The sequence below is a fragment of the Manis pentadactyla genome, chromosome 5 (genome assembly GCF_030020395.1).
Source record: "Manis pentadactyla isolate mManPen7 chromosome 5, mManPen7.hap1, whole genome shotgun sequence".
Lineage (NCBI taxonomy): Eukaryota > Metazoa > Chordata > Mammalia > Pholidota > Manidae > Manis > Manis pentadactyla.
The window spans coordinates 158,787,987-158,859,277 of record NC_080023.1 but is presented as its reverse complement, the minus strand read 5'-3'; the positions used below and the strand labels follow the sequence as shown (position 1 = coordinate 158,859,277).

The window sequence follows — 71,291 nt, the reverse complement described above, 5'->3', positions numbered from 1 at the left end:
TTCCTCTGGAAAATGGGAGTGCTAGTAAGAGTCCCTACCCTCGGGGTTAATGTGGGACTGGGCGAGGAGATACATGTAATGCTCAACATTGGAGCATGAATGGAAGGAGGCATTATTATTAATAATTTGACTCAGTTCCAAGAGATTCTGAACCCTAGGAGGCCTCTGCTGGACCCCTCAGTGGAAGGAGGCAGGGCCCTGGGTTCAATCCCCAGACAAGTCCCCCTTCTCTGAGCCCTGGGTTCTCCTCCATTGCTGGGGAAAGTATCTGATGGTGGAGGAGGTGGAAGTCTGGAATCGCTGGGCCTGGGAGCTCTATTTATCTAACTGTGCACTGGCCTGGCTCTTAACATCTCCCTCCAGGATCTCAGCATCCCCAATCTCAACGATTCTTTCCACTCTGAAATCTGCTCATGACCATGTGACCTTGATGTGCCCTGGCCTCTTTCAGAAGCCCTATTTTGACCATCTGCTCTCTGAAGATCTCTGCTCTGTGGGCCCAGGCCACGACCCTAGCTCCACTCTCCCGCCCTCAACACATAGTCACTTCCTGTGACTTATGGAGGCATTTCCCAGTTGCTTTGTCTCAACATTTCCCCATCTGCTTGGTAAAGCTTCCTGTAACCCCCAGGGTCAGCAGGGCTGATACATAGGTGGTGGGTATTGGCTTTTATTTCCTTCACTGTTCGTAAGAAAAAGAGTTAGCCAACCTGACTGCTAATGTTCCTCTTGCAGGAAGGATGCCAAGATTAGCTCTGGAGAGAGATCCAAATTGAGCATGGGCTGGTTAGACCAGAAAGGACTTGGCTGGGTCTTAGGAAGGGGTGTGAGCAACATGGCCCCCTGTGACTGTGCTCATGCTGCCTTGAACCAGTGAGAGAGGTCCTGGGCCCGGACCCCACTCAGGGGCCCTCACACCATGTGTATGTGGCAGATTGTACTTCCATGTCATATGCTTTTCTTACGATGTGACACTGGCCCTCCTTCCACTGAGCAGTAGAGGTCTATGTTCCCTCCCCTTTGTAACCACTCTGACCAGCAGAGCAGGACCAAAGTGATGCTATGGGGCTTCCACAGTGAGGTTATAAAAACACACTTCCACTTTGCTCTCTTGGGACCCAGCCACCATGCTGTAAGGAGAACCAAACTAGTCCACCCGGAGAGAGATCACCGGGAAGGGCTGCTGGTAGATGTTCTGGCCAAAGCCCCACTGAGCAACCTGCTGACAGCCGGCATCGAGTGCCAGACCTGCAAGGAAGGATGCTTCCAGGTGATTCCTGACTCCAGCCGCTGAGTCACTTTCCAGTGTTACCAGCTGACATCATGGATCAGGACAAACAGTCCCTAATTGTGCAGATCCAGATTCCTGATCCACAGACCCCAAGAGCACTATAATATGGTCATTTTACACCAAAGGGTTTGGGCTATTTGCAACATAGATGGTGTGGGAACAGGGTGTCATGCTGGGGGCCACCCCCCCTGAAGTTCTGAGCCTACCTCCCCCATTCTGGTCTCATCCCCTCTTGTCACTGATCATCACCCAGAAAGTCTCCCAGAATATCCCCCCTCTGTATTCGGGTGAAGAAACAAGCTCAGAGGGACCAAGGGCTTGTCCAGGTTCCACAGCCCCCAGGGGCTAATGGCTCTGCTGCAGGGGAAGCTCTGATGAAACCAGGTATCTCAGAGCAAAGGCAAGTGGCAGCCTTGGAGTTGGCCCACTGCCTGTTTTCATAAATAAAGTTTTATTGTAACACAGCCTCATCCATTCATTTACATATATCTTGTGGCTGCTTACACTGCAGGGGCACAGTCCAGTCCAGCCCACAAAGTTTAAACATTCACCACCTGGCCCTTTACAGAAAGGCTACCCTCCTTAAAGGCCTGAGGAAGCTGCAGCCCCACTGGGAAATTTAAACCTCCCCAGGAACAAATTGGAAAAATTTTGGCATAAAGCTCTAAATTTAACCCCAAGACCTGGGTTCTAATCTCTCTTTTTCTCACTTTTCTGTTTGGCAAATAGGCCAATAATGATTGCTACTTCTGACAGGTGCTGGGTGGATGGTGGAAGTAATGAGGGTAAAGCCGCTCTGTGCACAGCCCTGGCACATATCAGGCCCTCACTCCTGTGAGCACCTGCCCATCCCCTTTCCTTCCACCCAGAGAAGTTTCTGGCATGCAGGGAGGGGCAAGAATGGAGCTGGGGCCCTCAGAGAAATTAGTTCCTTGGCTCTGGTGGCTTCACCTCATTTGTGATGTTAATTGCATGGTTTTGCATAATGTGCTCACTAAGGTGTTATTTTACTTGCACATTTAAATCATTTAATCATCTGGGTTTCCCCCCCCTCTTAATCTTGATAATGCCAAGATGGGGAGGGGGAGTTGAAAGAAAGAAAGGAGATATGAGTCTCTGCCTCTCTCTTTCTCTGTCTCCCTTTCTCTCCCATGCACACACAAACACACACACATCCAAATACTGACAAAATGCACACCCGAATGCAAATCTGGTGCTCAACACACTATCTCCATCACAGGTTCCAGCTGTATTGGCCTTCGTCATTCTTCACACATTAAGCATATTCCTGCCTCAGGACCTTGGCACTTACTTTTCCTCTTGGTATACCCTTGCTCCAGATAGCCACATAGTTCCTCTCTTTCTTTTGGGGCTTTGCTCAAACACCACCTCTTCAGGGAATATTTCCTTAATCTCCCTGTCTTATTTAGTAGCTTCTATCCTGCATTTTTCTGCAAAGCACTTGTCACCACCTGACATCGTGGTATGTTTATTTGTCCTTTGTCACCTCCCTTAGCAGAGTGTAAACTCCACAACAGCAGGATTTTGGTTTGGTTTTTGGTTTTTTGTTCAGTTTTTTTTTTCTGTTTACTTCTATATCTCCTAGTGCCTAGAACTGTGTCTGGCACATTGTAGGTACATAGTGAATATTGTCAAATTAATGACCTTGCTTTGAAGGCTCAAAGGCCCAGAAGATTAAGATGGGATGACTGCACAGTCCTAGGCTGTCCAAGAATATACACTGGGGCATGGTCAGCTCAGAGTCCGGGACCCAAGTCTGCTATCACAAAGCCAGTGTTTCTCCAGAAATGGATCTGTTTCTGAAAGGGCCTTTGCAAGACTGACCCCAGGTCAGCTTCCCCTGGGGGCTGATATTTCCCGGGTAGGCAAGAACAGACGTCTGGGCTGAGGGAGCTTGAAATGGCAGCCTTCTGAGGAACTGAAGTTGTTTTCCAAACCTTATGTGATGTCATATGTGAACACTCGAGGGTCAGACTGATAAGCCCAGAGGTCATGGTCCGACCACAGAGAGCACAAGGAAGCTGGCTCAGGGTCACAGGGACAAAGGTCACTGAGAGTCTGAGATTGCTGTTGTTCCCACTTCTCCATGGATATTTTGAGCCAAGGGTCAGAGCTGGAAGTCCAAGCCTGATGAGGAAACTGAGGCTCAACCCAGGAATCAGCTTGTCCAAGTGTATTGAGCAGGATCCACCTCCCCTAGGAGCTTCTGGCTGGAGAGACCTTGGTCAGGGAAGCATTGGGCAGCTGTTGCCATGCCTGTGTTGTGCCTCATCCTCCTGGAGATCTCAGCTCAGACATCACTGCTTCAGGGAAGCCCTCCCTGATAACCTTGGTTTACATTAAATTCCTTTGTTCTCAGAGAATCACACTCTTTCCCTTAAGAGCCCACATCTCTTTGCAGTGATAATCTGGAGTCTGTGTCCCCAGCCAGGCGCTGAGCTCCACATGGGCAGGGACCAGGCAAAGTTGTTTCTGGTCTCCACCTTTCCTGAGCTCCACTGTTCCCAGAGCCAAGCACACAGTGAGGATGTTGCCGGTTGCCGGGTTTGATGAGTATTGGTTGAGTGCCATAGAATGTGCAAACATGTGGAGTTGGGATGGTGCAGAAGCATTTTGCAGACAACGAGGGGCTGGTCCAGGGACTGGGACAGTTGCTCAGCCCCCTACTATTAGCAGGAGCTCTTGAGCTCTGCCCTGCCCAGATCCTCAGATTCTTCCCTGTTTTCTGCACACTGGGTTCTGATACGTGCTCATTTTCAGCAGCCTGCAGTTGTGTCTCTGTCGTGGCTGCCTCAGAGTGCCAGGAGCCCCTTTGCATCTGCTCGGGGGGAGTTGGGAGTGCTGGGAAAGTGACCCCTGATTACTCCTGGGGGTGTAGCCCCCCCACCAAGCCCTGCTAGGGGTAATAGTGACCCCTGCTCTTTACACCGTCTGCCTGGCAGGGGCCTCCTGGGGCTTGTGCCCCTCTGCTTGACCTCTTGTCCTGCCCTGTCCATTGCCGGACTTGATTCTGGTGTTTCCTGGAGCTACTCTCTAACACACCACTTCCACAGAAACCCTGTCTCAAGGTCTGCTCCAGAGGCCCCACCTACAATGCGTCTCACTCAGGACCCCTTTCATACCTGGCTGAAGCTCAAACCAGCCACGGCCAGGTCCAAGCCCACTCTGCTCCTGACCAACTGTGTGGCCCTGGGCAACTCCAGCAACCTCCATGGCCACCTGTGATACACGGTGGCAAGAATTAGAAACAGTGTCTGTGAGGTGACTGATCAAGGCCAGGCCCTTGGTGGGCCTCAGTGAGGAATAAGTGTTCACTGCTGTCACCAGCATATTCTAACTCTAAACATCCTGAATCCCACTACCTGATGAAGCTTCAAATTGGTGAATACAGGTTCAGAAAAGCAGCCACCTTGGCCCTAAGTTGTGCATAGGCTAGGAGGTCAAGGGTGTGTTCTAGAAAGTTCCAAAGACATTGCCTGGCTTTAAGCTTTCCCATCTCTGCTGAGTGTCCTTGGCCCAGTCCCCAGCACCCCTAAGGCATTGTCCCAGCTCTTGCCTGGATCAGAGTAGGCCCCGGGGACTTGGAAACTTGAGCATCAGGGCTTAGATGGCCAGCAGATCTGTGCGGATTGACGTGTGCTTCATCTTTCTCTAAACCCTGCTCTGGGATGGCTGGCCTCCTAGCAGTTCCTTAAAGAAGCTGCACTCTTCTGCTCCTCCAGGCCTCATTTTCCTGCCTGAGCTGCTACACATACTTCAAAGCGACAGTACCTCCTCCTGGAAGCCTTCCTTGACCACTTTTTTTCCCAGGTTGGGTTTTGTGCCTTCTCTGAGTATCCACATCTCCTGTTCTTGACCCAACGCAGAGCTGGCCACATATGTTTTTGTAATTGCCTCTTGACTTGTATTTGCCTCTTGACTTGTAATTGACCTCTAGGAGAGGTATAATGGTTTGCTCATAACTGAACCCCAAATACATAGCACAGGGCCTAGAACACATTAGGTGGTCAAACAAATGCTTGGTGAGTAAATGAATGAATGGATGAATGAAGACACTAAGCCACCCCCAGATTATCATCTAAGTCTGTAGCTCAAATGTCAGAGGTGGGGGTGGGCACAAACTACTCATTGTGGGTTTGTCTGGTTTGGGGGTTTCAGTTCATCTTTGTTTTTTTCCTTTTCTTTTCTAGGGAAATGTCTTTAATCCTGGAGAGCCCTGTCCTAACTCTCTCATTACCGGGAAAGCGTATCTGGCATCTTGGGAGTATCTGGCAGGGGCTGGAGGAACTGCTGAACCCCTTCTCTGGACGGGTTCCCAAGAACACATTGTACCCTCCCAGACTCTTCCCACCTTCTCTGTGGGGCCCTGCAGGGTGGTGGAGAGCTGGCCTCAGAGCCAGATGGACCTGAGTTTGAGTGCCAGGCTTCTTGCTTTACTAGCTAACTGACTGTGGATAAATACTTCCCTGCTCGCGGCCTCAGTTTCCCCAGTTGTTAAATGGACATTAAAGTCCCTGTAGGCATTCTGGGGCTCCTTTCCCTGTTTCTTGCCCCTAGGGAAAATAAAGGGCCAAAACATATATTCAGGGAGAAAACGAGGTCCTTTTTAGGAAAGAAAGTAGGAGCTCAGAGCAGGCCTGGGGGCCTCATGGTCTTGGGGTTGAACATCTTAACAAGCCCAGCTTTGGCCTGGGGAGGGCAGGCTTGCCACTGAGGCCCCCAGTCGGGCTGGGCAGGCTGAGCTGGCAGAGGGAGGAGGCTTGTTTTTCAGGGCCTGGCCTTCCCTGGGGGTTGCCCCTCCTTGGCCTGGAGGCCTAGTCCCAGCCCCTGGCATAGCCAGGCCTTGGCTGGTGGTGGCAGATACTAGAGGGTGACCCTGGCCTGGCCCCAGACTCCCGCCCTGATTCTGATCTGGCTCCGCTTTGGCCTTCCCCACTTTTTAGCCTGGACTTATCTTCCCTGGAGGCCACCCACAGAGGCCCGGCTCTCCTGGGCCAGGGATGAGCAGCCGGGGCCAAGGGAGATGCGTGTAGCCGTGACCACAGGATTGACCAGGGTGAGATTTTGGGACAGCAGTGCAGTGGTCAAGGGCCTGATGACTGCTTTTTTGAATCTCAGCTCTATCTTTTAACTTTTCTGGGTCTCAGTTTTCTCATCTGTAAAATGGGACTGATAATAGTATATTTGTCCCTGTTGGGACTGCTAAGAGGGTTGGATAAGTAATTATTCATTTGTAACAGCATTTGGTACACAGTCAGTGCTCTAAAATAAATAGTTAATAAGATAACCTCATGGATCTGTGGGGGATTAGAAGTCCAGACTCTTCTCTGAAAGTCTAGTTCATAGGGGCCTGAGGAATACCAAATAGATGGGCAGCAGGACAGATAGGGACAGTGTCCATGGAGGGATGAAGACAAGGAGGTTCCCAGGCAAGGCAGAGCCCTGGGGAGGTGGAGGGGAGTTTCCTTTGCCTGGAAGAATGGACTGCTTCATGGGAAGAGGTCCTGAGAGTACATGTGGTAGGGTTAGGGCTGGGCTGGAGTCAGGAGAGCCTGGACCCCTGCCCCAGCTTAGGCCTGCTTTGCTGTGTGACGTAGGAAAACCACCGCCCATTTCTAAGCCCTTGATTTCTTGGAAGCCAGAAGCCAGAACCATCTAGTCTTGAGGAGTTGCTCCATCATGATCAATGGTTGGGCCTGGACCTCAGAAGACAGGTTCAGGACCCTGTCAAACTCTGAACCAGTGGCAGGAAGGTATGGCTTGAATGTCACTCTGATCTCTTCTCTTTGTCCCACACAAGGACCTTAGGCCCATTCTACTAATGAGGATAAAATGTCAGAGACTAAACTTACTAATTCCTCATCCATCAGGGACAGGATGGATTCCAGAGCCCTTGTGTGTGGGTAATAGTCCACTTAAATGAAATAAACTCTCTCTCCGTCTTTTACCATATCACACAAAAACAACTGAGTGGGTTTTTACACTCTATCAAGAGAGTATGTTTGGGATGATCCGATCTTAAATGTGGGCCACCTGGAGAATTCAGAACTCACCTTGGGGTTTCCAGGCCTACCCAGAGCATCTCAGGGAGAAAGCAGCTATCACCCAGCAGAGCTGAAACCGAGACACAGGGAGAGGCCAGCGGGAGATTAGGTGAGTGTATGAAGCAGCCAAGCAGTGGTGGAGGGGTGGGTGCTCCAGTTGCAGACACTGATTTTTGACCAAGTGGCCAGCCAAGAGTCAAGTACATGCTGTCGAAGTAAAATGCTCTTTCGCAAGAGGCAGCAATGTTTATTTATTTAATATTTGTCAACTTGACATTCCCACTTAGATGTTTGAGACGATTCAAACTTCACTTGTCCCAAACTGAACTTCTGCCTTCGCCCACCAAACCAGCGCCTCCCACATCTGTCCCAGACAATGCCAACTCCCTCCTTCCCTAGGTCAAACCCTTGGAATCATGTCTGATGCCTTTCACACTCACAATCTGTTAACATTTTCTCCTGGCTCTACCTTCAAACCTGTCAGCTCACTTCTCTCCTCTGCTCAAACTCCTTCAATGACTCCCACCTAATCCAGAGTAAAAGATAATGTCTTTGGAATGTTCTAGAAAGCCTAAACAGCCTCGTCCTCCTTATTGGCTCCTAAGAATACCTCTGGGATGTATGCAAGGGAAGAGGCATTGCTCCTACTTTATAGATAAGGAAAAGGAGGCCTAGAGGGTGGAGATAATGTGCCTGAGTCTGGAACACAGGTCACCCATTCTGGGGCTCTGTCCACCCTTCTGTCCCAGATGCCTGAGCAGGCAGCTCCTCATGTCTCTAATCTGATTACCCCAGAGCGCTGCCTCCCTGCCCATTCTCCAGAGACAAGCCAGATGCCGAAATAAGCTTGTGGACAGTGCATGCCTGGACAGGCCCCAGGATTCCACCCCTTTTTAGGCCAGACCAGAGCAGCCGTGAATGGTCCACTCTGGGCTGCTGAGTAGCCATCAGAGGAATTTAAATCCCCTGGGAGCTGGAGTGGATCAGCCTGTTGCACCCCGCCTTGTAGTCTCATTTGCCAAGTGGCTTCTCTGTTCTGAATTGCACTTTTTCTATATCTATAGGGGTCTAACATTTAAACATTCTAAGAAGAGCTTGATGAAACGTGGGCTATATCCTATGAGGTTGACAAATAACCAGAAGCCAGAACATGACAAATACTGGCTCACTACTCGCTGGAGAGAAAAGGTCTGGGTGGAATGTCACAGGGTTCAGTCCTCATCCCCATTCAGTTCAACCAGTCTACCAATCACTTTAAGGTGGAGAGATGGCCTGTTACAGTGTGGTTGGGATGGGCAAGACCTTGGATATCAGATGTCCAAGACTTTGGCCAGCAGGACCAATAAGCTGAATTTAAGATGAAATACAGGAAGAATGAAAGTCAGCTCTGTAATTGGATGCAAACACCAGAAACGAAGTTTGGGATGAGGAGGACAGGGTAGAGGCGAAGCAGGTTTAAGTCCGTAGTTCTCTAGGGAGCATTTTACAAATTCGTTTTTGGCTGCCACTACAATTGGGAGGCGCTAGTGACATTTAGAGGGCAAAGACCAGGGGTACTGGACACCCAAGAGGGCACAGAGCAGTTTCTGCGAAACACAGAACTGTTGAAAATTGCCCTAAACCCTTCACAGCTTTCAAACATCCATCAGATGAAAGTTCATGACAAATATAAATAGGTCAGGCTTTAGTCCATCACGACGCTGAAAGGGTACAAGATGTTACGTGCAAAACTTGGTAACTAAAGAGAAGGTTGTTAATGGCAGGGAATAAAGACAGTAACTCAGTTACTGAAACTTTTCTCTTTCCATCGTCTGTCTAGTCAGTGTATTAGACCATCACCATCTACACAGTCAGAGGAAAAGGGTTCTAGGGCATGAATGCAGTTCCTGCAAAAAAAGTGAAATATTTAATAGAGATGTCAAACCCCTTTTTTTACAGGTTCAAGTCAAACATTCATAAATTAGAGATGCAAGACGCCTCATTGAATTTCTTTAAGGGTGGTCATTTTGAATTTATGTTGCAAAAATTACGGGTTGAGATGATTTACTTGGAGTTACCAGTTGTTTTTCAATCTCAGAAATTGTGCCCTTAGATGCACCCCATGGTTTCTCTATAGCATTGGACGGAAAGCTTCTTTTGTGCTCCATTTGCTCGTCACCTCTGCCTATTGAGGGGTATGGTTGAAAAGAGCTTTATTTTTTAAAGTTCTGAAAGTGGACTGCCTCCCTCTGTTACGGCATAGAATTCTAAGAAAGATGTGTTTTCTATGCGACCACACCAGTACCTTGTCCTGTGTCATACAATGGGAGTTAGGCTGCTGTGTGTCTCGGCATGTTCTCTTTGTTTCAGTAAGGTTATTTCTCTCTTTCTCTTATCATACACAGATAAGCCAGGCATGTTGTGTCTTGTCCTAACAATAGCTTTAATTTTAATTTCCATCTGCACCTCCTGTCCCCTCATTTTCCTGCACTTCTTGTGTGCATTGGTGTCTGATCTGCTTATGTCTCTGGAATCCAAACTTATTTGTTGTGGGCAAATATAGGCTATTATGTTTTCTTGGGTAACTGTGCCCAAGAACATATGGAAATACACAGAATTTTATTATAAATTATCTCCCTTTAGACTTCTTTATATTACAGACTGGGCATTGTATTGACATATATATGTGTTGGTAGATTATCAGCCATGGATTTCATTTCAGAAAATCAAAAGGAAAGGAAGCATAAAATATGTGTTATTAAAAAGGTACTTTGGCAATTACACTTTTGGGTTTATATCCAACTAGAATGTTACACATGGTCAGCAAATGTGCAAGAATGTTGGCGGCAGCACCATTTGCAGTGGTCCGGAACTGGAATAGAGCGTCCATCAGAGTTGAATGGATATGCAAACTGAGGCGAGTCACACAATGGAATATTCCACAGTAAGTAGAACGAGCCATTCCTGACTATGCACAGCAGTGCTGGTGAATCTTACCTGCACACGCAGCTGAGTGAAAGAAGCCAGGCACTAAAGAGCATGTGCTGAATGATCCATCTCTATAAAGCTCTCAGACCAGCACCACTAATTTATGCCATTAGAAAGGATAGTAGTTACACTGGGGTGGGGAGGGGAGGTTAGTGATTGGATGGAAGCACTGGGGGACTTCTGAGGTGATGATCATGTCCTCTTTCTTGATCTGTCATATTCAGTTTGTGAAAATTCATCAAGCTGTACACTTAGGTGCACTTTCTGTATATAATCTTGTATTAGGGTTCTCCAGAGAAACGGAACCAATAGGATAGATAGATAGATATAGACATGTTCACAGAAAGAGATATGTCTATACATCTATGATTCTACCTACATATATGTATAGTGGGGGTTATTTTAAGGAATTGGCTCAGATAACTGAAGGCTGACAAGTCCAAAGACTGCAGGGTAGGACATTTCCTAGGGAACCGTGTGAATCTGAAGGCAGTTTGCTGGTAGAATTCTCCCTTCCTCAGGGGAAGGTCAGTTTAAGAGGAGTCTATTAAGGCTTTCAACTGATTAAATGAGGCCCACCCACATTGTGGAGAGTAATCTGCTTTACCCAAAGTCTACTGATTTAAATGTTAACCTCATCTTAAAAGTATCCCCACAGAAACATCTAGAATTATGTTTCACCAAATATCTGGGTGCTGTGGCCCAGCCAAATTGACACATAACAATGTTTTACCTCAGTGAAAAGTTATTAAAAGGGAGATGGCTCTGGACTGACAGAGTTGAAATCCACTGATTCAGTTGAAGCATATAAAGGAATGCGCTTTATGACTGTAGTCACCAGAGTCAGTTCTCCATTAGGCTGCATGAGTAAGAGTATTATAACCACATCAAAGGAGATGATTCTGTCTCTCTCTGGTGATCAGTTTTGTTCATTTCTAGTGGCTATACCTTCATAGTGACCTGGGTTGTTACTGGAATGATGATGTGGCCAAGGGAGTGGCCAAAGGAGAATGATTGACATGTCAAAGGGGCATGATTCACATAACAAAGCAAAAGGGGGAGTTCACAAGCCGATAAAGGACATCTATGACAAACCCACAGATAATGTCATACTTACTGGCAAAAGACTAGATGTTTTCTCCCGCAGATCAGGAGCAAGACATGATGTTCACACTTGCCACTTCTGTTCACCATTGTACTGGAGGTTAAGTTCTAGTCAGAGCAATCAGTTAAAAATAAAATAAAAGACATCTGGATTGTATAGAAGTAAAACTATCTCTATTTGTAGATGACATTATCTTATATATAGACAGTCATAAGGAACCAATCAGAAAATTAATAGCACTAAGAAATGAGTTCAGCAAGGTTGAAGGATACAAAATCAACATACAAAAATCGGTTGCACTCTGGCAACGAATAATCTGAGGTGAAATTAAGAAAACAGTTCAGTTTGCAACAGTATCAAAAAGAATGAAACATTTAGGAATAAATTTTACAAAAGATGCATAAGACATATACTGGAACCTACAAAATATTATTGAAAGAAATTAAAGAAAATCTAAATAAATGGAGACATTCCATGTATATGGATCAAAAGACTTCATGTTGTTAAGAGGGCAGTATTCTCCAATTGATCTGTCAAAATTCCATCTGGCTTTTTTTTTGCAGAAATTGACAAGATGATCCTAAAACTCATACGGAATTGCAAGGGATCCCAAGTGATGAAAATAATCTTGAAAAAGAACTAAGTTGGAGAACTCACACTTCCCAACTTCAAAGCTAATTATAAAACTACAGTAATCAAGACAATGTGTGCTGGCATTAAGGATAGACATATAGATCAAAAGAACAAAATTGAGAATAAAAAAATCAAGCCTTACCTTTATGGTCAACTGGTTTCAACAAGGATGCAAAGGCCATTCAATAGGGGAAAAAAGTCTTTCATCAAGTGATGCTAGAACAACAGGATATCCACATGCACACCACACACAAAAATCAACTTAAAATGGGTCTTGGACCTAAATGTAAGAGTTGCAACTATAAAACTCTCAGAAGAAAACAGGAGTAAGCCTTTGGGACCTTGGGTAAAAGCCTTCTTAGATATAACACCAAAAGCACAAATGGCAAAATTAAAAATAGATAAAATGGACTTCATCACAATTAAAGTCTTCTGTGTTTTAAACAATATCATCAAGAAAGTGAAAAGACAACCCAAAAGTGGGAGAAAATATTTGCAAGTCACATATTTTATAAGGGGTTTGTATCCAGAATACATAAAGACCTCTTACAACTTATGTACCCAATAAAAAGACAACTCGATTTAAAAATGGGCTAACAATCTGAACAGACATTTTCCCAAAGATACACAAGTGGCCAATAAGCACATGAAAAGATGTTTAGCATCATTAGTCATTAAGGAAGTTATAATTAAAATTATATTAAGATAACACTTCATGCCCACTAGAATGGCTATAATAAAAAAGAGAGACAATATTAAGTGTTGGAGAGGATGTAGAGAAAATGGAAATCCTACTTTGCTAGTGGGAATGTAACATGGTGCAATGACTTTGGAAAACAGTTTGGCAGTCTCTCAAAAAGTTAAACATAGAGTTACCTTATAATTTGGCAATTCCACTTCTAGGTATATACCCAAGAGAAATTAAAACTTTCATCTAAGCCAAAACATGTATGTAAATGTTCACAGCTGCATTATTCACAATAGCTTAAAAGTGGAAACAACCCAAATGTCCATCAATTGTTGAATGGATCAATAAAATGTATTATATCCATATAATGGAATATTATCTGGCAATAAAAAGGAATGAAATTCTGATGTATTCAGTTCTGGTGCATTCTGATGCTACAACATGGAGGAACCTTGAAATGCCAAATGAAAGAAGCCAGTCACAAAGACCACATTATCGTATGATTCTATTTATACGAAATTTCCAGAATAGAATATCCATAGAGAAAGAAATTAGATTAGTGGTTGCATAGGGTGGAGAGTGAATGCTACTGGGTATAGAACTTTCTTTGAGGGTGAAGAAAATGTTCTAAAATGTTCTAAAATTGTGGTGATAGATTCATACTCTGAATATATTAAAAGTCATCAAATTATGCTCTTTAAATGAATTAATTTTGTGGAAATTAATTACATCTCAATGAAACTATTTCAACAAAGAGTGAATCATTGATCCCATGGTTAGCAATTTATACTGAGGCAACAACTCAAAGATCTAACTTATAGCACTCAGAGTTCAGTTGCAAGACCACATTTACTATAAACAGAAAGAGATTTAATACAGGAAATTGGGTTATTGCAAAATTACTGGAAGATTTGGAAAGTGGGCTGGGCCTCCAGGAATGACTGTCAGAACATCCCCCACTACACTGTCCGCCCATGGGAACTGCTGCCTCTGCCACAACCCAGAAGCTTGGGAGCTGTTGTCTTAGGGAATTTGTCATTTTAGCTCTAATCTAAGGATCACATATTGTTGATGTCCCCATCACCATCTCTAGACACCCATGAGCTGGTGACTAGACACTGAGACCATGGTGCAGAAAATCTTAATGCCGTCATAACCAGTAGGAAATAACCATAGCAGAAATGAGAGACCTCCACCTTGTTTTTGCCTTCAAAATCTCACACAGGTGCATTTAATGGGCATGACCTAATTGGTCTCCAAACTTTAGCTGCAAGGGAGTTTGGGAAATGCAAGCTTTGCCCTTCCAGCCCCTGCTGTATAGGAAAGCACATAGAAAGAGGTCAGGATGGGTGTTGAACGAGCCAAGCCACTGTAACCAATGGCTGCAGGGATGACCACTGTTTGTAAGAGTGAAAAATGACAAACAACTTACATGTGCAATGAAAGGGGTTTGACAGATCAGGCCTTATCTACAGGATGAAATTCTTGACAACCAATAAATATGTTGTAGAAATACATGATGTGACTTGAAAATGTTAGACACACACTGAAAAATGGCAGGTGACAAGATAGTACTTACAGGCTACTCCCATGGGAGCAGGAACTGCATCGGTCTGTCCATCTATGAGTCCTGTTGCCTGGCACATGCTTGGCCCAGAGTAGGTGCCCAACAAATATTTGTTGGATGAGTGAAAGTAATTCTACTTTTAGTAATTAAATGTGTAGAAATACATGTGTGTTTACATAAGTTTATAAATATGCATACATTTAAATATGACATAGCAACACTGAAATAAATACAACAAAATGTTAACAGAGTTGATAGTTGGAGTCACTTTTACTTTCCTCTTTTGTCTCGTCTGTATTTTATAAACTTTGAACAGTAAACACACTTAATGTCAATTAGGAAAAAAACAGATGTTCTGTTAAAGCCACAAAGAAAACATGCCTGTCTAATGTTTCTGTCTCCCTCAGCTTCTAGCACAGGGCCGGGCTCAGAGTGAACCCTAGTCCATGCTTGGTGACCAAGTGGGTGTATCTCCATTTTTTGCCAAAGGAATTTCTGGATCTTTCTCAAGGAACCTGTGAGAATAGAGTTGAGTTTCTAAGATAATCCTGACTCTAACACAGTAGTACATCTCCCAGGTAAAATGGCAAGTGCCAAAGCCCTATGACCCTTCCCAAGTGCCAGTCTCAAGTGCTTTCAAAGACCATGCCAGCATGAGATTTGGCTCAAGGGTCTTGCAGAACTGGATCACTGATTCGGTCCTGTCCTTCCTATGCACCTGTTGGGCCCTGGTGCCATTGCTGCTTTGGCCTGCCATGCCAACAACAAAGCCTGACATCCCTGCTACCAGCTGGGCATGGCCAGGCAAAAGCTCTGTGGGAACTGGAAGAGGGTGTCTGTCCTTCAGGGATGCCCCAAGATATTGTGGAGAGTCCCTCAGTGGATGGTTTTTAATACTTTCAATGACACAGCTGTTGAGGTCTTAGCTCACTTCAGAGGAACATAGAGACAAGAAAGAGAAAAGTGAGAGTCTCAGTTGGCTCTGTGCCACCCAGAGCCACACCTGGGCTAGTGAGATACATTATTGGCCTCTGTTTCCTCATCTCACCAAGAGTCAGCTTCTGTCTCACACTTTCTGCCAGTGGGCAAGACATCTGGTAACAACTGGCCTTCTTCTTCCTTGGGAATTTAGTGAGGGTTGGGGGAGACTCCAGAATGCTTGATGGTCAGCACCAGCCACCGCTTCACTTATTACACACATTAGCCAGGTGGCAAAACTGAAGCCCCAGAGGGGATGGAACCTGGTCAGGGTTACACAGCTAGAAAAGGGATGTGTAAGTAGAGGGCTTCCATGTCAGTCATGGTCTCCGGAGACTCCAGGGCGGAACCAAAGGGGAGAAGCAGGGACAGTAATGTCACAGAAGGATGGGAACTTGTCCTACTGGGGACAGCTTACCTCAGAGGACCTATAATCACATCCCATTCCACCCAGTCTTAGGCTTAGCCCCCCTAGAGAGACCATGTGTGAGAAAATACTTCCACTCCTGACCAGCTGTGAACATCATTTCCCATTTGGGCCCCATCTTTAAAATAGGGCCCAGGGACCATGCTTATCACTAAATTCAAGCTCTAAAATTCCATGGTTAATGATTACACCATTATCTTCTCAAAACTCAGCCCTAACCATGCCACTTCCCTGCTCAAAATCTTTTGATTGGCTCCCTATGGCCTAACCTGAGCCTGGCGTACAGGGCCTTTTGTGATCTGAGCCCCACTAAACTCTGCAGCCTTGACATTCTTTCCAAAAAAACCCCAAGCCCTTGCCATGACTCCTCTTTCCCATTAATTCCCCACACTCTTCCTCACTCCATGACTTTGCCCCTACATGCAAATATACACCCCTTTGCATGAAATGCTCCTCTTTGCCTTATCTGCCTGTCAAACTCCTACTCGTACTGCAAAACCCAGATTAAGTGTCACCTCCTCTGCGAAGCTTGTCCCAGTCTACCACACAGCAAGAATCCCTCCCCCATTTGGGTTCTCTCAGGCCCCAAGTCTTTCTCTAACACAACACTAAATCCTCAACCCTATACACTGTTCACATAGTGAGTGCATTGTAACCTATTTCCTGCACTGACATGAATATTCCTTGACAGCAAGAACTGTGTCTTATTTATGACTCATCCCACAGTAGGTGCTCAACAAATATTCAATAAATAATGATCCGATAAGTAAAAAAATCTCTCTCTAAAAAAAAGAGCCTCCCCCATCCCCTTACAGCTCCATCTCCAATTCCATATGGCTCTCTAGACAATGTGAGTCCCCTCTGAACCTCAGTGTTGCCAGCTATAAAATGGCAAAGATGAACTGGTTGGCTTCTGAGGGCACAAATTCTCTCTCCCCATAAGTTGTGAGGTGTCAGAGACCCTAGTGATGCTACCAGCTAAAAACTAGTTCAACTAAAAAGGAAACTGAGGTACAGAAAAGTTAAGCAATCTCCAAGGTCACACAGGAGCTAATGAGTGTGGACCAAATCTTCACTGAGTTTGCTCTAAGCTCACTGCTTCCTGGCGTTCAGATACAGCTCACACCTTGCGCACGCATTGCCACATCAGGGAAGAGAATCTCGGGCAGAGGGAGCAGCCACTGCAAAAGCTGTAAATTGGGAGATTGCCAGTAAGCTGAAGGAATGGAAGGGAGGCCAGCAAGGCAGGAACTGAGTAACAGGGAGAGAATGATAGGAGAGGAGGCCAAAGAACAATAGGGTCAGATCATGGTGGTCTTGATGAGAACTTTGGCTTTAAACAGAGTGAAATGGGGGGCCACTGCAGGTTCTTGAGCAGAGGCGTGGCATGATAAGCCTTATATTTTACTGAGATCTCTCTGGCTGCTGTAGGGAAAGAGGGAAGGAGACAGCATCAAGGGAGGAAGCACAGAGACTTAGTCCAGGTGAAAGATTCCAGTGACTTGGACTGGAGTGATGGCAGCCGAAGTCATGAGAGAGGGTTGGATTCTGGAAATACTTGAAAGGCAGAGCTATCCAGATTTGCTGATATACTGGGTTTGGGATCTGAGTGGGTGGTGGAAGGGAGAGTCAAGACTGACTCCAAGGTTTGAAGTCTGAGCAAATGGAATGGAGGCATCTCCATCTGCTGGGATGGGGAGACTGGGAGGAGCAGGTCAGGGGTGGGGAAGATCAGGGAAGTTGAGGAGGTGACCAGAAACCTGGATCTGGAATTTAGGAGAGAGGAAAGGGCTAAAAATGCAAATGTGAGAGTCACCAGCACACAGAGAGCATCTGAAGTCACGAGGCAGGCAGAGCTCCTTGCAGACCAGTGTAGATTGGAGGAGATGATGGATGTAAAGCACACATCCCCAAACACATTAAGTGCTTATCAAATAATGGCCATGCAGCTGCTGATATGGTAGCTGTCACTGGAACATATGACCATGGGGTAAAGGACAGACAAGCACAAAGAACAGAATGGGCAAAGGCACAGCAGTGTGAACAGGGCCCTGCCACCACCCTAGCCCAGGACTCCATGCTTTCCTGCCTGGACACTAACGCCAGCCTCTGTCTTGCTCTCCCCATGTCCTTACTCCCACCCCAGTGAACAAATGGTCCCTTGCAAGAGAAATGCATTTTTCAAAAAGCATGGGGTTTGGAACCAGGCAGTGTACCAGTTTCTCTACCTGTAAGAGGGTGGGTCATTGAAGGGCTTTTACAAAAGCCACTGGAGGTGGCTGAGCTGCTGTTTGCTGCTCCCTGTGAACCTGGGAGGGAGAATTAATGAAGCCAAAGTCCTGCTGGCTTCTGCCTCCTGGAGGTACCCCAGTGGATGATCTATCTGAGCTCTAACAAGATAATCTACAGGTTTCTTGGATCCACTGGTTTAGAAAGATACCGTTTTTCTGAAGCTACTTGATGGTTGCCAAGAAGGGTAAGAGTGGGGGGCTGGGGAATGGAGCTGGCCCATGTGTTCAGTGGGCAGGATGTGTCAGAGCATGGAACCGGCCCACAAAAAGGTATAGACCAAATGTAAGCCTGGCCCCACAGCCCCAGGGCCCACCCCAGCTCCAGAAGTTCCACCCCATGACCGAGGGCAAGCTCCTGGTTCTCTCTGAATCTGGCCTTTCTCCTCTGGAAATTGGGAGATGGAGCCATTCATCATGCAGAGAACTGCTTGAGAGATTGACAGCTTAGGGCTTTGTGGGGCTGAAAACAAATGAACAAAAAGCAATAACATGCATAAATCTTTTCTGCACAGAGCTGGCAAATGGTCCACGATGATGCTAGCATCCCCTTTCACCCATGTCCCAGAACTATCAAGGTCTTCCAAGCCCTTGGGAATAAGAGTTATAAAAACAGGCAACATTTGTGCACCTGTTACCAGTGCCCAGTGCTACCCCATGCAGTAACTCATGTATTTTTGAGTCTGGGAGGTTGGCATTCTCATTATCTCCATTATTTGGGTGAGAAAACTGAGGTGTAGAGTCAGGAAGGTATTTGCAGACAGTCATGCAGCTGGGAGCCGTCAGACCTGAAGCCCGCCATCACCTCTGCCTCCAGGCTTCCAGATAAGCCTGGGTACCACCCTGAGCACCCAAGATGTGTGGTGACCTAGGATGAAAGTAGGTCCTGAGGTTGAACTTGTCCCCATCTGAGACGAGGTACCAGCCACTTCCCTCTTCCCAGCTCCCCATTCCCCCAACAAGCCCACAGCTGCACACCACTTAGGAAAGGACAGGGTTAATCTCATTTGAGCCTCTGGAATGTGCATAGGGTGCTTCATTTTATTTTAAAAAGCTTAAAAAAAAAAGACCCCAACCTGTCAGGTCTTGTTTAGAAGCCTGGACATTCTATTGATGAAGAGAGGGGGCTGCATCCATAGGAACATTCTCAGCAAAGGCATGATGTTAATTCAATGTGACAGGGGTATTTTTTTCATAGACCGGAAAGGCAGAGAGTGCAAATTGCTCTTCTGGGGGGTCAACGAGCCCAGGGTGCAAGCCCAGGAAGCCATCTGTGGGGGCTGCTGTGTGGTGCATACTGGGCTTCCCTCCCCCACCAGCTCAATTTCCATAGAACTGTTTATCAGAAGATAAGGCTGCAATGATTCCACTCCTACAGTCACAGTCTGTAGGAGTTGCAGACTCCAGGGGCATCCGAAATTCGTTATTTGGTTCAACCTTGTCATTTCTCAAATGGGAAAACTGAGGGTGCAGAAAGGGAGTGAAGTGTTGATTCTATCAGCCATCAATCAATGAACACTTGTTAGAACCTGCATTATGAAGCTGCCCCCCTCCCCTTCAAGGTGACCAGAGATTTAGAAGAGCAGCTATGATTCCCTTCATTATTTTGATTTGGATTCGAGTCCCTGCTGTGTGGTTGGGAGCAGGTTATTTAAAATGAGGACAGTAATCTCTAAACCCCATAGAGTCCTTGGGAAGATGAAGTGAGGGAAATGTAGATATATATGCTCAGCTCTCTGATTGCATGAACAGGCATAGACTCAGGGCAGCTTTACAGTACCCAAAAAATTAATTGGAAGGACATAGAGATGGCCCACAGGTATTTACCCAAAAGTAATGAAAACATTTGTCCACACTAAACTACCTGTATGTTTATAGCAGCTCTATTCATAATCGCCCAGAACAATCCAAATGTCCTTCAAATGGTTAATTGTAAAAATAAACTGTGGTGTATTCATTGAATGAAATACTACTCAGCAATAAAAAGAAACGAACTGCTGATACCCTGCAACAACATGGATGAAGCTCAAATGCATCATGCCAAGTGAGGGAAGGCAAGCTCAGCAAGCTATACACTGTATAATTCCATTTATATGATTCTGGATAAGGCAAACAATAGGAATAGTACCCAGATCAATGGTTGCCACAGACAGAAGTGTTGTGAGAATTGCTTGCAAAAGGGCAGGTGGGAAAATTTGGAGTGGTGAAAATATTCTATATCATGATTATAGTGACACATTTGTATAATATGTCTGTCAACTCATTGAGCTGTACACCTAAAAATGGTGAATTGTATGTGAATTGTTGACCCAATTAACCTAACTAAAAAAAATCAAACAAAAAGCTAAAAAGCCTAGCTAGCTTCAGAAAAGACAAGGAGTCAAATAGTTCTAGGAATGAACCAGTGAACTTCAACCGTGATTTGGAACTTGTGTCAGAGCTGTAAGATTCAAAGTCTCAGGAGAGGATCCGATTGGCTAAGTTTGGGCCCCAGGCCCACCCTTAACTAGAATTGGGCAGAGCAGCTTGATTGACAGCCCCATCAAGCCTACAGAAAAGGACAGTTACCCAGAAGCAAAATGGACAAGCTTTCTCTACAGAGGGCTCCATCAATTGCAGAGGCCTGCACACAGTGTCTTTCCTTCCAGGAATAAGGCCAAGGTTCCCACCTCCTGTGACTGTGGGACATGGTGATGGCTGGGCCTCCTTGCATGTGAAGGTCAAGTTTCAGACTAACTGGGTCAAGTTTCAGACTGAGTGTTTCTTCAGACCTACAAGCTGTCAGTTCAGTCACTTGAGTGGCTCATCAAACAGGCAGGAGAAACAAGTGGTCAGTTCAGCCAAACAAATGTTCAACTTAGTTGGGCAAGCTCAGCCGCTGCCCTAAAGGGTCATTTATTTCCATGAAAGAAAGTGTGTTTGACTCTTATTGACTGAACTGGGTGTGCCAGGCAGACACAAGCAATGACTCAGCCTCAGGGGGTGGAGATGCAGGGGAATGCTGCAGAATCGGGCAGTTTAGCCCTCACGTCTCCAGCAGCCCCAGATGACCATGACAGCTTAGCCCGGCATCCACCTAAAGGCTTAATTCCCATTGCATGAAGTTCCAGCAGTATGGGTTATAAGCATGGACTTCAGAGAGTGCATAACGCCCCTTCCAAGCACGTGGCCTTGGGCAAAACATTGCCTTTCCTCTTGGACCCCCCTTTTAACTAAGTAAAAGATTTTCACGCACCCTTTTGGACTCCGTGTGTGTGTGTGTGTGTGTGTGTGTGTGTGTGTGTGTGTGTGTGTGTGTAGGGGTGCTAAAAGAAGCATTTTAAGATATAAATTGGTTTATGAAGCAAACTGAAACTCAGTATATGGTCCTTGAAATTCCGAATTTCAGATGTGGGACCTCTCAGCAGGAATTTCCTCTTAATTTATGTGCTGTGCTTGTGGTTTTGCAAGTTTATGCCAGTATTGACAAAGGTTTTATGGGTTGATTACGTGATTTCTTTTCTTTGGCATCTTTATTTTCTCTTTTATCTCTGTCTGTATTTTATCTGCCTGCATTGCCAAAATTTCTTTATCTTTGAGTGTTTTCATTTTTATAAAAACTCAATATTAAATATAATATAGGCTATTCTTTTATTTTGGAAAATTAACCTTTAATTACCTAAGTGATACATAAAACATTTCCCCCACTGAAAGATGTTCTCACCTTTCAGGGAACACTGAAACCACTTTTAATCACCACTACCCACACCAGTCATGATCCAATATTCCTCCCATCATCAGCAATTTGGAGAGGATTCTTCCAAACCTTCTTCTGTATACTCACATTTACATATTTTACATGTATCTACTTATCATTATAGAAAATGAACAGTCTTGTGGCATCTCATCCCCCATAATGTCCTGCCATTTGCTTTCTTTGTTCAACATTATGACTTGGAATTGATCCCATGGCCATAAACACAGGACTACCTCTTCCTTTTTTCAACTTCTGCATAATATTCTCAGGCATGGTTTATTTATCCATCCCCCTTTTCTGAGTACTTAGGTTGTGCCCAGTTTGTATCATGAGAAATAATGCTCTTAAGAGCCTCCCCGTATACACTCCTTGGGCACATATGCAAGTGTTTCTCTTAGGTTTTTGATTTAAGAATGAGACAATATTTGCAAAGGTTTTCAGAGTTTTATTCTTGGCTTTTTGTTTGCTTTTTAATCAACGACCATTGAAAAAAACATGTTATTGAGATATAATTCATTCATACCCCTAAGATTCATCCATGGAAAGTACACAGTTTAATGGTGCTTAGTGTATTCACAGATTTGTGCAGCCATCACCACAATCTACTTTTAGAACATTTTCTTCACCCCCAGAAGAAACCCCATGCCCATTCCCCTCTCCCTTCAGCTCCTGACAACCACTAGTCTACTTTTTGTCTCTATGAATTTGTCTATTCTGTGCATTTCATATAAATGGAATCATACAGCATGTGGTCATCTGTGACTGACTTCTTTCAGTGAACATGAGAGTTTCAAAATTCATCCATGTAGTAGCATGTATCACTACTTCATGCCTTTTTATTGTCAAATAATCAACCACCTTTTGGAGTGCTTACTCTCTACCAGTTACAGTGTTAATTCTCATAAAAAGCCTGTGAAGTTATTATCATCCCCATTTTACAGATACGGAAACTGGCTTGGAGATGGGCTTTACAAGACCACACAGGAAAGGAAGTGGCACAGCCTGATTTGAAGCCAGGACTCTTGAGCTCCCAAGCTCATGTCCTGACAACAGAACCATGCTGCCACTGGAAGAAGCAGGAAGGGAGTGAAAGGTGTCCAGTGGGCTCAAGGTGCAAGTTACAAAATCCCTTTTACTCAGCTGTGTCACTGTCACGAGTGCTGGATTGTCCTGTGAGTCTGGACAGAGTGATCAGGACTATTTACCCAGCTCCACATGGCCCTAGACATTCCCAACATCGGAGTTCCTGGGCCAGCTTGTGCAGTTTTTCTAACATCTCCCTCTCCTGGCACCTCTCCCTCTAGTGTTTCTCCTTCCCGGTCCTAACGTCTTAACGTCTAATCTTTTGGGACTGTTGCATCAGGTTAGGCCCTTTTATCTTTGTTAGGATTGTGTGCGGAGTAAGTGAGAATTGGTTGTGTGTAAGGGTCTGAAGTGGGTTTCCCTATGAGTAAAGCAAATCTTTCTGTCTGAAATGATCAGGACTCCAGTGTCCAAAAATCCTAAAACTCTCCATTCCCTGGGTCGTCTAGAGAGTTAAGAGCTGTAACTACTTACTTGGTGACAGCAATCAGAGAATACACTTATCCTCTTTGCCAGGGGCTTTCATTTCTTAAGATCTTCTCCTCTGAGCCCAGTAGGCTGGGGTGTTTCAGTCCCTTTTTATAGGAGACAAAGGGCACAGAGACAGAAAGAGGGGGGCCCACTTGCAGCCTGGAGCTTTGTCAGCCCCTGCCACACCAACTCACCACTGCTTCCATCATGCAAGCTCCATGTCTCACCCTACTCCCCGTTACAGTGCTCCACCCAATTGCTAGTTAAATAAAAGCAGCTTTTTTTTTACATTTTCAAAACAGGGCCAGTACTTACTTTTTGATAGTGTTTGGAGTCTCCACCCTGACTCTGCCCTGACTTGCTGTGTGACCTGGGGAAAGTTGTTTGCCCATGCTGAGGCTCAGCAGGGGGGCTTCCTACTCCTGGGATTGCAGGAGATGCTACTGGAAACTAAGTTTGGCCCAGACAACTCATCTCTGATGGAGGCAACAAGAGTTGAGAGAGGCCCCAGCACCACGCCTTTGCTCCTGGCCCTTACATGGACAACCAGTGCCACAATCCTGCCAGCCAAGGCTCTAGCTGATTCCCAGAGCCTGTCCCAGACTAGACCAAGTCTCTCTCTCTCTCTCTGTGTCCCAGGTCACTCACTCATCCAACAAAACTTATTGAGCAGCTACTAAGAGCCAGGGAGGTGGAGGGAGACAGAGACATGTACATATTGGTCCTTATACAAGGCCGGCTGTGACTGTCCTGTGGGCGCTGCACATAAGGGAAGGGAAGTCTGGCTCTGGGTGGGCTCCAGCCAGAGGAGGTCGCCTTTGGGTGGGGTGAAAAGCCTGGGGGAAACTTTGATAAGTGAGCAGGAGCGGGCGTCCCAGTTAGAGGGCACAGCTTGAGCAAAGGCCTGAGGCAGGTGATTTCAGGGTGCCTCCGTGGGCTAGCAGAGTATCTGGTGAGGCTGGAGGGTGCAAATGTGAGAGACACAATCGGAGGGTAGGTTGGGCCAGACATGCAGGGCTTTGAATGCCAGGCTGGAGAGCTGGGATGTAGCCCTGGCGGGGCTTTAGCAGGGAAGGGGAGAGCACAGACCATTCCTCAGGAGGCTCCCTTCAGCCCCATGGCGCCTCTCACCTCCACACCAGCCCTGGGACATCTGGGATGTGATTCCTCCTTTTCTAGAAACAGATACTGAAGCCTCAACAAGGTGAAGTAAAGTGCCCACTGCCCACAGAGCTTAAGTGGCAGAGTTGGGGCTAAGACCTTAGGCCAGGGGCAGGAAGGATGCACTGTGGGGGCAGAGCTGAAGACGAGATGACCAGGTCAGTGTTTCCATCTGTAAAATGGAAATATTAGAAGTGCCTTGCTCTCTGCTCCCCACCCTCTGGCCACCCAGATCCTCCCTCAGGCAGGCTGCCCTGCACCCTCCCTCTCAAAGGACCTGAAAGGACATGCCTGCCCCTTGACGTTTGCCCCCAGTCCCCTGTGCTAACACCCCTACCTCACTGCACCCCACCTCGGGGAAGTCTGGCCCCACCCTCGCTGTGCTCCCTCATGCCAGACGCTGCTCATCTGCCATTAGTCACCAGTTGGTAGGAAAGCTGAGGCCTTCAAAGGCCCTTCATATTCCCACCCACCACCTTCACTGCCTTCCCTCTCCTCCCAGCTCAGCCATCCAGGGCCATCTGTCAACTGGAGGTCCCTTATCCTTGGGGAACCACAGAGCCCAGCCAGGGCTTGGGAGCAAGTCACACTATGTTACCTGGGGCAGTTCTCCAACCTCCCTAAAACTTCATCTCTTTCCTTTCTTTCCTTCTTTACATTTTTCCTCCCACTGTCTCTGATTCATCCTCCCCCTCTCATGCCATAGACATTTACTGAACGTCTACCGTACACCAGATACCATGTGTCGGAAGCATGGAGCCCTGCCCTTGAAGCCTCGCTCGCCAAGGGCTGTGGGGTCAGACAGGATTCGGATTCTGAGTTGGGGGTGGGGAGTGGGAATAAGGCTGACCTCTGAACCACAGGAGGGCAGCACAGGCTTTTGAATCAACCCCAGGTTCCCTGCCCCCACTTCCTAACTGTGCACCTGAGCAAGTCACTTTACCTCTCGGAGCCCGTTTCCTCATTTACCAAATAACAAAAATCATGTTGTAAGATTTAAATGGGACATCTGACTGGCAGTGGGTTACTGAAAGGCTCTAAAAATTCACCTTTGTCTCTACCTCGAAGGCTGGAAATCCTTCTGGAAGTGAAGGACTGACCTCTCTGGTGGTGGGATTTAGGCATCAGTGACCCCGGGTACAAGACTTATTTGGGAGGCAGGGAGTTTTTGTGAGTGCACACCACTCCCAATATTCTACACTGTCTGAAACCTGTTTTACCTACATGTAAGAATCTCCCTTTTGTGGGAGAAGTGGAGTCCTCACTCTTGATGATATCATCAGAAAAAAAGTTTTAGGTGACATTTATTGAGCACTTAGTATGTGTCTGGTACTGAAGAGACATTACTTCTAATCCCCAGAGGTGTGATTCTTATTACACTTTATAGAGAGGGGAAACTAATGGCTCAGAGAGGCCTAGCAGCTTGCCTAGAATTACACAGCCAAGAGTGACCTCAGATGCTCCCTGCCCTAACCATTGTGCAGCAGTTGCTTGCCCTGCCCAGGGTGATAAAGACTTGCACTCTTTGGGGACTTGATTCCATGACCTTCCTCTCTGGCCTCAGTATCCCGGTCAGGAAAATGGACTTTAAATCCTTACTTGCCCAATAAGGTTAAGGCAAGGCAGGGTTTCCCAACCCCTCTGAACAGATGGGAAAACTGAAGCCCAGAGTGGGCCAAGGGCCCCCTCATCGCCTGGCCTGGAATCCAGGCCTTTGGACTCAGCCTCTGCTCTGGCCGACCACTGACCCTGTCCTGGGATTGCTTAAGGCACTGTACTCCTCGAGTGGCCACAGTTCTATGAGAAGGGGAAAGAGGAAGAGGAGCTAGCTCTCTGGGTCATGCCAAGACCCCATGTCAAGCACTGGGAACAACCTGGGTCTCCCAAAAAGATCTGAATGGATTCCTGTCCTCCAGGGAGCTCCCAGTCAGGGATTACAAAGGAAAACGAGTACCGAGTAGAGAAGAACATGCCATTTTCAAATGGGAAAGAATGGACAAAGACAAAATCCATTCTTTCACTTGAGGCAGGGCTGACACTTGTGGAAACATACAGGCCTGCCTTTGCAAAGCCTGACTGTCCCTATGCTTCCTGTTTCTCTTTGAGGCTCCTGTCTCCTAGGGCCAGGTCCTGGGAGAGCTGGCATTTTTGCAGAAACCCAGTTATCAAGCACTCATTATGTATTAGGTGCCTGGCCTCAGGCTTTTGGTTGAGTCTTACTCTAGCCTTGTTCAGGAGAGATTCTTGTCCCCATTTTCCAGAGGAGGAAACTGAGGCCTGGAGATCCAAAATACCTGCCCACGGCCACACAGCCGGTCAGGGTCAGAGCGGGAACTTAAACCCTAGCTTCTTGACTGATGTTCACTCACCCTGTTTCTTCCTTTGAGCTCTTGCCAGCTTCAGGAAGCAGTTTCTGCAACAATATCTGTAAAATGGGCAGCTACAAGGTTCACCTATGTTACAGGCCAGCAGGACCCAATACTATGTCATGAGTTTTTCACTAAGACCCCAGGCAAGGCTCATTTAACTCAGGGACAAACATTCACAAAAGCAGCATGGGTGGATTCCCTGCACTGTGTCACACATGAATGGAAATTGGGGCTAGTTTGTAGCCTAAATCCATCAACCGATATGGAACTTGTTCCAGGAAAAGGACAGGGAGGCCAAAGGCCCCTGTTTCTCTTAAGACCCTCCCTGCTCAGGCCTCATGGTGGGTTAGAAGCATAGGAGGCTGGGGTTAGGGGGAGGCTCAGAGGGACCAGAATGGGCAGTGGGTCCCCCAGGGTGCTGGGTATGAGGGGCAGAGTCTGAGTCCCTGGAATGTTGGCTTTGTTTCCTTTTGGCACACAGTGGGCCTGCAAGGAAGACCAGTGGAGGGAAGGGTGAGTGAGAGGTGGGTGGGTGGGTTAGTAAGTAGATGGATGGATGGTTGGATGGATGGACGGATGGATAAAATAGGCAGATTATTAGGATTTTGCTACAGGAAGGGGCCTGGGGGTGTCTGAGTCCCTGGGTATGTCTGCATGTCTGCTCATGAGTCCCTGTCTGCACGTGTGTTCATCTCAGAGTATCGGCATTTTTGTGTGCTTGTGGGCACCCCAGTCTGATCTTGTCTCCATGTCTGAGGATGTGCTGATGCCTGTGAGGTCTGTCTGTGTATGTCTGTGAGCTGGGTGCATCTGGACACCTGCTAATCTGTGTGTGCCTCTCTGGGTGGGTACCTGTCTGTATGTGCCTGGCTGTATCTATGTCTTGGCATGTCTCTGTGACTCTTTTTTTTTTGGTATCATTAATGTACAATTACATGAGCAACATTACGGTTACTAAACTCTCCCCATTATCAAGTCCCCACCACATACCCCATTACAGTCACTGTCCATCATCTCTGTGATTTTAATCTGATTTTGTGACCATGTAAGTCAGTGTGTCTGTGTGACCAGCTTGTCCACTGCATCTGTCAGAGTGTCTGTGTCTCTCTGTGTCTTCATCCCTATGCCTCTGATTGTGTGTGTGTGTCTACTCCATGTGTATTTAAATCTGAGTGTGTGTGTCCAGGTATGCAGTGTGTCCTGTGAAACTATGTGTCTGCATCTGCATGTGTGTTTCCATGTCCAGGTGTCTCTGTTACTCAAGGTCTGATTCTGTGTACCCAGGTGTGTCTGTGTGTCCTGGTCTGTGTCCCTGTCCGTGCTGTCCCAGCCTGCGCTCCATCCGCTCCCCCAGGGGGCGCCCTTGCCTGGCTGTGCTCCCCCCTCGGGTTTCTGCACCTTAGCCTGCGGAGGAGAGAGTGGGCCCCTCACTGGGCCGTGAGAGCTTCGCCAGGCCCCTGCCTTCCCGCACGCCCCGCCCCCGGCCCGCCCAAAGCAGGCTATAAGTTCCCAGAGCTCCCAGTCTCCACCGTGCCTGCCGCCAGTGGTCCGCTCCTGGAGGGTCCTGCCACCAGTCGGAGGAGCCACCGCCACCACCTGCCCATGGCTGAGGGTGAGTATCGGGGTCGGCACCGCAGGCAACTCAGGGACCCGGGGCTGGCTGGGTCTCTCTGGTCTCCCTGGTGCCTCCTGGGCAGTGGGGAGTCAGGAGCAGGCTGGGGCTAAATCCCTGCATCCCCTGGGATTTGGAGAGCAACCAGAAGGTTGGACTGGGTGAAAGGTGCCTAGCTCCCGGTCCTGGAGCTGCTTGGGGCCTCAGTTTCCCCATCCCCAGGGCATAATCATTAACCCCTGCCTCCCTGGACCAGATGAAGCAATGGAACTTGAAGGCGAGTTGTAAACTTTAAAGTACTATGCTAGTGACCCGTTGTCAGTGGGGGCTGGGTCCCTGCTACGGGTGGCACAAAGCTGTGTAGAACGTGCTGGCCTGGCCTCAGAACGCTTAGCTTTGGTTAGCCGCTGCCAGCTGGGCGGAGGTGTGCATGCTATCCCTAGTGGTGTGTGAGCCACGTCTGGCTGACTCCTTGGACCCAGGAGATCAGAGACAAGGATCCAGCATCCGATGAGGGTGTGGACTGAGTGCAGGCATATTCTCTGAGGTTCCTCTCAGCCCTCAAGTTCTGCAACTCTAATCCTTGGCCATTTGTTGAGTCTCAGTTTCCCCTCCTGGAAACATGGACAGTGATGCCAGCCCTTGGTACATCTGGGTGGGCTGAGAGGACTGGAGAAAGGCTCAATCAATTTCCTATATTGTCCCTCCAGCCCTCCCACACATGGTGGCATTGCTACCTTCCCAGGGGAGGGTGTTCCACAGTGGAGGATGTCTCTGCAGTAATGCTGCTAGACCCGTGTCCTGGCTGACTCTTTGGTGAACTCCATTTGGAGATGGCCTCTGCACTGCTGCACCCCCCAGGATGGAGGTGTGGGGAGAGAGAATGTGGAGAGGGACACGGGGAAGGCTGAGCAGGTATGACAGGGAGGAACCATGGACCTGCCTGACTGGCTGTGTGATCTTGAGCCATCTTTGTCCCTCTCTGAGACCCAGCTCCCCGATACATAGGATCAAAACCAGCTTAGGGCTGGCTGTGATGTGTCATCTAGGTGGCCACTTGTCCCCAGTGCAGTTTCCCACACCATCCCCAAGAGTGGGGTTCACTGGAACTGGGGAACCCTAGAGATGCCACTTATGATGAGCCCCCTGCCCCACTGCCACGGTGGCCACTTCCTACTTGGATCCCATTGGCCTGAAACACTTTGGGTCCTTTATAAATGCAGAAAAATGATGATTCTAGACCCCAGTGTTTCTATACCTTTGGAACTGGGCATGATTTCTGGAAATCCTTCTTCAGACAATAGCCCGAGAAAGCACCCCACCTACCCCAGGCTGGGAACAGACCATCTCTCTAAGGTTCCCAGGGAACAGTGGTGGTCTCTTTCCGGCTTAAACTTTTTGGAGTGCAAGTTTCCAAAAACAGTATTTTTTCCTCACCCTAGCAAGTCAGCAGGAAGTTCTTCCTTATGGCAGTGGGGATCTCTTCTGCCGTGATTGTAGGGGGTCACTTCCCCATGTCCCCTCCAAGATTCAAGAAAAACAAGGACATGGGAGAAGGGGGTGGTGGGGAACAAACCTCGAGCTGTGAGTGGGGTGGCGACGAGTGCAGGCTCTAGAATCTACAGGCCTGGGTTTGAATTCTGAAGCTACAGCTTGCCTTGGGACCCGGGCCACGTAATGCCTCCCTCTGCAACGTGCAGATGGTGATGGTCCCTGTGTGAGTGGAGTTGTGAGGTGTAAGCTGAGCTAATCCATGTAGAAGCCCTTGGCGTCGCTGGCCACTTTGCACCTCACTTTTAGGATATTCCATGGCAGGAGGCGGAAGACCTGGGTCGATGTCCCAGTGGAAGGACAGACTTACTGGGTGATTTGGGGCAAATAAATCCCCATCCCTGTGCCTCACTTGGACCAGATACTCTTCAAGGGCCCCACAACTCTGTGAGTCTGCTGTCCCCACTCCCCTCATGCTACAGTTTTCTTAATCTGGACCTTGAGCTTGCTAAGGTTTATGAGGTTTGTGCTTCCCTCAGACCCCACCTACCTGTTCCCCCTACCTCTGCCCTGGTCTTCAGCTCTCTCTGAACTATAAATAGAGCTTTCACGTATCAAAATTCTGCCCTGGGCTAGGTCCTGGAGAAAGAATGTCCCAACATCCTGTCTTAGACTCCACAGCAGCCCTCAGAGGCTTCAGGGAAGGAGGCACAGAGAGGGAGAGACACCTGCCCAGGATCACACGGTGGCACAACAAAACTGAGACTTAGGTCCAGAAGACTCCAAATCCCCTATCATTTTAAAAAGCTTTTATCATGGAGAATATTGAACATACATAAAAGCAGAGAGAACTGTATAATAAATGCCTATATTCTATCTATACCCAGTCCCAACCACTACTCTCGCCTCCTACATCCCTCATCTCACACCCCTGTTATTTAGAAATAAATCCCAGACATCACGTCATTTCACCTGTAAATACTCCTCTCTCTGAACATATATCTAAAAGATAGGGCATCCCTTTTTTAGACATGATCAAATTAACAAAAATTCCTTAATATCACCATTATTCCCTCAGGGTGCAAACTTGTCTCCTAATGTAACAAACGTTTTAAGACAGGTTTTAAAAAAAATCAAGATCCAAATGGGGCCCCCAGAGCACGATGAGTCAGAATGCCTCAACTTTCTCTTATTCTCTAGATTCTCCCTCCAACTTTTTTTTTCTTCATTTTTCTTTCTCATAATTTATTTGTTAAAGAAACCAGATCCCTTGCCTCTAGTTCCCCAGGGTGTGAACTCTGTTGACTGCATCCTGGTTCTTTGTTTCACACATTCCTCTGTGTTTCCTAAAATTGACAATTGAACCTGAAAGGCAAGGCCTGTGTAATTAACCTCTACCCAATACTGCCCCTGTTTTTTTTTTTATAAAAGACCCCCCCCAAGCACACTAGGACAGCTCATGTGTAGGAAGCATGTATGGGGTGCCAGGCGGTGTGCTTGGTGGCTCACAGCAGCCCTGCGGGGTGGATGCCGCTGCCCCCACTGGTGGACAGGTGGGAGAGTGAGGCCCAGAAAAGTCAATTTGCCTGAAGTCACACAGCTGGAAGGTGGCAGAGCCCTCTCTCAGCTTGCCGTGGTGGGCACAACCTTGTGATTAGGGGTGAGGAAGATTCTGCCCCCGCTAGCCCCCGGGTGACGGGGTAGGGCAGGGGGTTTGGGAGGGGGAGGACCTGGTAGCTTTAGCTAGAGAGGGCTGGCCCCCCTATGTCCAGGGAGCTGAGGGAGACCACCATGGCTCATGTCCCGCCTGCTCTCTCCACAGATCTGGTTCTAGAGAGATGCGACCTTGAGCTGGAAGCCAATGGCCGAGACCACCACACAGCCGACCTGTGCCGGGAGAGGCTGGTGGTGCGGAGGGGCCAGCCCTTTCGGCTGACACTGCACTTTGAGGGCCGAAACTACGAGGCCAGTGTGGACAGCCTCACCTTCAGTGTGGTGACTGGTGAGTAGCCCTGCCAGAACCCACACCCTGACCTGTCCTGCTCTGGGATGTCATTGCCCCTAACAGATAGTGGGACAGGTGACTCCAATTCCTCTTTGCCCCCTGAGCAATCCCCAGCAATCACTAGCTCCACTTTACAGACGAAGGCACTGAGGCCCAGAAAGTGGAGGCATGTCACCCCAGGCCTTGTACACAAGTCCGTCTCTGAACACCTGGCTTCTTGGAACCTGTTATTACCAGGGTTGAAGGTTCTTTTCCTACCATACAGTTCATCAAGATCCTGCTCACTCTTTCCCACATCAAAAAACTTTCCAACTCTTATCAACAGTCACTTCCCCGAATCCACACAACCTCAGCAGGCCTCTGGGATCAGGTCGAAATCTGGCTGGGTGGCGGAGAGAACCCAGCTGGCTCCAACCCTCTGAGATGGCAGTTTTGTGTTCTAGTAGCTCCTTCTGCAAGCCTGGGGAGGCTGCCTCAGGCAAGGTGGCTGGACAGACAGACCTAGTTCTGGTGTGGACTGCATTGCCTAACTACTGTGTAGCCTTGGGAAAGTTTCTTAGCCTCTCTGAACCCGTTTTATCCTGGGAAAAGTACTCCTGGTAGATGGCTGCTAAATGAGAAGGGCCTGACATGGGGAAGCACCTTGTAGATACCAGCGGCTGCTGTTCCAGGGGTTCTGCTGATGGGTGAAGGGGCATTGAGGTCCTAGCCACCCCATCCCTAGATGCCCAGTGCCCAATCTACTTTGCCAGTGCTGGGCAAGTGGCCTTGAATGCCAAATCACTGGCTTTGGCTTCTGGTAGGAATACTCCCTCAAGGTCAGTGAAGGGCCTCCTGGCTGGGCCTCTGGCCCAGGGGTGGGAAAGGCCAGCTTTTTATGAGATCTCGGAGGGCAGAGAGAGCAGCAAGAGAGCTGAGGCCCTATTTACCTGGGAGACCGTTAGATAAGGCTTATCAAGTGCCTGCAGACTGGCTACGGATATCCCCTTCTGGTAGAGACACACCCACAACCCAGGGCCACCCCCACAAACACACAACCACCACACTTAGGGCCTTTCTAACAGACCTGAGAGGCCTCCAGCAAGTCTCTGATCTTTCCAGCCTCAGTTTTCTCCTTCTCTAAAATGGAAGGTTGGAGTATATGGCAGTTAAGGACTAGCTATGGTGCCCTGAGAAGAGTCAGGCTTGGGGTGATGAAAATCACAACATCTATGGAGCACCTACTGTACGCATGCTCATCCCAAGTCCTCCAATCTTGGAAATATAACGAGCTGCAATTTTACAGATGGAAACACTGAGGCTCAAAGAGGTCTGGCTAGTGTCCCAGGGCACACGGTGAGTTAGGAACAGAGCAAAATTCAAACCCTGACCCCAGAGTTGAGGCTTTTCGTTGCTGTGACCTGACAGCAGCCACATTTACTTATTCAGAAGTGCCTGTCAGCCTTGATTTGTTCCTCTGTGAAATGGAATGGTAGATGAGTTCCAGCTTGGGCAGTCTGATTGCCAATTTTCTTTTCTTTTTTTTCATGTCCAAGGAGTCCCCTCTCTTTCTCCTCCCTGTGTTGCAGCAGCCTGGTGCTAAGTAACTAGGTCCCAAGTTCAGGACTGCGGGGGATCGCTGACCTTCCCACCCCAGCAACTAATCTCTGTTCTCCAGTCTCTACCGACTTCACTCAAACCACAGCTAATCCATCCTGGTCACTTCCACTGCCTCCTCAGGCAGCCACGGAAGGCACTGTATCTCTGGGTCACAGGACTTCCCTCTCTGAGTTACCAAGACCCTCCTGTGGGCTCGGGAAGCCTGAGGGACAATACCAGGAAGCCAGCCAGGCCTTTTACCTCAAGGCCTGACTTGGGTCAGCATCCCGCCCAGGGCCTGACCTGACACCCTGCTTTTACATTAGAACATTCTAGTTTGTGATCAGCCTGCCCTACCTCTTTGGGGAAACTGAGGCAGGAAAAGCTGGCAATGGTCACTCTGCAAATGGAGTGTATGGCCTGACCCTGCATATACACAGATGCTGAATCTTTTACCCAGACATTTTGAGACCTGATGAGCTCTCTTATGGGATACATATCACAGTGGACAAATCCCATCCTTGCTGCAGGAATGAAGCTCTGCTTCCCTTCAAGGCAGGGGTCAGGGTTTGGAAGGGGAAAGGGGTGGGAGCGAGGTCCACTTGAAGCAGTGAAAAGAACACTGATGAGGCTAATAGAAGGCTTTACTCGGGAAGATTCCTCTCATCAGCCTCCCTGACGCCCCCTCACCATGGTCCGGGATAAGGGCCAGGACCCTCCAGGTCTCCAAGGTCAGTCAGGCCCAGACGGGTCTCTGGCCCCACGCCAGTTCCATGTGGCCCTGCAGCCAAGGGATTTTCAAAGCCAGCTTATGTGAGCAGCAGCTGGGCTGACGGGGAAAGCCTGTCTTCATCCCACCCTCCAGGGCCCCTTGGAAGAAAGGGTGTGTGTTTGCACACTGCCATCCAGGGACAGAGACAAAGGGAAATGTGTTTCCTGACCTGTCCACAAGGGTGGTATGTCAATAGTGACAGCGGCTGTGGGCCCTGGCCTGGGCTGTTCCTGTGGTGACCAGATCACTGATTATCCAAACAGGGACATTTCTGAGAATGACAGGGGCACCACTAAGAATTATGCTGGAACCACAGGCATAAACCGGGAGTATCCCAAGCAAGCTGGGACATATGCACCCCAACTTTACCCTCTCAGCCCTGGTTTCAATATTTGTAAAGTGATTTGATTGAATGAGACAATTTCTACATTCTACTCCAGTCCTCAAAATCTGTTATTTGGCCTGAGAATTCTGATTTTAATGGTCCCCTTTGATGACACCGAGGGTAGGTCACATTTACTGCATAATTACTATGTGCTAGTCACTGTGTTAAAGACTTTCCATGAACTCTCACTGAATCCTCTAAGCAGCATTGGGAGGTGGGAGTGACAATAATAAACAAGAACTGTTACTTACTGAGCACGTACTATGTGCCAGGCACCTTGTGATGTGCTCTGCATGCCTCACCTTCTTTAAGCCTCACAGTGACCTTATGAGAAGATGCTGCAATTGACCCCCTTTTACAGATGAGGAAACTGAGGCACAGAGAAGCTAACTAGCTTGTCCCAGGCCACAGAGCCAGTTTCAGACCTTGAATGGACCTTCCCAGGCACGTGGTCTAGGCCTATTTTCTTCGTTGGTGAGAAAATTGCAGATCAGAGAGGCCTGGTGACTTAGTCCAGGTCACACAGAACTCAAGGTCTGGGTTGAGGAATCAGACCCAGGCTGGGCCTCAAGCCCCAGTGCTGCCTGGCCCCTTGGGAGTGTTTAAGGCTTATAGTGGTGCCTGGCACCCAGACAGGGTCCCGGAAGCCTGGGTCATGCCTATTACTTCATGTATATATTTGGGCCTGGGTGTGGGTGCGACTAGTGGGTGGGGAGGAGGGGGCAGGGTACTGGGAGGGAGCCCCTCAGTGAACAGCCCCCACATGGTCAGCAGCAAGTGGGCCAAGCTGCAGGGAGGGAGACAGAGGAACAAAAATAAACTTTCTCTGGCAGCTGCCCAACCCAGCAAAGGTTCTGTTTCTCCTCACTGCCGCCCAATTGCAGAGGGGTGACCAGCCCTGCTCGCCCTTCTGTGACTCAGACCTGCCTGCGGGGGCTAGGCCCTCCCCTCCACTTGAAAAGCAGCCGGGTTTGAGGCTGCCTCTCTACCTCATGGAGCTTTTGAGACCCGCACTAGGGAGGGTCCTCTTTGGGAATGAGAGACGCTGTGGGGGACCACCCAGAGCCTAGAGACCTGGGCTCGGAGGCTCACTTTGCCACAGATCCCTGGGATATCCTTGGGAGACCCCTTGCTTTCTGAACCTCAGTTTTTCCAAGACTCAAGGGCTCTAGGAAGCAGGAAGTACCCAGGCCCTTCAGAAAGTGTAAACGGCTGTAGGGAGGTGAGGGATGGTTCTCACCACCTCCTTGGAGCTGCCTGTGGAGATACAGAGGCCCAAAGTCGGGGAATCTGGGGAGACAAACCCCTAAAGCCTCTATGGCCAGCACCTGACAGCAAGGGGCTCTCAGACAGGCCCTCAGGGGGGTGTCAGAGGACCAAGGTCCCACTCTACTCAGAGTCTGGGCTGCTTTTTATGCAAGGGAAAGTGGGAGGCCAGCAGGTCAAGGATTTAGGCGGAAAAGGAGAACCTGTGAGGAGCTTCTTGCTTAACTCCTGTTTCTGCTATAGATGGGCCTACTGAGCCCAGAGAGCGGGTGTTTTTATCCAAAGTCATGCCAGCCCAGAGCACTGTGCCCCAGGTTGTCCCCTTTCCCAGGAGGAATCCATGTGCCTGCAGCTTTTCATGCATTCCCACATAAGCATCCTGCAAGGCTGAGGTCTGAGCCCCACTTTATAGATGAGGAAACTGGAGCTCAGGGAGATGAAACCTCTTGCCAAAGTTCCCTCAGTGGTTAGTGGTGGAACCCAGGTGTGTGGGATTCCCCCGACCCACGGTGTGTGTCCCACTCCTGGCTAAGGGTCACTGCTTTCTCCCCTTGCAGGCCCTGCCCCCAGTGAGGAGGTGGGGACCAAGGCCCGGTTCCCGCTGTCTGACGCGGTGGAGGAGGGTATCTGGATGGCCGAGGTTGTGGACCAGCAGGGCAGCGCCCTCTCGCTGCAGCTCAGCGCCCCGGCCAATGCCCCCATCGGCCTGTACCGCCTCAGCCTGGAGGCCTCCACTGGCTACCAGGGCTCCAGCTTTGTGCTGGGCCACTTCAACCTGCTCTTCAACACCTGGTGCCCAGGTGAGCCAGACTCCACCCATGGGTGGCGCAGGGAGGTGGGTGGGACTGGACCACCCATAGGGCCCACTGCTGGGGGTGGCGGGGAGGAGGGTGCTGGCTGGGGGATGGGGCAGAAGAGACAAGGTAGACAGAGTGAGGCCCACTGTGCTGCCTCGCCTCACAAAACCTCGGTGATGCGAGAACTCTTGTTATTTCTGTTTACAGAGTAGAGACAGGCTTGTGGAAGCAAAATGACTTGCCTGAGTCCACAGAGCTGCCTAGGGAGCTGCCCCGTGTCTGCAGCCCATAGGTCCTCATGGCACTGTGAGCTGGGCATGGCGGTGTCTCTGATTCAGAAGCCCCATTCAGGAATGGGGTGCCCAGTGGATGCCCAGGGCTGCGGCTCCACGCCTGGGTTTGTTCCATGGGACTTTGTTTTAAATCTACCCCAGACTGGCTCATGGAGGGGAAACTGAGGGAGGGGTAGAGGGGTGGGGAAGCCAGAGGGCAGGCAGGGCAGTTTGGTTGCCTAAGCGCCTCTTTAGATGGTCGCTCAACAATCCCATGGGTGTCCTTGCGTCAGACAGAAAACCAAGGCTCAGTGAGGTCACATGGCTTTTGGAGGCCCCTTCAATTCCAAGTGGACAGTGCTAAACAGAACTAGGCAGAGGGAGAGCTTGGTGGAGCTGAGACTGATTCGAGCAAGAGAGAGGCAGGGGCTGCCATGCCCCTTCCTGAGCCTCAGTTTCCCCATCTGACTAACAAGGCAGTCAGATCTGTTTCCTCCTGGTCCTACACAGCAAGGCAGACAGGGAAGCCTTGGCCGGCCCCAGCCTGCGAAGGGGTGTCCCTCCTCAAAGCCTGGGCTAAGGGCAGAAATTCTGGCACCCAGCTTACTGGGCCACATCTTTATATTTTCTTCTCCATTTTGGGACATTTTATAACATATTTGAGCAGAAAGATTTTTTATTGGTTATGTATTTTGGCTTTTATTTTTAATTATAACCGTAAGACAGTAGACCATCCTTTTTGTAAAAGCTTTAAGCACTGTGGAGAAACAGTCCCACCTTGACTCCCCCTGTGGAAGCACCATTATTAGTGGAATTGGATGCTCATCTCCTTAGATTTGGGTGTATGTACCTGGAGACATTGCTGTATTAATGGGTTTCTGTCTCTCACAACATAAAAGGATCCCACATTATACATCAATCAAAACTTGGGTGTTTTTCTGCCTGTGATACGTCTTGAGGCTCCTTCCACATTGGTCTGCAGGCATCTGCTTTTTCGAGAGCCAGATTCCCCAGGGTCCTGCCAGTGTGAACAGTTCATTCATCTGGCCCTTCCACCCATGGCCATGAGGTTTTCCCCAGTGACTCATCACGGGAGGGTGTCTCCACAAGCACCCTTGCTCATATGCCCTGTGGCCACATGCAATGGTTTGTCTGGATAGAAGTGGCCTTGCTGGACCCCACTGTACAGTTGTATTGACTTCTTCAATCTGTAGAGCTAGCTGGCAGCCCTAACCATGGGGCAGGAACATGCCAGGGTTCCCCTGCTAGCCGACACTGCAGGGTTTCAGAGTCCAGGGAACAGGGACGAGGTTCTGGGATGTCCCCCTTCCTCTGGCCCTGCCCCTTTCAGCCCAGAAGGTTGGGATGGTGGTCAGCCAATCAGCACAGTGACTGACGTGACCCACATCCCAGGGCAGGAGGCTTGAGGGGCCAGTGGAGCTGGTGATACAGAGGCAGGAAGTTGGGCTCCCTGGGGGTGGGGGTGCTGGGCCAGAAAACTGCTCTCCCTGTTCGGGGGAGAGGGTGGGACTGCTTGTAAATGGGACCCCCTGTCCCTGAACTCCAGCAAGGACAGGATGGAGTGCTGGGTATGTGGGACATTTCTCGTCCCCAGTGTGCCCACCTTTGTCAGATGGAGACCTGAGCCGGAGATGTCACAGACCCAGATTCCCGGGCTGGGGTGAGGACAATTTGACAAGTACTGACACTCCCACCCTGATGGTGAAACACCATGGGGTTTTCTTCCTCTTTCCTTCTTTCTCCCTCACGACCAGTTGATTAACAGTCACATAGTTCTTTTATCATGAGGCAAGCTTTTGCTGCACAGTCTCTGGAAACAAAAGCAGGATATATAAGACCCTTGGCCACTTTCACATTTGCTTCCTGCCATGCAATCAGAGTGGGGGGTTTCAGACCTCTGCAGATGGGCCAACAGAGCCCAGGGTCTCGGGGGGTGCTGTGCAACTGCATCCCGGGTCCCACTTACCAGATTTTTAGGGGCCCACAAGAATGTTTTAATTTGTCTTAAAATCAGAAGGAAAAAAAAATGAACATTTGGTCAGATAATATATTTAATATATACTATTAATCTTTGTCATTATATTTGCCATTATACTATTATATATTATTTGTCATTATATTAATATTTATCATTGAACCAATGCAGTTGTAAAAATATATTTTTAAATATTTTTTTTATGGAAGAAAGCCTCAGGGAGGCAAAAATACCCAGGGGCCACCAAAGTCATAATATGTCTCTGAATTTCCCCTTCCCAGCCTCAGTTTCTGCTTCTGTGAAATGGGGATGATGAAGGCCAGCCTGACCTTTAACCTCCTGCTGACTGGCCCCAAGTGCCTCAGTCCCCCCTTCTGTCATCACTAGCCACAGGGAACTAAGAACCCTGCAGTTCCCAGCAGCTGACCCTTTGCTCTTTCTGGTCCTCTGCTTAGAAGGCCATTCCTCCACACTGCAAGTGTCTAAATCTTAGTCATTTATCAAGGCAACGTTCAGATGTTACCTGCTCAAGGTGGCGCCCCCTGATTCCCTAAGCGGGTCAAGATCCCACCTCCCTGAGCTGTAGAGACCCTTTCCTGGCTTTGCTTTACCTTGAATCATGCTCCTCCCTCTGGCTCAGGGCTTTAGCTTGCAATGTACCTTTCAGATCTGCCATCACATTTTACTCTTGAGGAACACGAGGTGGGCAGAGAAAGAGAGGGCTGTGCAGGGTCACACGCAAGTGAGCATCAGAGCCGAGGGACCCCTGACTCACCTAGTGCTCCTCTGTCCCTTGTTTGGCAGCAGTTTTCCATCTATAAAATCATCTTGAGTCTTAGCTTTCCTCTCCGTAAAATGGGGCTTTCAATAATCCTTCCTCACAAGGCTCTTGTGGAAATTAAACAAGTTAATATATGTCATACACTTAGCACAGGTCCTGGGCATGAGGTGAGTGCTGGATAAATGGTAGGCACTGGTATCACTAGCTGATAACCCCTTATCTCATTGATACGGGATTATTGGTTAATGATTAGTTTTTCTGATTAAAAGATGGAAGGGCCTCAGAGACAATGGCCTGGCCCTGGGAATTAGCATCCTGGCTGCCATGTCTATGGGGACCCTGGGCCCTGCTACTCAGAGCTGAGGCCCCTTCATTCCCACCCACAGAGGATGCTGTGTACCTGGACTCAGAGGAAGAACGGCAGGAGTATGTCCTCACCCAGCAGGGCTTCATCTACCAGGGCTCAGCCAAGTTCATTAAGAGCTCACCTTGGAACTTTGGACAGGTAGGGCCACACCCTGCCCCTTCCAACCGTCTCATGCCTACTGTGCACTAGACCATGGGTCTCAGGCAGTCAAAGCTGTAAAGGTGTTAGTACGTCTCAGTCACCCACACCACACTGTCAGGGGGATTCAAGGGCCCTGTAATAGCTGGAGGTTCAGAGAGAGCCCAGGCCAGGCCTGAGGCTCATACTGCAAAGGGTTACCCTACTCACTGTGGAAACAGCCGCCATGGCCCAATGTGGGGAAAGAATTAGGAGAGACTTTGGGACTTGTGGGGCTGGTAGGTACTCCAGGAAACAGAAGGAGAACATTCGAAGTCACATACCAAAATAATGGGCAGCACTTAGCAAACACTGATTTACTATGTGCTAGGCTGTGCTGAGAGGCGCTTTATACCATTATCTAGATCAGTGGTTCTCAAACTTGAATATATGTTAGAATCACTGGGAAAGTGTGTTAAAACTGTGTCCCATCCTAGTTTCTGATTTGGTAGGTCTGAGTGGGGCTGAGAATTTGCATTCTAGTAAGTTCCCAGCAGTGATGCTGCTGACCCAGTGATCATACTATGAGAACCACTAGTTGTATCAGTTAGCTCTTACAGAATAACAAATAAGCTCCAAACTGGGAGGCTTAAAACAATAGCCATTTATTATTTCTCACAAATCTATGGGTCAGCCCGGGCATGGCTGTCTAAGCCGTGCCTGGCTGACCTTACCTGATGGCTCATTTTGTTCCATGTGGTTCCTTGTCTTTCAGCTGACCAGCCTGGACTGGTTCTCCAAATCAGGGCTCTTTTTTCCTCTCCCTTCCAGAATCTCATAAAAATTCTTGAGCCATTGCTGAGAAAACTCATGAAGCAAGAACTGTCACATTCCTGGCCCATCAACCTCCTGGTGTCTTAGGGCAGTGTTGGCCTCCTGGGGTGGGGTTCCCCTTGAGATTTCTCCCAGCAGCCCGTAGTCAGGGTCCATGTTCAGGTCTATGGAGTCCTGCCCAGGGACCACAGGAAGTCCTAACCTATGTGCTCTGAGTCTCTGACCTCAGTTGGCATATCTGAATAGTGGAGATAATAACTTGAAAAATTATCTGCCCAGAAATCATGTAGCCTGCTGTGGGATATAAATGAAATGGCAGTGTGACCAGGACATATAAATACATTTTAAAAAATCAGCTGGCTCTTATTTCCAGGGCTCTGTCTTCTCCCCTGGGACACAGAACAAAGCCAAATCCTTCCTTTCATTTCCTGAGTTCCTGTCCTGTATTCATGTTTGTGCTGGGCTGTGGGTCAGCCCTTACAATCCAGGATGTCATTACAATCCAGGATAAGACCTTGAGGAAGGAAGGGAATAGCTATGTGTGGGAATCAGGACAGTTCCTGAAACAGGCAACTTTTGAGCTGGGCTTTGAAGTAGATGGAAGTATAGTCCAGCATGGAAAGGGAATTGCATGAACAAAAGCTCAGGAGTGGACAAGTTTATTCTAAGAAGAATTCTGTAGCTTGGGGGACACTTGATGTGTAAAGGAACCCCAACAGATGAAGTGGGAGAGATGAGCAGTGAATGATAGGTTGTGAATGACAGGCTGATGGCAATAGAGAGCTACCAAAGGGTTGAAACCATGGAGGGCTGCTCTGTAGCATGGAGGGAAACCTGTGAGGAGGCCTGGTTTGGGACAAGACCACAGAGGTGGGGAACAGGGGGGTGCATACGAGAGCCCTTGACAGGTCAGATAAGTGGCAAGGAGGGGAGCCCTACTTTTGATAATAACATTTGAGTCGCAAGGATGAGAAGGTGTGAGCCATGCAGAGAATGGCAGTAAGCATTCCAAGCAAAGGAAATTGCAAAGGCAAAGGACCTGAGGCAGTGAGCCTGGGGCAGAGTGGTAAGAGATGAGGTGAGAGGGGTGGGGCAAGGATTATGAAGGGCCCTGCAGGTAGAGTGGGGAATCTAGATTAACCTTGGGCACGGTGGAAACAAAGGAATGGAGGAATCACGAGATTAGGTTATATCTACAATCAACCCCAGCTCCGATCAGAGCAGTGTGTGGGGCGGGTGCAGGGGGAGGAGGGGACTCTCACCAGTTCTTCAGGGTGAGTCAGGCTTTAGGGGAAGAGGGAGATTTGGCAAAGCACAGATGGGAAAGGGGCAGTGGCAGGGCCTGAGGTGGCTCTGAGGGAAGGGAAGCCTCAGGGACACTGTGGGCTCTATTCCACATTTCCAGAACCCCCCAGCCAGGCCCTGGAAGCAGGCACACCCCCTTCCATTTCTCACAAACTCAGTCATTATCCCACCCCACCCCTTCCTGGGCCAGACAAAGCTGGGATGACAGAGATACAGCTATTTCAGCTCAAGCCTTCATAGTGGGTAGGATAGAACAGAGAGGACCTACAGCTGCTGGGCTTCAAAGCCGGCTTCCCAGAGGAGGTGATGTTCTCACCTCCCTCACCCTCTTGTTTCCTCTGATACAGTTTGAAGATGGGATCCTGGACATCTGCCTGATGCTCCTGGACGTCAACCCCAAGTTCTTGCGGGACGCTGGCCGAGACTGCTCCCGCCGCAGCAGTCCTGTCTACGTGGGCCGGGTGGTGAGCAGGATGGTGAGTGTGGCTGGGCTCACCCAGGCACAGGGTCCCACGACGGGCCCCAGTAGGATCCTCCCTCCCTGTGATGACGAGGCCATGCTCTGCACTGGGCACAGTGGGGGCACCCAGGGAATGGATAAGCTTCAGTTAAGAGAGGTTATATTCGGAAAGACAAGATTTACTCAAATGAGTGTAATGCCAAGTGGGTCCTCAGAACAATTCGTTTATTCATTCATTTGCACACTCATTCAGCAAAAATTTATCAAGTGCCACCTATGTCCTAGGTGCTGAAGAGACAGCCAGGTATAAGACATGCATGGTCTCTAATTTCGTAGAGCTTACATTCTAGTAGGTGGAGGAAGGAGACAGACATTAAATTATCAAGTGGACAGTCATAAATGCTGATACACATGCTGAAGTGACCCACAGGGGTGAGTGTCTGACTGCAGGGCCTGACTTCAGTGAGCGGCTGGGGGTACCTGCCTAGTGATGATCCCTGAGCTGATACAGCAACTAGGAGAAGAGCATTCCAGGAAGAAGGTACCACTTGTGCAAAGGCCCTGAGGAGGGCTTGGTTTGAGGAACAATTTGGCAGACTTGAGGAATAGAAGTGAGGCCACTGAGGCCCAAGCAGAGTCAACAAGGGGGCATGGGGTGCAAGCAGGCTGCAGAGGTGGGCAAGGGCCAGAGCACAAAGGCTTTGTAGGCTACAATCAGGAAGCTGGAATTTATTCTCAAAGTAATGGGAGTTTTGGGGGGTGACACAGTCTGGGCAAGGGCCGGAGTGGGTCTGTATAAGCCTTGGATCGCGCCGTGCCACTCCCCTGCCACCCATGTACAAATTCACATCCCCAGCATCGCCTTCACGACTTTGACACTGCTCCAGCCTGCCCCTCCTTTCTCTGCACCCCATATTCCAGCCCCAACCATGTCCAACACACTGTCACACCTTGGTGTCTTTGTACCTGTTGTTCCCTCTTCCCAGAGCTCCCTTCCCTGCCTTTCACCACATGCCGAACGAACTCATGTTTGCTGTAGTGCAGCTGTCGTCCTGTCCCCAGGCTTGTCCCTCTGATGCCCTGCTTGTTGCAGGTCAACTGCAATGATGACCAGGGCGTGCTGCTGGGACGCTGGGACAACAACTATGGGGATGGCGTCAGCCCCATGTTCTGGATCGGCAGTGTGGACATCCTGAGGCGCTGGAAGAACCACGGCTGCCAGAATGTCAAGTATGGCCAGTGCTGGGTCTTCGCTGCTGTGGCCTGCACAGGTGAGCTGCACACTGGGATGTGGGGAGAGCCTGGTACCTGCCCGCAGCCTCTGTGAGCCCTGGGCTGGGGGCACAGAGAGCACCAGGGTGGGAATCGGGGACCCCAGTTCTGGTCCTGCTTCTGCCTCTAGTGCTACTGGTGTACTGTGTGGCCTGGAGTTGATGGCTGCCCCTCTCTGGTCTTTTTTCCAATGTCTACCCCTCAGGTGGTTGTTAGGATCAAGAGATGTAATTTGGGAGGCAGCATGCCCTCAGGGTTGAGAATATGGGCTTTGGAGCCAGGCACACCTAAATTAAAAATCCTCAGTTACACTTAATTGCTCTGTGACCTTGAGCAAATGACTTTCTGAAACTCAGTTTCCTCATCTGTTAAATGGGACAGCAGGACCTACCTCCTAAGGTGGATTGACATAAAGCTGCAGAGCACATAGTACTTGGCCCAGTTCTTAGCTCTCAATATATATTAGCTAGTAATAACTTGATAATAATATTATCATCAATGTCAAGAAAGATAAAGCCCTTTCTAAAAAGCAGAGGAGGAAATATAAAGCAATTTAAAACCCAAAATGTAAAATAAATCTTGAAAAAAATCTTGAAAATTTGAGCCCAGAAAAGCTGAAGGTTGCTCCTGGGCTGATGATAATGCTTGTGAGAATGGGTTAGTATCATACACCAGTTAAGAACATGACGTCTGGAGTCAAGGCCTGAATTTAAATCCCAGCTCTGCTTCTTACCAGCTGTGTGTCCTTGGGAAAATCATCTAAGTCCCTTGAGCCTCAGTTCCATTATATAAGTAAATCAGCATAATATTACTACCTTTATTCTGGGGTGGTTTTGAGGATTAAATCAGTTGTGTGTGAGTGCTTAAAATGATTTCAGGTGCATAACAGCAAACACTTATATAATGCTGCTGCTTCTTATTATTATTATTACTATTTAGTATTATTATTATTAGGTTCAAGAAATCTAAGAGGCTGACCTCTGGTTCCCAGCTTTCCTGACTCTGTGATCAGTGCTCAGGCCCGGAGCAGTGTCCTCCGGCGGCCCTGGAGCTGCCCTCCACGCTAGCAGTCTGGGTAGGGGCAGCTTGGCTCCGGCAGCTAAACTGTCTCTGCGCTCCCTCCCCCACCCCCACTCCCCCACCCCCACTCTGTTCCTGCCTGCTCTCTGTGGCCTCTGAATTCCCCTTTCTTGTGGAAACTCCCCATCCCAGGCCCTTCCTTTTGAGGGGCCTAACACATGCCTTCTCTGAGCACCCCATGGGTTTTCTGGAAAACCCCCACCATCCACAGCCTGGGTCCCCAGCCTCACCCATAGATGCCGCCTTCACCCTGCTGTGACCCCCTGATGAGTCGGCTATAGATCTTGCCCACAACTGTCCTCTCCCCAAGGTCAGGGCTGCCTCGGAGGCCCAGCAGCCTTCTCCCAGGCCTGGTGTGTAACAGAGCCAGGGAAGGGTTGGTCTACCGAGGGGGGCGTCTGACTGCCTTGGGCCCTAGGTTTCTGTGGGGGAGCCAAATGGTGGGACCAGGGACTCTGGAGCTGAACTGCCTGGTGTGAATCCCAGCTCCGCCTCTCACCCCTGGGTGAACTTGGGCAAGATAAGCGGTATCTCCAAGCTTCAGTTTCCTCACCTGTAAAATGGAGACAAGGTGACTGCCCGAACTCACAGGGCGCTCTCAGGACCCCGGGGAGATGTTACTTAGCACTGTCTCTGGTTCCGGTGAGGTTTGGGTTTGTGGGGTTCCAGGAAATCTGCGATTCCTCAGCTAGATCCTGGAGCATTTTCTCAATGTCCTAGAGTCGGCCAACAAAGACCAGATAGATGTTTGTAGTGATGGGCACCGTAACACACTTTGCTGTTCCAGCCTGGGCACTGGGCACACGAAACTACCCACCCCCATCACCTCTCTGAATCATTACAACATCCGGACAAGCTGCTATTATTAGCTCCTCTTAGAGGAGGAAATGAGGCTCAGAGAGGGGAGTGGTTTGCCCAAGGTCACACAGCTGGTGAGCTGCCCAGGTCTGGGCCATCCTCCTGGCCTTAGCCTGTGATGATGAGCCTCCCGGGAGACACCCTCCCTGTGACAGGAGTGGTGCCTTGCTCCTTGGGCAGCAGGGACAGGCCTCTCCAAGCCTCGGGTCTGTACTCAGGCCTGTCACATGGCAGCGGGGCAAGGCGGGGGGGTTGGGACACCAGCCTTTGCTAAGAGCAGTGGAGAGTCTGGCCCCTGCCCAGGCCTCGGGGCACGGGAACCAGGCAAGAGGTGGAGGGGCATAGCCGCTCCTTCCTCCCTCCTCCGCAGTCTGCTGGCCAGCATCCAGGGCAGTCTGGGAAGCTCTTGCCCCAGTTGGTGGCAGTCACAGGGCAAAAGTCTCATCCCTGTCCCACACCCTTTCCCTGTCTCAGAGACTCATCCTCACTGAATACTAAAAGTAAAACAAAAGTTAAGTTACATTAGCAGGGCTTTTGGTTTCACTTTGTTTTTTTTAGATATGTACTTTATTCTATTCTGAGAATATGTTACGTTTACAATATATAGAAAGTGCATAAAAAGTGAGGGCGTAAAAGCACCATAATTCCACCTGTCAGGAGCACCCCTCCACTTGTGTGAGGCTCGCGTGCCTGCCGAGGGCTTCCGTGCCTCCTCTGCGGCCTCCAGGTGCCAGGTGATCTCCTGCCTCTTCGCCTATCATTGCAACCCCGGGGCCAACCCCAGAGCCTGCAAGCTCTCTGTACATGTGCTGTGGCAGGGAGACAGGGCCCTCCGCATCTGGTGGCCCTGAATCTGCCCTGTGACCCAGTTACTCAAGGCCCAGAGAGGTGAAGGGGGCCACAGGTCACACAGGCCAAAGCAGCCGGGCTTGAATGGGAGGCCTCCTGACCTTTTTCCTTCCTCTGTCTGCACTGCTGCTTGCTGCTCTGCTCCTTCCCTTCCCCCCTTCCTCCTCCTCCTCCTCTCTCTACTTCACCCACTCCTTCATCACATTTGACAAAATAGTGTGTGCCAGGCCTGGGATATAAAATAAGACATCTCTCATTGCCCTCACAGGACTAGTTAAAGAATCCTGAGCAGGCCCGTTCATTGAAGATGAATCCCAAGTCTTGCTATGAATGCAAATGATGGGACAATCTAAACCTGGTGGGGTGGCTTCTGGGCCAAGGGGACAGCATATGCCAATGTCCTGTGGCTGGTGGGAGTGTGGAATGCTAGAGGAGCAGCAAGGAGGTCAGCTTGGCTGGAGCAACATGTGCAGGGGGTCATATGAGGCCAGGCCCTGTAGGTTCAAGGGCCATGGCTGGAGGTCACTGAATGTTAAGCAGAGGAGTATTGATGTCAGATTTGCACTTAGAGTTAGTTGTGATGTTGCGGGGACAGAGTGGACAAGGAGCAACCAGTGAGGTGGGTACCATTATCTGGATAAGGGGATGGCATAACCCTCACCACCTGGACCAAATGGGTGCAGTGCTCCCTGGGGCACAGAAGTGTGTGCAGAGGCCCAGAGCAGGGCAGGTGTGCCTAGATCATCAGCCCTTCCGCTAACCCCTCCCTGTACCGTTTCTGCACCCTGCATCCCCAGTGCTGCGGTGCCTCGGCATCCCCACCCGAGTTGTGACCAATTATAACTCGGCCCACGACCAGAACAGCAACCTGCTCATTGAGTACTTCCGCAACGAGTACGGGGAGATCCAGGGTGACAAGAGTGAGATGATCTGGTGAGTGGGGTCCAGGGTGTGGGGCAGGGCCCAGTGGGGATGGTCCCCTGGAAAGACCTCTCAGAATCAATTTGAATTGAGTTTAAAAATTGAATGGTATTTGGTCAAAGGGAGACAGGGCTTGGGGAGGACCCTCTGGGTGCCGGAGCAGCATGAGCAAAGGCCAAGAGGAGGGAGAGTCCGCGCACAGTGGCAGCAGGGCAGCAGGGAGCGTATGTTGTCAGGACTTTGGAATGCCAGATTAGGGGGTCTGGGCATGATTCTGAAGGCAACAGGCTGTCACCAATGGCTGCAAACTGGGGGAAGGACATGCTAATGACCTTGTAGCAGGAGATCAGTAGGGACAGATTGAATGCCAGGGGCTGGGATTGGTTCCAGCCAGAGGTGATGAGGCCTGAGCCAGGGCAGAGCCCAGGGGCTGGAAAAGAAAGAGCAGCCAAGAAATTAGGAGGCCACGTCAGCTGAACTTGAGGAGTCCCTAAAAGGGAGGAGGTGTGGGGGAGGCCACTGAGAATGCCTCCCAGTGTAGGAGTGAGCACCTGGCTAGGCCTGTAGGAGCAAGAGCAAAGAGGAGCATGGGGGTCATACTGGGCTCAGCTCAAGACCAGGTGAGCGTGTGTGAACTGCTGGGGGGGATGTGGCAGTGCAGGTCTGAATTGGAGGCCAACGCTCTGCTTCACTCCCCAACAGGAACTTCCACTGCTGGGTGGAGTCATGGATGACCAGGCCGGACCTGCAGCCGGGGTACGAGGGGTGGCAGGCCCTCGACCCGACACCCCAGGAGAAGAGCGAAGGTAAGTAGACGTGGCCCCGTTACCTAGATGAGGAACCAGAGGCTCAAAGAGGACGTCCCGGAGTCCCCCAGCTGGAGAGTGGCAGGGCTGGGATTCTAACCCTCACCTGGCAGGCTCCAGAGACCACTGACTGGTCCACGTGAGTGCTGGGGGAACTCAATGGTATTTTATAATATGCTTCTCTTATAATTTGGAAAGTAATTTGCACACATTATGGAAAACAGAAAAGATGGAGAAGCACAAAGAAAAAAATTAAATGGCATCTTTGTCCTTTCCCCTAAAAGAAGCATCATTAACATTCACACACAGCTTTCAGTAATTTTCGATTACATATTTGAGGGAGGTGGGGGGCAGTGGGTGCAGGTGAGAGCACGCGTGTGAAAGAGAGAACACCAATGCAAAGTTTGGTGAAGCAAATGGATCCTTTCTCAGAATATGTTTGAATGCATTGAATGTAGTACATAGGGTAACAAAGAAAACCAATTACATTGAAATGTAGTTATTGAAATAAAAATAAATAAACATGATATAATAATACGTTTTATATAAGAATATCTAGTAGTAAAGTTCCACAATTTAGTGGTAGAGAACGTAAAAGACATTCCCAGTTATCTGTGACAAGTACAAGCAATATATAAGTATCTGTGCTTCTTGTGAGTCACAAGTCCTAAGTGCACCTAAGTCTATTGTCTGCTTTCACAGTCAAAGAAAGTGCTATCAAAGTTTAGGGTCCCTGAACTCTATCCTATTGTTTAGTCTTCAGATTAGTAACACTGGTTGCCTGTAGCCTTTGATCCTGGCTCTGTCCTATCTCCATACGTCATTAGCACTTCTCTATCAGATAGTTTTCAGTGATTTGAATTTTAACTACCATTATTGTGTTCCATCAAATGGATGTTCAATAGTATTTCTCAATATTTAAATTTGTGGTCAGTTCCAGGCAGTTGTAAACCACACTGAGATAAACATGCGGCACTCACATTCCTCCAGTCAACATGCACTCTGAGTCCAGTCTGTGTCCAGCACTGGCCACGGCTCTCCGCACGGGCAGGAATCGAGACAGACGCACTGCCTTCTAAAAGGCAGCCTGCTGCTGGCTCCTTCATTTCCTGCAGATGTCTTAGGTTATGCTTCCTTTTTATTTATCGAATACTTTACACAGCAGTTTGCATATTCAAAGCCTCTTTAGGTAGGTGTAAATGTGTCGTGTCCTCCCACACCATGAAACCTAGGCTTAGGAAAGTTAAGTAACTTTCCCAAGGGCACACAGCTAACAAGAGGCCGAGCTGAGAGTTGAACCCTAAAAGCTGGGCTCCAGAATCTCCATTCCTGATTCATACCCTCTGCTGCCCTCCTGGAAATTGAGTCCCTGAGTCAAAGGGCTGCATGGTCTTGACATTTTTTTGCTACGTGCAGTGGAATTGTGGAAGATTTTAGATGGTACCACCATCCCCTCAGCCCAGGCTTGTCTCTCCCTCCTCCTTCTACCCCCAACCAGGGACATACTGCTGTGGCCCGGTTCCAGTTCGTGCCATCAAGGAGGGCGACCTGAGCACCAAGTACGATGCACCTTTCGTCTTTGCTGAGGTCAATGCCGACGTGGTGAACTGGATGCAGCAGGAAGACGGGTCCATGCACAAGTTCGACAACCAATCGCTGGTGGTGGGGCTGAAGATCAGCACTAAGAGCGTGGGCCGTGATGAGCGGGAGGACATCACCCACACCTACAAGTACCCAGAGGGTAGGTACCCTGCTCCCCAGAGCCTTCAGCACAGCCTTGCAAATAAACAGCCCATTTAACCAGCCCAGCAGGCTTGTATGTGTGTATTTTATTTGGCAGCCTGTATACAGCAATGAACTGCAGGTTACTCTCCCTTTTAAGAAATCCCTTAGAAACAAGAGCAAACTTACCAGTATCCTAAGTGGGGGTGGGCATGGGGATGGAGGAAGAGGATTATTCCTTTAGAAAAAGAATTCTATATTCCACAAAGGATTCCTGATAGTTTTTAAGTCTTGCTTTTGGGTTTGTTTGATTCCGTAAAACTGACGGGGAAAGACAGGTGTATAGGAGAGGCATGCATCTTAGAAAAATTAATGACATTCATGTTGTTTGTTAGCAATATTTATCAGTAATAGGACCTACTGTAAATGGGCAATTCCACATTTTTAAAAAATTGCAACATTTGTACTAGAGAGGCTTAAAAATCCAGAGGGGCCACAGAGGAGAGGTCCCTGGAACTCTGTAGTGTTTTTTGTTGCAGTGTCTCATGTATGGCTGGGAAGTGAGCATGAAGGTGGATGGGGAAGGGTTAAATTAAAGAGAAATGGATAAGAGAATGTAAAGATAATAAGATGGGTCCAACCAGACACAAAGACAAGGCTTTTTTCTGCTACTAATGCTGAATCACTAGGGAAAAAAAGGATGCAGCTTATTTGTAAACCTGGATTTGAACACATCCAGGCACCAAGTCAATATAATAGATATTTTCAAAGCATCTACTGTGCGTCAGGCACAGCAGGGCTCACAGAGGTGACTGAAGAAACCACAGTCCCTGCCCTCACTGACTTTCCAGGGCTGTGGGGGGCTTGGGTATTAAGTGGCCATGCTCTAGCTGGAAGGGATAAACAAGAAAAAGATGGTTTCCCTGGCCTCTGAAAGGTCTAGAGCTGACGTTTTGATAGAAAAACTAGATATGTACCTAACAACACTGGGGAAAAGAAGAGAAGCAGAATAGGAGATAGGAAGATGGAACATAAAGGAAGGGACAATCATTCCTGGAGAGTTCCACAGGTAGGGAAAGGGAGGGAAAGGATTCCAGGTGCGTAATCCCTGTGCAAATGCTTGGAGGTGACAAAGTTTGCATTTTATTAGTGTTTACTCTGCACCCAAGCACTGTGGTAAACATGGGGTATGACACAAAGGTAAGTCAGACTGTCTCAGTCCTTGAGCAGCTCAAGAGGGTAAGTACATAAACAGAAAACAACTTGGTTAGCTAAAAAACCCATGATAGGCAGTAGGCAGCTGTGAAATGCCAGAAAACATTGTCACTCATTCATCCTGGTCAGAGTAGGCTTCCTGGAGGAAGGGTCATTTGAGGCTGGGTCTTGAGGGATGTATAGGAGTTTGTTTGTGGAGCATAAATGAAATATTCTTTCTTCCTCCTAGCATAGAAATGTAGAAAAGGGGCTCCTTTGGGGATCATCAGAAGAAGCCTGCCCCAGCCTCCTTCTCACTGATCCCTATTCCAGCCATAATGAAGCTCTCTTCCCTACCCGCACAGGTTCCCCGGAGGAGAGGGAAGCCTTCACGAGGGCCAACCACCTGAACAAGCTGGTTGATAAAGAGGAGATGGGGGTGGCCATGCGAATTCGAGTAGGCCAGAGCATGAACATGGGCAGTGACTTTGACGTCTTTGCCTACATCACCAACAACACGGCCGAGACACACGCCTGCCGCCTCATGCTCTGTGCCCGCACGGTCAGCTACAATGGGATCCTGGGGCCTGAGTGTGGCACCAAGGACCTGCTCAACGTTTCCCTGGAGCCCTTCTCTGGTAAGGCTGGGTGTTCCTGGAGCAGCTGGACCACCGCCTGATGACGTGTTCGGTGGTGCCCTGAGCACTTAGCCTGTGTACCTTACCTCACAGACACATACATGGCACCGACTCTGGGGCAGGCCCTGTCCTAAGCACTTCATAAATAGCAACCCATTTAATTCTTATGACAAAAACTGGGGTGGATGAGTTCTTTTATTACTTCCATTTTCCAGATAAGGAGGCCGAGCACGGAGAGGTTAAGTAATTTTCCCAAGACCACACAGTTAGGAAGTGACAGGATTGCGGTTCTAGAAGAGGGGCTGCCCACAGAACTTCCTGCGATGGCGGAGATGTTCTCTGCCTGTGCTGTCCTGTGCGGTGGCCCCTGGACGCTCCTTGTGGCTACTGAGCACTTGAAATGTATCTAGTGCAAATGCAGAGCTAAAGTTTTACATCCACTTAATTTAAAGATAACCAGCTGCAGGTGGCCAGAAACTGTGGCTCTAACAGCAAAAGGAGAACAGGAGTCTGGTCCTCTGTGGGGAGAAGTGTTTTCCTCCCAGGCATGATCTTCTGCTTTCCAGTGGCCCCCGTGCCTGGCCTGGCCATCCTGTGAGACTGGCCTCTATCCCTGCTCTGGGGTAAAATAATTGTTAGTCGAGCCATCTCTGCTCCCTGGCTTTGTCACCACATCTGGGTACCTTATTTAAGTGAAATTAAGTTACCTAAATTAACTGAAATTAAAACTTTAGTTCTGCATTTTCTCTAGCCACACGCACCTTCCTAAAAATAAGCCTGAGGCCCTGAGAGGGGTTGTGGCCACCAAGGTCACCTAGGAGGCAGCACAGAGCCCAGTCTCCTGCACCCCAGTAGTGCAAGCCTGACTGCTGCATTTGGAGACTGTAGGCAGGAGAAGCGCAGGGGGTCTGGGAGTGGGGAGAGGACCCTAGAGCCGTGTAAGACACTGACCATCACCTAAGAGTGATTGTGTAGAACATCCATCATCCCTGAGGCCTCGGAGAGGAGCATCCTGCTCACTCTGTCAGGAAGGTGGATAAACGGCCACCTTCCTGAACCATGTCCCCATCAGGCCCATGGGAGTCATGAGCCAACCAGGTCTGACAGGGAAGAGGCTGTGCATAGAGCAGCCACCATGCTAAGACACAGAGATGGTGGTGAGGCCCAGGGCGGGGAGTCCTCTGTGTTTACAGTCCCTCCCCTTCCCCTTTATTTTGTTTTGTCAAACCTGTAATGTTTCCTCTCCTCTATTATCTCTGCCTCCACCCTTGGCCTCCATGGGTCGGCAGGTAGGGTGCAGGCCTCCAGTTTCTAAGAAAGCCTGTGTTTTGGGCCGAGGCCTGTGGTATTCACAGTGCCACCCCAGCTCTTTCTACCTCGGACCCACCATGTGCACTCCTAGAACCACGTTCTCAGAGCAGAGCCCCCGTCAGGGTCCCCAGGCAGATGGGAAGCCCTCAGGGTAGAGCCCCCGGACACCGGGGCTGGGGTCCCCATGTTTACCCTGCTAAAAGATGTGTTCTGAGGCCAGCCAGACCTGGCTTTGAATCTGGCCTCTACCATCTTCTAAATGTACAATCTTGGGCAGGGAACACATGCTCCCTGAGCTTCAAATCACACTCATGCTTTAAATAGTACGCCCACCTAGGGGGCTGCTGTGAGGACTGAAGGAGATGTGTGCTCAGGCAATAGCGGGAAAGTGTAAAATTCCTGGATGTGGTGGGCTTCTCTTCCCACTGAGCAGAAGTGCAAACAGGTGTTGCGAAGCTGAGACACCTCAGGGCACCTCCTGTGCCAGACAGTGGTCCCAGGTGTCAGGGGCAGAGCACCATCCCTACAGGTGTGAGAGGTGGTCAGGACACCCAAGTTCTAGTTCTTCCAATTCTGGGTCACTGAACAAAGGCTGAGTCATCTCTAAAGAGGCCTGCCAGCCCCTTTGGGTAAACACACACTAGTCAGTTCATTTTTGTGCTCAGAACTGCTTCAAAGGGAGGAAATGACTTTCCTGGAATGTGTTACGCGAGGTGAACTCGTCAGGATCAGTGATGTCAGAATAACTTCTCCCTGTTGAGTTACCGTTTGCCTCCCAGATGTCACGGGGTCCCTTGGAGCATTGTTCTGCTGAGGCTTCAGCCAAGCCTGTCAGTGGTGCTCATCCTCCTGGGACGTGTTCAGAACAGAGGGGTCCCTCCTGCTGCAGAGACACATGAGGGGCACAGCCTGCAGGAAGAGGGCAGAGGAGGGCACAGGTCCCATGTTTTGCCCTCAGGCTGCAAGGCGGGGCTGGTCCAGGTCGCCCTGTGATGATAAGATCTGGGGCATTTCCACATGCTGATAGCAGGAAGCCAGGCCTAGGACAAGGGAACACAGTCCCGTTGCCCCCACCCCTGCCTCCTCGCTCAGCTGCTCCTCTCCCTTCCCTTCCTGCCCGCACCCTTTCTGTCTCCAACCTCACTCCTCCCGGTGGGTCACTGGGAATTCAGCCAGTGTGGTCTTGGTGATCATGCCCAGGTCACTTTCCAGAACAGGGCAAATGATCTCCGAAATGACTAAGACTGACTGCACACGTTTCCTTCTCGCAGCCAGCTTCTGGCCCAAAGCCAAGGCTGGGGTCCTTGACCCGTGAACAGCAGTTCTCAAAAGGTCCAGCTCCACCCTGGCTTCAGCCTCCTGGAAAAGTCAACAGCTGGGACCACGTCCTCTGAGCTCCTGGAGGACAATGTTTTCCTTCTTTCCTGTGTAGTGGGTCAGAGTTTCCACTCCATTCCACCAGGTCCTGCCCCAGGAATTTTCACTCTGTGTCCCTTTTGACAGGTTTGGTTTTCTTCCTCTCACGTCATCTGATCAGCGGTTGGGGCAGATCCACCCCGGGAAGGATGGCTCGAGGGGTGGGCATGCTAGCGCAGCGCTTTCCAAAGAGTGGGATGTGGACCACCAGGGTGCACGGCCGGGGCCAAGACCTTGAATAATGTGGGAGAAAGTGACTGTCTCTCAGGTCTTTCCTGTGACCTCAAGGGGACTGTCTCTGCATGCTGATTGGTCTCAGCAGCCCTCAGCCTTACTAACCTCTTGGGGTCTCAGACTCAGAGCCTCAGCAGACAAGATTAGCTGGCACTGAATAAGCAGGACTCTGTTTGCTTATGTTTATTTTTGTCAGTTACCTTCTATTTAGGGTAAATGAGACTAGTTCGCTGCAAATAATGATGAAGTTTCCCTAAGCAAAAATGTTAAAAAGTATAACATGAACTGAAAGAAAAATAATGATACACTTAGATGTGTGAAAGATCATGTGAATGGCTGGGGTTTGGGCAATGCTGGTCAAGGGGGTGGAGGGAGGGGACGGGTGGCAGAGAGACAGCAGCGTCTCCCGTGCACCGGAAGGGCAAGGAGAGGCTGGCTGGGCTCTCGCTTGACAGGGGAGCCCGAGGAGCTGAAGGGATTTGCCCAAGGCTCTCTGTGCCCAAGTGGACCAGCAGGGCCCACAGCACATCTCTGGGTCCTAGTGCTCTGCTCTTTCCATTGTTTCTTCCAGCCTTTTACAAGCGGACCCCCAGTGCCCTCATGCCTCAGTGTTCTTGTCAGAAAATGGGGCTAAAAACCACACTTCAATTCTCTGTACTTGGGAGGGGTTGCCCCCGCTGGCTTCTTTCTCACCTCCTCTTTACTGTGTGGCTTTTGCTCTGAAATGACCTCTGGTCTTAGCTCTGTCCAGCACTGCTGGATTAGCAGGTGCTTAGCTCTGTCTAGCAGGTGCAGAGAGGAAACAGGAACAGAGAGGGAAGGTCATCTTTCAGGGTTCACACAGCCAGTCTCCCAATAGCCAAGCAGGACCAGGTCTCCCAATCTGAGCCCTTCCTGGCAGAAGTGTGTCTTTATCTGTAAAATGGGTGCAATCCCACTGGCCTGGGGAGAAATCGAGGTCCTGAGAGGTGGAGTGATTTGCCCAGCATCACCAGTTAGCAAAGGGCAGAGGCAGAATTAGAACCCAGGCCCGGCACAGCTCCAGGGCTTTCCCTACCAGCTGTTCTGCCACCCTCCCCAGCCCCTCATGGGAACCGTGAGGCCAGGGCAGGGTCGGGAGGAAGCCTGGAATCTGCCCGTCCGCTCACCTGCTCTGCTCTGTGTCTCGTGGAGATGCCACAGAAGAGGTGGAGCCATGATTCGGCTCTCATGAGTGCTCTCCCCTCCGCACCCCTGCAGAGAAGAGCATTCCCCTCCGAATCCTTTATCAGAAGTACTGTGACTGCCTGACAGAGTCGAATCTCATCAAGGTGCAGGGCCTCCTCATGGAGCCCGCTGCCAACAGCTACGTGCTGGCTGAGAGGGACATCTATCTGGAGAATCCAGAAATCAAGATCCGGGTAAGAGGGGTCTGGGCAGGATGTGGGGGCAGGGCCGGGTCCCAGGACAGGCCCTGCACATGCACACGCCTGCACCCTGCATCCTCAAATCATTGGACCCTCAGGGTTCCTCAAATCCTAGCTTCATCAAAGAGAAGCATCGTGAAGCCAAAAGAATTTGGGACTTAGAGCCTCTAGGAATGAATCCTAGAATCCCAGAGTGCTGGGGTCATGGGGTTTAGGAATCTCAGAGTCATGGACCCTTAGAAGCTAAACTCCTAAGGCTAGATCCCCAGATCTGGGGGCCTGGTTAAGGCACAGACTCTGGAGTCTGTCTGAGTTTGTGCCTGGGTGGCCCGGGGCATGTGCCCAGTTTATTCATCTGTAAAATGGGGTTGATACATCCAGGAATGTTGGAAGAATTAAATACACATCCATTGGGAGCACACAGAACCACATCCGGGGCATTATAAGGGCTCAGTGAAAGCTGTTCTCTCACCACCATCGTCAGCATCACAGCAATTCCCGTGGAGGAGCCAAGGCCTCAGGGCCCTGAATTTAGCAGTTACAAATGAACGGTAAAGAGTAGAAGGAAGGGGAGTAAGCACTGAGTGCCAGACACTCGGCTAGGAGCTTGCACACATTAGCTCAGCGAATCCTCATGAGAACCCTGCGGTCAGGCATTTCTCTCCTATGAAGAAACCAAGGATCAGAGAAGGTAGTAACTTTCCCAGGGTCACAGTCAGGAAGAAGGTCCAAAGCCTGTGATCTTTCCACTCCAGACCCTAGAACAAGGGAGGCACTTTATTCATCCCCTGGGTCATGCAGAGCCTCACTGCAGCTCCACGTAAGAGACCCAGGCAGGTAGCATCATCCGTGTTTCCAGATGAGGAAACTGAGGCACAGAGGCAGGAAATAATAGTGGCAGACCAGGCAACCAACTGGGCTGAACTGCAGCAAATACAGAGATGCCCAGTGGGCCCCTGCCTGCCCTGTCCCTCACACAGCCCCTCACATCTGCCCCGGGCCCTCTTCCAGATCCTGGGAGAGCCCAAGCAGAATCGCAAGCTGAAGACCGAGGTGTCCCTGCGGAACCCACTCTCCCTGCCCCTGACAGGCTGTGCCTTCACCGTGGAGGGGGCCGGCCTGACCGAAGAGCAGAAGGTCGTGGAGATGTAAGTGTTGGTCACTCCAGTGGGGGAGCCTGGGAGCAGAGGGCAGTTGCTAATGGGGACAGGGGTTGCCCCAGGCACTGACCCTGGCCCATAACCCATGCCCACGCACCTGCCCCAGGTACCCATGTATCCATTCCCAAACATGCTTGAGGCAGGGTCCCCACCCTGAACACCCAGAGAACATTAGCTGTACCCCATGCACGTGTCTTCACAAACCTATACAGTTACGCATTCAATCACTAAGCGCCCACATCCTGAATGTCTGCACCCATACCCATGTAGGTGTATCCTCAGATACTTATTTACATACATAGACGCATATGAGCATACACACTACTTTTTGCTTTTTTATTGTTATGTAACTTATATACAGTAAAGAACACAAATCATGTATGTATAGCAGGATGTACTTTCACACGTGGTCCCCTGAGCACACCCACTCTTACCCCCAAGCACACTACCCCTTCCATATTTGTGCATGTGCGCGTGCACGCACAAACACACACACACACACACACAGGTCCCTCTCCGCATAGTTGGGCAGACTGCCCAGGCCCTCAGAGAGCAGTGAGGGGGCCCTGTGCTCAGGTCTCAGCAGTCCTGAGACATCCTGGCCTGACCCTGTCGTGAGGGACCAGGCCTGCACCCCTGTCCTCACCCTCCTCCTCTCTCCCTACAGCCCGGACCCTGTGGAGGCAGGAGAGGAAGTCAAGGTGAGGGTGGACCTGCTGCCCCTCCACGTGGGCCGCCACAAGCTGGTGGTGAACTTTGAGAGCGACAAGCTGAAGGCTGTGAAGGGCTTCAGGAACGTCATCATTGGCCCTTCCTAAGGGGCCCCTGTGCCAGCCCCACCTCGGCCAGCCGAGGCCCCCAGATAGATCCTAATCGTTATACCATGCTAACAAGCAGAGTTGTCCCTTCTTGGGCCCCTGACCGCAGGGCAGGGGTGGGCTGCCTCTGGTTGCTCTTTGGAATGGAATGTACTTCTGGCCCATCCTGTCCCCATGAGCCTGTTTCCTCATCCCCTTACCTGTGAGGAATGTTCTGTACCTCCACTGACCTTGGCTGACTGGGCCTGGGGCAGGGTAGGAGGGACCCCCACCTCCCTTTGCAGCCCAGATGCCATTTGGAAAGTCACTACCCACCTGCCAAATTGTTTAACCTACTCCAGAGCCCCTTGGAGCAGGCGAAAAAGAGGCAGTGTGCTCACTGGCTGGGTCAAGGAGCTCAGCTCCCTAGCATGTCCTGTGCCTCTTCCCCAGGGGCCCTCGGGAGAGCCAGGGCAGGTGCAGCTGGCGAGGGACCAGGGACAGCCAGACCCAGGGTCCCCTCATCCCGGCAGCCCTGGCCCAAGAGCCCCCACCTGCCTACCACTGTGAAGCACCTGCTAAGTGACAGACGCTTCCTGGTGCTCACATGGCCACCAACACATTTAATTGCCATGGAAGCTGCAGAGTGGGATCTGGCCCCTCACTTCGGCGGGCTCAGAGAAGGTGTGGGCTCGAGAACATTTGCAAGGCTGGGTGATGTGAGGGCTCGGGAACAGAGCCCAGGCCTTCTGACTCCGAGTCCAGTGCCCTGTTCGTGACATCATCCCTGACCTGAAGATGTCAAAAGAGGCCATTTGGGACCTGAACAAAAAGACCCAGTTGGGGCAGGGAAGTGGGAAAGGCACTGGAGTGGTCACAGCCCTGGGTTCAAGTCCAGCCAGCCACTGTCTTCTCCTCTCTGGGTTCAGCGTCCTCACTGGTCATAGGAGTAGTTGAACCAGCTCATCTCTAAGGCCTCTCAATTCTGTAGTTCTGATGCCTTACATGACCTGGCCTGGCAAATGACAGTGAGTCCTACTCCCTGGCTCCTTAGACCACAGGCCCAGGATGTTTCTGAGCCTGACCCATGACCATGGCCACCCCCCAGCCTCAGCCCTGTCCAGGTCCCCCACCTGTGCCAAGGCACCTTCCTTCTGACTCTGGTTCTAGGGGAAAAGAGCCCCAGGGCCCCTGTCCCACCCATGAGCCTGCCTGCCACGCTGCCTAGACTTCACACAAGCCTCAGCTAACTGCACTGGCCACTAGCCAACAAGGTCAGCACCTCAGGCACCCCGTCTTTGCAGGATCAGGGCCCTAGAACACAGCCCTTGCCCCTGCGTACACATCATCTCTGACTATATCCCTTCTCTCTGCACACGACTGGGCATCCCTCTGGCTAGAAGAGGGAAAGTGGTAGAATTCTCTGTCTGGGGTGGGGTCACAGCCTCCTGGGGCCCCCAAATCCCAGAGAAGGACTTGGAGCATCACGCTGGTGCACTCAGAACTTTCTGCACTGCCCAGGAAAGAACCACACAATGAGCCGACATGTATATATTCCTAAAAATATCACTCTGTTTCTCCATGGTTTTATAAACGCTTTTGGGTTCCAAGCAGGCATTAGATGTGCTTTTGAGCCACGGGGAGTGAGCACTGAAATAAAAGGGTTTATTTTTCACATTCAATCAAAGTCTGACCTGGTCCTATTTATGCTTTTGAGGAGGGTAGATGGATGAACTCACATCAGGACCAGCCGCCTCCTGCCGAAGAGTTTTTCACCAGCCCCAGTCCCCCAACAAGTGTAAACTTGACTGGCATTCAAGGCTCTACACAGACTACCTCCATCTCCAGGCTTTTCTTTGAACAAACCATGCTTGGGCCACAGTGAACTTCCCAAGTCCCTCCAGATACCCTGTACACTCATCAATGTCTTAGTGTTTGCGTGTGTTTCCCCCTGAGCCTGAAGTACCCCTCCTCTTTCTTATCCATCTTGCAAACTCCTACTGATCCTATAGTGCTTAACACTAAAATCACCTCTTTGTGAAGCCTTCCCAGATTTCTTCTCAGGCTCCCAGAGCCCTGGAACATGGACCAACTTATGCATTGATCACCATGAATTTTGTTATATCTTTCCCCCTCCCCATCCTATCAGAAGTCCTCAAAGGCAGGGATCAAGGATCTCTTAGATACTAACAAATGCTGAATTGGTTAAATCAGTGTATTTCAGTTCAGCTTCCATATGACCAACAGAAATATAATGTGAGCCAGAGATATAAGCCATGAAATTTTCCAGTAGCAGAGAAACAGGTGAAATATGTTTTGGCAATATACTTTATTTCTGTGTGATCCCAGGAGTGTGGGGACTTGGTCATTCATCTCATCCCCCACTGACAAGACACTAATACATGTTTGTTGATTGAATGGATGATGGAGGACCATCTCTGCCCTCAGAGAATGCATGTTGAAACACCTGACATGCACTTAAAAAGTGAATCAAAATGAAAACATGACGTCACATTTTCTGGGTGCTGAGTCCTTCTGTTCCTTGAAAACTACACCAGTTCTAGCCTAGATGACCTCAACAGTTTATCAATTAGTGACCAGCTGGAAAACAGAAACCACTCAGCTGTTCCAGGCAGAGAGGGAGTTCTAAGGGAAATTGATTCCAAAGGCATCTAAAGGGCAGGAAGAGCAGAGGGTGGGAAGGAACGACACCAGAAATTGGAAAGCAGCTGCCTCTCAGGAAGGCCAGGAGCGCTCGAGCCAGTACTTGCCACCTGGCTGCTGGGGGCGCTGTCATGGCAGCCCTGGACCCGGCAGAGCTGCTAGAATCTACGAACCCTGCCGAAGCTGTCCACGGCGGGAGCCAGAGGCACGCTGGCTTCTCTCATCCTCTTGCCTTCTCTCCACTGGCACATCCTAACCAGAAGCCAGTTGGCAAGGGGCTCTAGAAAATATTGTCAGGCTTCCGGCCCCATGAAAACAGAGATAGCAAGGCAGAAGGGGGGGATGGGGCAGGGGGTGGAATGGAACTGAATAGCTGATACCTATGGCCTCTCCCTCTGCTAAGAACACCCTTACCAGCATGTCTACCTAAGGAACTTTTACTCAGCCTTCAAAACCCTGCTCCAAGGAGGCCTCCTCTTAGAAGCCTCCCTGGACTATAGCCAATGATGCCAACCACTGGTTCCCCTTGGCATATCACAGAAAGCCCCTTACAACACTCAGCAGTGTGGATTGGATACAGTTGTTTTGTACCTGCTCCATGTTCTGGAGTACCCCAAGGGCAGGGCAAGGCAGGGCTTGCTCCCACAAGGGCTCACCAAGTGGACTCAGGACTGCCAACTCCGGCTCCCAGGCTTGATTGTCTCCCCACTAATGGGCAGGGCAGGGAGGCCCCAGCCAGGTCTACCAAGGCCTCTCCTGACCAGCCTCTGACATCCCACTAGCCAGGAACCCAGGAAAGAGACCTGCTGGTCACACAGGCCCATTTCACATACAGAGAAAATAAGCCCAAGATTCTGCTCCCCAAAGCAAATATCAAGGCTGAGTCTGGGTCCTCAATTGCAGTGCTGGGTGCCTCTCTGTGGCAGCCCAGAGCCCTGGGATCAGGAGCCTGGGCTCTGGAGTCAAAGAGGCTGACTCTGGAGTCAATCTTGGCTCTGCCACAGATTTGCTGAGTGGTTTCAGGAAGGTTCTCAATGTCTCTGTGCCTCCACTTTCTTATCTGTAGAATGGGAAGGCTGTGGGTCTCCTCTCACGATTAGTGTGCAGGTTCAATAAAATGGCACACATAAAATACTTAGCTGGCTCCTGGCCCATTATGATCCTAATAGCCAACTTCCTCCAGGTCAGGGACCTGTATGTGCATCGGGTGTCTATTCCTCAAACAGCTCTATTGTATTGTTTACCCCATCTTATAGATTTTACAGTCACAGAAACCAGGCAGCTTGCCCTCCCCAGCACACAGTCTAGGCCAGAGGAAGCCTGATTTCTACCTGAACCCCCAGTTCCCACTGAGATCCAGGGTACGTGGGGCAGAGGCCTTCACACAAGCCCAGACAGACCTTGCGGAGTGGGGATCTTATCCGGTCTCTCTTCCCACCCCTAAAAGTCTTTCTCCTCTCCAGTTGCTGTGGTTTACCTAGGATGCCTGCCAGCTCACCCCTGGGCCTCAGGCCAAGCCCAGAATAACAGAACGTTGATAATAGAGTCCAAGAGGGAGGGGCCTAGGAGGGAGGGCCAGGCCTCCTGCAAAAGCGTGCCTCGTGGGGCCATGCCTGGGTCAGCACATACACTGTCCCAGCCTCTCTGCTTCCCTCCCTGGCAAGCCTGGATAGACACACAGAGACACACACCTGGGAGACCGTGAAGCCTTGTGTTCTGTTTTAATGAGGCAAAGCCTGCAGAGCCCCATTAAAAGCAAAAGCAGTGAGAAAACAACAGTGCATAGAGGCTTGACAACTGAGACTGTGACACACAGTGATGCAATGAATCTCACAGACCTCAAGCTGAGCAAATGAAGCTCACACAGAATGCTAGAAACTCCATGATTCCACTCCTATAAGGCTCACTGACAGGCAGAGCCCATCTGTGGTGTTCCAAGTCAGGAGTGTGTTCTCCCTGGCAGGGGAGACTAGATGGGAGCAAGAGGGGACCCTGGGCGATGGGGCTGGTTTTGGATTGCTTCCTCTGGGTGCTGGGTACCCTGGTACATTTGGCCTGTGAAAATGAGTCAGCTGTGTACACAGAATGGTGTTCTTCTGTATGTGTGGCCTACTTCAATAAAATTTCATAAACTACAGTCTTGGAAGTTTCTAAAATGAAGTCCAAGGGGGATGGAGGAAAGGGACTCAGGTCCAGAATCCTCTCCATTTCTTCTTTCAGGAGATGGGATACCAGCAAAGTGTACCTCCTAAGGGATACTGGGAGGCTTAACCAAGATGTTTCTCAAGTAAATATGAGACTAGGGACACAGAGTTTGTGTGCCTTGCTTGCTGTGACCCGTGTGTGGCACATAAGCCATCACTGAAGATGTTGGGTAAATGAATCTAAAGCTGTGTTTTTATGACCTCAGCTAATCCTCAGAACGTACCATAGGGATTATCATCCCATTTCCCAAGTGGGGAAACTGAGGTTCATAGATGTGAAGCCGTTCAGTCATCTAGCAAGTTGATGGCAGAGCAGGAGTTAGAATCTAGCTGATTCTCCTGTGCATTCCACTGAAGGGCCTGAGAGTGGAAGGGATGGCTTGATCCCCAACCCTGGACACTGGACATAGCCAGGCTACCCCCACCTGGAGGGTCTGAGAAAGCCACGGCTAGAAAGCTGGGCTTATAAACATAGTTACCAGACAACCCAAAAATTCTAATCCTGGCACATGCCCCAGAGAAATGAGAACATATCTCCATACATACAGTTATACAGGAATGTTCCTAGCACATCATTCCTCCCATCCAAGTACTAACCAGGCCTGGCCCTGCTTAGCTTCTGGGATCGGATGAGATGGGGCGTGTTCAGGGTGGTATGTATGGCTGTAGACAAGCAGCATCGTTCCTAAGAGTCCCAAAATGGAAACAACCCAAAGGTCCATTAACAATGGATAATAAACCCAATGGTCCAGATCAATGGATAAGCAAAATGGGATAAATCCACACAATGGAATATTACTCAACAATAAAAAGGAGTGAAGTACTGATAACTGCTACAACAGGGAAGAACCTTGAAAACCTGATGCTCAGTGCAAGAAGCCAGACACAAAAGACCACATATTGTATGATTTCATTTCTATGAAGTGTGAAGAAGAGGCAAAGATCTGGAGACAAGGTGGACTGGTGATTGCCTGAGGCTAGGGGATGGAGGGATTGTGGTTGGGGAATGGGATTCAACCAGGGAAAGCGTACTGGGTTTCTTTTTGGAGTATTTACATGTTCTAAAATTGATTATGGTGATGGATGCCAACTCTGTACTAAAAGCCATTGAATAGTATACTTTAAAAGGGTAATTTGCAAGATATATGAATTATATCTTATTAAAGCTGTTTAAAAATAATTATTAATGAGGAGGAAAAAAAAAAAAAGAAGGCAAGCCACAGAATGGAGATTTGATTCTGAATCAGGAAGTCTTTCAGGATATGCTGGGTGTCCTTGAGTAAATCTCTTCCCTTCTCTGGGCCTTAGTTGCCCCTACTGTCAAATGGGAGGGGAGAGAGTCGGGGCAGAGGAACTCTGAAGCATCATCAACTTGGGTGACTTCTTACAGCAGTTGTCCATGATGGTGCCTGCTTCTTGCCTACCCTGTGAAGGTGGGGGTCTCCCAGGAGCTAGTAAACCTCTAATCATTGATTGAGGTCTTTGCAGTTAGATCTGGGCTTTCCAGCCACAGACCACAATTCATCAGCATCCTTTAGGATGACAGAAGAGATGCTTCCCCAAACATTGCTCTCAGCTACTACTCTGTGTAAGGAAGGAAACCAGAGGTATGGGTGGAAATCCCAGTTCCTCCCCAATTCCTTAGCTGCCAACTCTACATTAGCTCCTCTCAAGGTCATCCTGAAAGAGACAGACAAAAAGAGACTGGGGAGAGCCAAGATGGTGGCGTGAGTAGAGCAGCGGAAATCTCCTCCCAAAACCACATATATTTTAGAAAATACAACAAAGATAACTCTTCCTAAAAGAGAGACCAGAAGACACAGGACAACAGCCAGATCACATCCACACCTGTGAGAACCCAGCGCCTCATGAAGGGGGTAAGATACAAGCCCTGGCCCGGTGGGACCTGAGCGCCCCACACCCAAGCTCCCAGCGAGAGGAGAGGAGTCGGAGCGGGGAGGGAGAGGGAGCCCAGGACAGTTAAACACCCAGCCCTAACCATCCGCACAGGAGCACAGACACTGCATGCATGGGGTCCTGGATACTAGGGAAACAGGACAGTAAGACCTGTGAGTGGGTCCCTGCAGCTGGCGCCCCGGGAACAAAGAAAAGCGAGTGCTTTTTGGAAGTCTTAAAGGGACAGGGACCCCACCGCTGGACAGAAGCGTCCTGGGACACTTAGTCCAGCAGCAGGGAACTCCAGGCACCCTAAACCCCTGGATAGCAGGGCAGCTCAGAGGCCCCTAATAGAGATAAACAGCCTCCCGGCCGTTCCCCCTCCAACGCGGCTCCACCATATCGGAGCAGGAGCCCGAGGCAGGCCACGCCCACAGCAACATCAGAGATAAACTCCATGGCGGCCGGGCAAAAATCAGAAACCCCATCTGCGCACAGATGCCCAGCACAAGCCACTAGAGGTCGCTGTTCTCCCAGGAGAGGAAGGCCACAAACCAACAAGAAGGGAAGTTCTTCCAGCCTTCACTCATCCCAGCTCTGCAAACTATCTCTATTGCCATGAAAAGGCAAAATTTGAGGCAGACAAAGATTACAGAGACAACACCTGAGAAGGAGACAGACCTAACCAGTCTTCCTGAAAAAGAATTCAAAATAAAAATCATAAACATGCTGATGGAGATGCAGAGAAATATACAAGAGCTAAGGGATGAAGTCCAGAGGAGATTACAGACGTCCAGAGGGAGATTACAGAAGTGAAACAAACTCTGGAAGGATTTATAAGCAGAATGATAAGATGCAAGAGGCCATTGATGGAATAGAAACCAGAGAACAGGAACGCATAGAAGCTGACACAGAGAGAGATAAAAGGATCTCCAAGAATGAAACAATATTAAGAGAACTGTGTGACGAATCTAAAAGGAACAATATCCGTATTATAGGGGTACCAGAAGAAGAAGAGAGAGAAAAAGGGATAGAAAGTGTCTTTGAAGAAATAATTGCTAAAAACTTCCCCAAACTGGGGGAGGAAATAATCGAACAGACCACGTAAATACACAGAACTCCCAACAGAAAGGACCCAAGGAGGACAACACTAAGACACATAATAATTAAAATGGCAAAGATCAAGGACAAGGACAGAGTTTTAAAGGTAGCTAGAGAGAAAAAGGTCACCTATAAAGGAAAACCCATCAGGCTATCATCAGAATTCTCAACAGAAACCCTACAGGCCAGAAGAGAATGGCATGATATATTTAATGCAATGAAACAGAAGGGCCTTGAACCAAGGATACTGTATCCAGCACGATTATCCTTTAAATATGAAGGAGGGATTAAACAATTCCCAGACAAGCAAACGTTGAGGGAATTTGCCTCCCACAAACCACCTCTACAGGGTATTCTAGAGGGACTATTCTAGACGGAAGCACTCCTAAGACTAAACAGATGTCACCAGAGAAAATAAAATCACAGCAAAGAAAGCAGACCAACCAAATACTAACTAAAGGCAAAAAATAAAATCAACTACCCACTGAAAGAAGTTAAAGGAAACAAGAAAGAGCACAGAATAAAACAACCAACATATAAAGAATGGAGGAGGAGGAATAAGAAGGGAGAGTAGAAAAGAGTCTCCAGACAGTGTATATAACAGCTCAATAAGCGAGCTAAGTTAGGCAGTAAGATACTAAAGAAGCTAACCTTGAACCTTTGGTAACCACGAATCTAAAGCCTGCAATGGCAATAAGTACACATCTTTCAATAGTCACCCTAAATGTAAATGGACTGAATGCACCAATCAAAAGACACAGAGTAATAGAATGGATGAAAAAGTAAGACCCATCTATATGCTGCTTACAAGAAACTCACCTCAAACCCAAAGACATGCACAGACTAAAAGTCAAGGGATGGAAAAACATATTTCAGGCAAACAACAGAGAGAAGAAAGCAGGGGCTGCAGTACTAGTATCAGACAAAATAGACTTCAAAACAAAGAAAGTAACAAGAGATAAAGAAGGACATTACATAATGGTAAAGGGCTCAGTCCAACAAGAGGATATAACCATTATAAATATATATGCACCCAACACAGGAGCACCAGCATATGTGAAACAAATATTAACAGAACTAAAGGGGGAAATAGACTGCAATGCATTCATTCTAGGAGACTTCAACACACCACTCACCCCAAAGGATAGATCCACAGGGCAGAAAATAAGTAAGGACACGGAAGCACTGAACAACACAGTAGAGCAGATGGACCTAATAGACATCTATAGAACTCTACATCCAAAAGCAACAGGATACACATTCTTCTCAAGTGCACATGGAACATTCTCCAGAATAGACCACATACTAGGCCACAAAAAGAGCCTCAGAAAATTCCAAAAGATTGAAATCCTACCAACCAACTTTTCAGACCACAAAGGCATAAAACTAGAAATAAACTGTACAAAGAAAGCAAAAAGGCTCACAAACACATGGAGGCTTAACAACACGCTCCTAAATAATCAATGGATCAATGACCAAATCAAAATGGAGATCCAGCAATATATGGAAACAAATGACAACAACAACACTAAGCCCCAACTTCTGTGGGACACAGGAAAAGCAGTCTTAAGAGGAAAGTATATAGCAATCCAAGCATATTTAAAAAAGGAAGAGCAATCCCAAATGAATGGTCTAATGTCACAATTATCGAAATTGGAAAAAGAAGAACAGATGAGGCCTAAGGTCAGCAGAAGGAGGGACATAATAAAGATCAGAGAAGAAATAAATAAAATTGAGAAGAATAAAACAATAGCAAAAATCAATGAAACCAAGAGCTGGTTCTTCGAGAAAATAAACAAAATAGATAAGCCTCTAGCCAGACTTATTAAGAAGAAAAGAGAGTCAACACAAATCAACAGTATCAGAAATGAGAAAGGAAAAATCACGACGGACTCCACAGAAATACAAAGAATTATTAGAGAATACTATGAAAACCTATATGCTAATAAGCTGGAAAACCTAGGAGAAATGGACAACTTCCTAGAAAAATACAACCTTCCAAGATTGACACAGGAAGAAACAGAAAATCTAAACAGACCAATTACCAGCAACGAAATTGAAGCAGTAATCAAAAAACTACCAAAGAACAAAACCCCCGGGCCAGATGGATTTACCTCGGAATTTTATCAGACATACAGGGAAGACATAATACCCATTCTCCTTAAAGTTTTCCAAAAAATAGAGGAGGAGGGGATACTCCCAAACTCATTCTATGAAGCTAACATCACCCTAATACCAAAACCAGGCAAAGACCCCACCAATAAAGAAAACTACAGACCAATATCCCTGATGAACGTAGATGCAAAAATACTCAACAAAATATTAGCAAACCGAATTCAAAAATACATCAAAAGGATCATACACCATGACCAAGTGGGATTCATCCCAGGGATGCAAGGATGGTACAACATTCGAAAGTCCATCAACATCATCCACCACATCAACAAAAAGAAAGACAAAAACCACATGATCATCTCCATAGATGCTGAAAAAGCATTTGAAAAAGTTCAACATCCATTCATGATAAAAACTCTCAGCAAAATGGGAATAGAGGGCAAGTACCTCAACATAATAAAGGCCATCGATGATAAACCCACAGCCAACATTATATTGAACAGCGAGAAGCTGAAAGCATTTCCTCTGAGATCGGGAACTAGGCAGGGATGCCCAATCTCTCCACTGTTATTTAACATAGTACTGGAGGTCTAAGCCATGGCAATCAGACAAAACAAAGAAATACAAGGAATCCAGATTGGTAAAGAAGAAGTTAAACTGTCACTATTTGCAGATGACATGATACTGTACATAAAAAACCCTAAAGACTCCACCCCAAAACTACTAGAACTGATATCGGAATACAGCAAAGTTGCAGGATACAAAATCAACACACAGAAATCTGTGGCTTTCCTATATACTAACAATGAACCAACAGAAAGAGAAATCAGGAAAACAACTCCATTCACAATTGCATCAAAAAAAATAAAATACCTAGGAATAAACCTAACCAAGGAAGTGAAAGACTTATACTCTGAAAACTACAAGTCACTCCTAAAAGAAATTAAAGGGGACACTAACAGATGGAAACTCATCCCATGCTCGTGGCTAGGAAGAATTAATATCGTCAAAATGCCCATCCTGCCCAAAGCTATATACAGATTTGATGCAATCCCTATGAAACTACCAGCAACATTCTTCAATGAACTGGAACAAATAATTCAAAAATTCATATGGAAACACCAAAGACCCTGAATAGCCAAAGCAATCCTGAGAAAGAAGAATAAAGTAGGGGGGATCTCACTCCCCAACTTCAAGCTCTACTATAAAGCCATAGTAATCAAGACAATTTGGTACTGACACAAGAGCAGAGCCACACACCAATGGAACAGACTACAGAATCCAGACATTAACCCAGACATATATGGTCAATTAATATTTGATAAAGGAGCCATGGACATACAATGGTGAAATGACAGTCTCTTCAACAGGTGGTGCTGGCAAAACTGGACAGCTACATGTAGGAGAATGAAACTGGACCATTGTCTAACCCCATATACAAAAGTAAACTCAAAATGGATCAAAGACCTGAATGTAAGTCATGAAACCATTAAACTCTTGGAAGAAAACATAGGCAAAAACCTCTTAGACATAAACATGAGTGACCTCTTCTTGAGCATATCTCCCCGGGCAAGGAAAACAACAGCAAAATTGAGTAAGTGGGACTATATTAAGCTGAAAAGCTTCTGTACAGCAAAAGACACCATCAATAGGACAAAAAGGATCCCTACAGTATGGGAGAATATATTTGAAAATGACACATCCGATAAAGGCTTGACGTCCAGAACATATAAAGAGCTCACACGCCTCAACAAACAAAAAACAAATAACCCAATTAAAAAATGGGCAGAGGAACTGAACAGACAGTTCTCCAAAACAGAAATACAGATGGCCAACAGACACATGAAAAGATGCTCCACATCGCTAATTATCAGAGAAATGCAAATTAAAACTACAATGAGGTATCACCTCACACCAGTAAGGATGGCTGCCATCCAAAAGACAAACAACAACAAATGTTGGCGAGGCTGTGGAGAAAGGGGAACCCTCCTACACTGCTGGTGGGAATGTAAGTTAGTTCAACCATTGTGGAAGGCAGTATGGAGGTACATCAAAATGCTCAAAACAGACTTACCATTTGACCCAGGAATTGCACTCCTAGGAATTTACCCTCAGAATGCAGCAATCAAGTATGAGAAAGATCAGTGCACCCCTATGTTTATCGCAGCACTATTTACAATAGCCAAGAATTGGAAGCAACCTAAATGTCCTTCGATAGATGAATGGATAAAGAAGATGTGGTACATATACACAATGGAATACTACTCAGCCATAAGAAAAGGGCAAATCCAATCATTTGCAGCAACATGGATGGAGCTGGAGGGTATTATGCTCAGTGAAACAAGCCAAGCGGAGAAAGAGAAATACCAAATGATTTCACTCATCTGTGGAATATAAGAACAAAGGAAAAACTGAAGGAACAAAACAGCACCGGAATCACAGAACTCAAGAATGGACTAACAGGTACCAAAGGGAAAGGGACTGGGGAGGATGGGTGGGTAGGGAGGGATAAGGGGTGGGGAGAAGTAGGGGGGTATTAAGATTAACATGCATGGAGGAGTAGGAGAAAAGGGAGGGCTGTACAACACAGAGAAGGCAAGTAGTGATTCTACAGCATTTTTCTATGCTGATGGACTGTGACTGTAAAGGGGTTTATAGGGGAGACCTGATATAGGGGAGAGCCTAGTAAACATAATATTCATCATGTAAGTGTAGATTAGTGATACCAAAAACAAAGCAAAACAAAACAAAACAAAAAAAAAAGGGCAGTTCCTGTGTGG

General features: G+C 48.8%; 1 protein-coding gene and 1 long non-coding RNA gene across 3 annotated transcripts; both read left to right on the top strand.

Moving 5' to 3' along the window:
• The first annotated feature begins 7,415 nt into the window (after nucleotides 1-7,415).
• LOC130683951 (uncharacterized) lies at nucleotides 7,416-13,285 on the top strand. The gene is made up of 3 exons (XR_008998087.1): nucleotides 7,416-7,465; nucleotides 10,142-10,279; nucleotides 11,992-13,285. It is a non-coding gene; the product is annotated as an uncharacterized LOC130683951 (long non-coding RNA).
• A 14,958-nt stretch (nucleotides 13,286-28,243) lies between these two features.
• Nucleotides 28,244-60,218, top strand: TGM2 (transglutaminase 2). 2 transcript variants are annotated; one of them, XM_036902308.2, is made up of 13 exons: nucleotides 28,244-28,441; nucleotides 31,755-31,934; nucleotides 36,496-36,738; nucleotides 40,171-40,289; nucleotides 42,755-42,883; nucleotides 43,961-44,138; nucleotides 47,724-47,859; nucleotides 48,550-48,653; nucleotides 50,152-50,394; nucleotides 51,935-52,207; nucleotides 56,408-56,568; nucleotides 57,586-57,722; nucleotides 58,402-60,218. In XM_036902308.2, exons 1-13 carry the CDS (start codon nucleotides 28,432-28,434, stop codon nucleotides 58,550-58,552), a joined length of 2,064 nt encoding a protein of 687 aa, XP_036758203.2. In that variant the 5' UTR covers nucleotides 28,244-28,431; the 3' UTR covers nucleotides 58,553-60,218. The 2 variants fall into 2 exon arrangements, with proteins under 2 accessions (XP_036758203.2, XP_036758204.2); XM_036902309.2 differs by lacking the exons at nucleotides 56,408-56,568; nucleotides 57,586-57,722; nucleotides 58,402-60,218 and adding an exon at nucleotides 54,790-55,533.
• Nucleotides 60,219-71,291: the final 11,073 nt, after the last annotated feature.

Bases quoted from the DNA above. Each gene is read 5' to 3' on its own strand.
- TGM2 (XM_036902308.2), top strand. The intron at 31,935-36,495 runs GTGAGTAGCCCT...CTCCCCTTGCAG, and splicing joins CACCTTCAGTGTGGTGACTG to GCCCTGCCCCCAGTGAGGAG. The intron at 52,208-56,407 runs GTAAGGCTGGGT...GCACCCCTGCAG, and splicing joins TTCCCTGGAGCCCTTCTCTG to AGAAGAGCATTCCCCTCCGA.